At 33.3% G+C, this 72089-nt stretch overlaps 2 protein-coding genes across 2 annotated transcripts; both read left to right on the top strand.

Annotated features, from left to right (window-relative positions):
- The first annotated feature begins 13218 nt into the window (after positions 1-13218).
- Positions 13219-29331, top strand: LOC111408917 (peptide methionine sulfoxide reductase A5). The gene is made up of 4 exons (XM_023038767.1): positions 13219-13622; positions 28128-28240; positions 28341-28485; positions 28874-29331. Exons 1-4 carry the CDS (start codon positions 13314-13316, stop codon positions 29072-29074), a joined length of 768 nt encoding a protein of 255 aa, XP_022894535.1. The 5' UTR covers positions 13219-13313; the 3' UTR covers positions 29075-29331.
- A 20465-nt stretch (positions 29332-49796) lies between these two features.
- On the top strand, positions 49797-67940 carry LOC111408906 (peptidyl-prolyl cis-trans isomerase Pin1-like). Its single transcript, XM_023038757.1, has 2 exons — positions 49797-50201; positions 67598-67940. The coding sequence occupies exons 1-2, from the start codon at positions 49958-49960 to the stop codon at positions 67720-67722; spliced, it is 369 nt and encodes a 122-aa protein (XP_022894525.1). The 5' UTR covers positions 49797-49957; the 3' UTR covers positions 67723-67940.
- The last annotated feature ends 4149 nt before the right edge of the window (positions 67941-72089 follow it).

Genomic DNA, 72089 nt, shown 5'->3' with positions numbered 1-72089 from the left:
GAAACTATTTTTTCTATCACAAATTTCATTCATTGTCTTGGTTTAGCAGTCAGTTCTTGTTCGCTCTCTATCTCTTTCTTTGATCGTTTACAGCTGAATTTCGGGAAATATATATCTCAAATCTTTTGGGGAATACTTTCAAAGCTACATCTCTTTAATTTTCTATACAGGATCCAGACTTGTTATATTGAATGCGTATAGTGTGAGGATTTTTGAAGTTACATCGTCTAAAAGTGGCAGCTGTGATGTAGAATGAGCAACGACTTAATTTGGCTGTTGTCCATTCCAAGAGAATTTTATTTTCTTATATTTTAACGCCTCAAATAGCCCAAAATATGAAATTTAGGTGTTGAATTTATTTGCTTTTACCCAATCAGCTGAAGGTAGAAGAAACCCAAAGCTTGATAAATGCAGATTGAGAATATAACTTTTTTAGAAATGAAATTTGTGGGCAAAATTTCAAACTAGAGGCGTAGGGAAGAGAGAACATATAGTTAAATGTTTATACTAAACAATTGATGCGATGATTGTTATTTAATGATTGAGATTAAATATGGCCAACAATCGGATCATTTGATAAGATCTCTCACTTTTAATCAACTTTTAATGATCTTACATCAACAATTCAAACAACAACAACATCCGTATAGAATGCACATTTTGGAACTAATGCGTATGCGACCTAAGTGGTGCATCTTCCCCACTATTTTCAAAATTTATGTATGCTAGTTCAACACTGTTGGAAGGCACGTGTGTGTTTTGAATAATTATTTAATTGGGTAAATACTGTTAATATTGATAGATCGAAAATAATTATTTGTAAATCAGATTTCAGGGAAAGAGTACCAAAGAACCAAAATAACTAGGCCTGCTTCGCTAACAGGAGGGATGTTTCGGATCTGGCGTCAAAATGAGAGAGAGGTGATTTGGCAATATTTGACGTGGAAATTACATACATACTTACTTTTAAAGATTGTATTTCAAAATTAAGAATTATAGTTTATTATTTATACAAAAATCAGATGATAATACAAATTTTAATATTAAATAATAATATTATAAAATTCAATTAATTATATACCCAACATTTTAAATCCTAATATTCATATTCATTTTGCTACTCCTCAATCTCTCTCTACTCTACCTCTCATTCACTCTACGTTACAACCATTGGCGAAGATGGGTAGAAAAGGGAGCAGCAATGTACGCCGCGCGACGTCATCAAAGAGGCTTCTCTCTATTTACTACAGATCTAACACCACAAGCTCCAACCATCGTCTCTCTATTTGCTGCAAATCCAATGGCTTGGGGTTAGGGATATTATGGTTGGTGTTGGTGGCGACACCATGGTGATGGTGGCGGTGCGCTTTCTCGAGCGCACTAGAAATTAGGTTTGGCTATTGTTTTTGTGTTGGTGTTGGTGTTGATGGTGCTGGTGGCGGTGTTGCCGTGGTTGTGGTGGATGGTTGGTATTGCAAGGGGCACCATGGTGATAGCAACGACGGAGTGGTTCCAGGCAATGCACCTTCTCAGGTTTGGCTGTGTATTTTTTGTTTGTGTTGGTGGAGGTGGCGATGGTGCTGTGGTTGTGGTGTTGGTGGGAGAGCCTTGGTGGGGGCGACAGCGACGGAGTGGTTTTCTTGGATCTATTGATGGCTGTGGTTTTTGTTGGTGGCGTTGGTGGTGGATCTGGCGATGGCAATGGTGGCTTTGTAGTTGAAAATGGCTGTTCGTTGGTGGTTGTGATGGTGAATTAATGGTGGTGGTTTTGAAGTTGAAAATGGTAGTTTGGTGGTAGCGGTGGCAGTGAGATTGCATTGCTTTTTGTTGGTACCACGGTTGAGATTTTGGTGGGGTTGGTGCCATGATAGATTGATATTTGTGACCAATAAATAATATATGATCAATAACTTGTGACCTTGCATTTTTTCTGTAGCATGTTGGCATCTTTTTTTCTTTAAGGTGTGGGGGATATTGAAATAGGTGGTAAGCATTTAAGCTATGGCCATCGGTGGAGGAAAGTTCTCCTAATCGTTGAAGATGCAAGAAAGCTCTTGGATCCTCCTCCGCCCTAGAGTCCGTCCCTAGTTAACCCATTTTATAGATTGGATTTAATTTTGCTTTGGATTCTTCATATTTCTGCATAAACTAATCCTTCCTAAATTTATCGTAATAGGGTTGATTGTTTATAATAATATAGTGTTTGTTTGGTAGGAATTTTGTTAATTGATTTTTTGATCGTTGGAGATAAAGTAGGTTCCATCTGTCAGATAAGAATTCAAAAATGATAGCTGAAATAGTGAAATAACGGTCAAAAAATTGATTTTAATTAGATTTTAAACCGTACCAAACATGCTCTTAAGTTTGTGAAATTTTTATCGAAGGGTGTTTTAAGAACCCCGCCCCCCTCTCCCAACCCACTTTTTTTTTCAAGTTTTGTTAGAGCATTACATCATGGCAATTGCGTGGGTTCATTTACAAGAATTGATGCCTCCTTGACTCACTATTTATTTATTTATTTATTTTTATTTTTTTGGGAGGCGGGGCTGGTTTCAGTTTGAATTAAAGATTGTGACTTTATTGTTCTTTGTTATGATTGTCAAAAATCTATTTTTGCTTGTAAAATCGAATATGATTGGCTTAAATTGATTTGCGGTTTGCACTTGGCCCCCTAAAGATAAAATCTTTTAAATAGGAATTTCCGTGGTGCTTGATTCTTAATTCTTAGTACAATTTTTGGATGTAAAATTCATTAATTTTTGTTCTTAATTATGAAATTTTGTTCTATATATTTGGTTTATAAGTCCCCTTAAATCTTCTTCTTTTCCCGGTCTTGACTGTTTGGGTTTACGATTTTATTCAGCTGTAGAATTTTTTGACAGTCATCTTACTATGCATTTTTGTTTTATTGTGAAATTAAAGAATCAATTATTTTAGTTGATTATTTCTTTTTCTTTTTTTTTTATTTAAGTTGAAACAATAAAAATTACAATAATAATCGTTACTAATAACAAATTTTTTATTCATAAAATTTGTGATTTATAGCTGATAAATAAAATTTTATCAATAAAAGTTTTGATTTTGTAATCGATGAATAATCTATGTAACTTATTAAACTTTTTATTCATGATCGAGAAATAAATTGTAACCAGTAATTTGATAATTTGTGATAAAAATTAATTTGTGACTAATTAATTAGATATTTTGTGACCATTAAACAAGCTATGATTTGTAAAATTTATGATTTGTAACCAATGAATAATATGTGAGCTATTAATTTGATAAATTCGTGATCGATGAATAAATTGTAACTTATAAAATTTTTGATTCATGATCGTGAAATAATTTGTGATTTATAAAATATTTTTTTTTGTCGATAAATAATTTGTAACCAGTTAATTTATAATTTATGACTGAATTGTATAGAATTGTGATCTTAATATATTTAATGAATAAAATATATGTTTAATTAATTAATTAATAAATAAAATTTAAAAAGAAATCCAATTTTTGAAATTTTAAACTTTGTTTCTTAATTTTGAAATATGTCATACTTAATCACTTATATTTGAATTTTTTCCACATTTGATTGTATATAAGTAGGCCATTGGGTGCGACAAATGGGCTGATCAGCTCGTGACCTCGACTTGTATTGGCTTAGTTCATGGGAGGCTGAGCCAATAAAAAAGGGAAACTAACAAAAATACCCCGAAAGTTATAGGTCTTTTGAAAAATTATATAAAAAATATTTTAGAAGTAAAAAATATTGTGCAAAAAAAGTCATTTTTTTATTTATTAAAGTTAATTGTTATGTATTTATTAAAAAGTTATCTTTATCACTCATAAAAGTATAAAAAATAGTGACGCATTAAAAAATGTGACAAATTTCAAAAGTGACAAACATTTAAAAAAGTGACAAAAATTTTAAAAGTAACAAAAATTCAAATATCAATTAAAATATTGAGATCAATTCAATAAAGTAGCAAAAAAAAGTGACACGATCTCATCCTTCTAATATTCAACAACTGTAATATTATCCTTCAACTATTCAATAGCGTCATTAACAGCACTTCGCTGGAAAAAATATTCCCAAAATCGTACTACACAATTGAAGAAAGAAGAAGAAGAAGAAAAATGCAAAAGAAATCACACAGTATACAACTATATAAGTGAATGGCATGCAATTCTCGCATGATGGCAAAACCCCTTTATTCTTCTATTTCAACCTCAATATTCTCACATGATGACAAAATTCCTTTTTTTCGTCGAATTCTTATCTTCAACCTTTAATTAATTAGTACATTTCATCCTTGATGATGATTTATATCAAAATATTTTATTTTCATGCTTTGAAACGAGGAAAATATATTTTTCGCACTTTTTATTTATTCTTTTTAAAATATATATATATGATTGGTAAATAAATAGTTTTACACCATTTCAACGGACTTTTGGACATAAAATTATTATTAAATACAAAATGTGTTAATTAATGGAAAGTTTGACAACAAGACTGGCATGAAAAATTGTTAGAAAAATAAGTACTATATATAATAAGTAAAAATTAAGAACTTAAGTACAATTAAAATGTGGTGCAAGAAATAAAAATTGGGGTGTTAATATAATTACTCTTTTACATTTGAAAATGCATTAGTCAACAAAGTAGTAATTGATTAATTAACTCGACATCTTAATCCCTATTTTGGAGTTATTCTATTTTATATCCACTGTGTTTGACATATTTTTAAATTAATTATGCATGATGGGTTAAAATTCATTGAAGTTGAGTTAGAAAAAATTAAAAACGCTCTTACCTTTTTTATGATGTCAATGAGACACAAGTTTTCGATGGATTTTGTACAGAAAACGGACTAAATGCTACATATATGTTTCTCCGAATGCTACATATATGTTTCTCCGGCCCTTTCCTAATCAAGGCTAAAATCCCGAAAATGAAAGACACCAAAATAGGAATGAGACTTAATATTATAAAAAATGCCCAAAAAATATAGTATTCGTAAAACAAAAACATAGATGCACTTTTATAGGTCATAGATTGAGCTCAACTTATATTTTGCTACGTTCTTGTGAAGGCTATGAATTCTTGTGAAGGATACAAAAATATCCTGAACTTATCTCAAAGGGCTTTTTTGTAACATCAATATGACATGAGCCTTTTCGAGTAACACCAGTGAACCTGAAGTGTGACATACTAATGATGAATATCAACTAGAAGTCAAACCCACCATCAAGACTGCTTGTAACATGCGATTTATTGTGACTTATTTTGAAGAAAATTTCAATATTATCTCCTCTATAATTTGAAATAACCACTTTGAATTAAAATGCAACAAATCCCAGCAACAACTTTCGCAACTAAATGTGAGCATTTTCCCTTTTCAATAATCATAACAAAATAAGGCAGTAGATACAAGCAGGACTTTTAAACTTTTACTAAAAAAAAAAAATATATATATATATATATGCATATGGATACAAAACACATAGTGAGCCTACATAACTATTTTTACAAGTGACGCAAAATGAATATGCATAAAATGCTATGAAATGAGTCTCACAAAAAAGCTCTATCATGTGGCTTCAATTCCAAAATCAAAAGCTTCATCTCCAAAAGCTACCCAAAAACTCAACTATTAGCCGATAAGAAAAGCTGTGAAAAAGATATTTGAGTTGATATGCTCGGTGAGTGGAGAATTTTGAAAACAATTATACTTTTCTCATTTATACATATTTGTCGAAATTTGAATTCACATCACTTAAATTGTTCACAATATAACAGAGAGAAGATTGTGAGACCTTCTTATAACACGATTTAACATGCTTAAAATAATAAAATCCAAACATTTATATCACATTAGTTTCAAGTAGATAATATCATCTCATATCATAATACAATCATAAGCTAAAATTTGTAGTATAATCCCAGCGCACCATATTAAGCTAGGAAATCTCACAAAAATGTACCCTCTAGTAAAATTTGTAATTTGGTTATACGATTGTAGATCGGGTCTATGACAACTATCACGAAAATAGCTACATCATACTCTCGAGCCAACTCCATTTTGTCTCAGAATCATCCATATTATGATTCACGTCATCACTTGCTTCATGTTCATTTTCAAGGATATCCTTTCTCACAAATAGGAGATTGTGTGCTTTATTGACTTCAATCAACCACCTCAATTGCATGTCAAAAATTATCTTTGCGGAACTTAAAACTATGTATTATCAAAAAAAAAAAAAAAAAAAAAGACTCTATCTCATATTCATATGGTTCAACACTAAAGAGGTTTTGCATAGTGATACTGTAAGTGTTATGCCTTAGGTCTAATCAACTTTGAATATAAACATCTTTAGTATATATCGTTGATGTAATTTACAGCAGATTTATTATTTAGTTAATATTCAATTAAATTAAATAATAGAGTTTGTAAATTCAAATTTTGGTAATCATAAAGAGTTATGATATTGAGATACAAATTACATATGATTAAATCTTAAATTATACGTGGTAATTTGTTAATCATATAGAGTTGTGATATTGAGATACAAATTACATATGATTAAATCTTAAATTAACCGTGGTCGTAAGTAATAACGAGATACGAATATCGTTATTACAGATAGACCATCATGTGTAGCATTTCTTACTTGTGAAGTAAGTAGGTGGTCTTATAAATTAAAGTGTGGTGACACTTAAATAAACACGTTGATATTTTGTTATGGAACAAAATATTGGAGACTCGCTAGGAGATTTCACGTGAATAACTATCTGAGTGTCAGTGGTTAATCTCTAACGTTCGGTTGTGGAATTAGTCCTTTGACTTGATGTGATCATAGTGCTTTATATGAGGGCAGTCATACTTTGGTGATATTGAATGTTGCTTTGTCAAAGGCCGTTAAAACAATATCGTTCGGGTATGTTAAGAATCGTATGAAGGTTGTGAATGACCAATAGAGGATTTGTCATTTTTAGATAATAAGAGATTGCGATCCACATTTCATTCAATTAAGTAGATGACGAAATCCTTGGCCAAGGTGTACACAGAAGTCGAAAAATGAGTTTTCGACTTATATTGATATAATAGTAGAATGAAAGATATGATCAATAATCGGGATTGAAACATTTTCATATCTCGTAATTGATCCGATTATATTGACGAAGGGATTATAATTTCACAGTAAACGAACGAGTTTGATTTTATCATACCACGTGACATTTTTCGTCACATGTATTGCTTTAACACATTACTAGATGTCAATCTGAGACGGCGAACATGAATTAGTGATAAATTAAAAGGGTGTTTTAATTTATCAATTTTGATTATATCAAAATAATAATTCACTTCGTTAGGCATTGTGATTGAAAACCTGATGGGTCGCACACAAAATGAAAGCTAGAAGATTTTGATTTGTTAATTAATCAATTTAACAAACGTTGGATAAATTAATTAATTGAATTACTTATTTATAGGCTCGAATTAATTAATTGGATTAATTTATTCATGGATCGAATTTAATTAAATGGGATAATCAAATATTGGACCGGATCATGAGACAGGCCAAGCCCGTTTGGGCTTATATAAATAAGTAGTTAGGGTTTACAGTTTTGTAGAGAATTTTATTCTTGTTAGCACAAGAGGAGAAAATTTTTGGTTCCTACAATCTTGTTCTCTATGTGAAATTTCATTGGAGACTGAATAATTGGACAACTGTGGGTGGCAGATTAATGTTGCTAGAAGAAAAGAAAAGTAAAGAAATTTGCAGATTTCCTAAAAGGTATAAATTGTGATTAAATACAAAGCAGATCTTTGGTGGGAATTGAAATCTGTTTTATTTTCACTACGCATGATATGTAAATTCCTAACAGATACATGTCAATGTACGATATATTCGTGGATACACGAATTGCAGTATCACATTCTTCATTATTCTCTATCCATTTTCTTATCAATTGACCATGTTCACTCTTTAAAAACTCAACAAAATAAAAATTGTAAGGAGTGTTGAATTCATATATGTATTTGAATGAGTTAATACCCCAAATAGTCATTGAACTTTACTTAAAAGTTCTTAGGAGGTCACTGAACTTCAAAACTTTCCTAAATAGACGCTGAAATTTGCAAAAAACTCCCAGGAGGTCACTGAACTTCAAAGCTTCTCTAAATAGTCATTGAATTTTTCAAAAAGTTCTTAGAATGTCACTAAATCAGTGATGCATGGGTCTTAATTTGCAAAAGTTGAGTGACCTTCAGTGACTATTTAAGGAAGTTTTGAAGTTCGGTGACCTTCTAGGAGCTTTTTGCAAAGTTCAATAACTATTCGGAGAAGTTTTGAAGTTTGGTGATCTCTTGGGAACTCTTTGGCAAAGTTTAGTGACTATTTGGGAAATTAACCTGTATTTTAATACATACAAAATTAGGTAAGTATGGTTATTAAATCAGACAGTTGGTTAACCAACTGATTCTTAGGAGGCGATGGTTAAGAGTAGAAATGTTAACAAGTACGGCCCTTAGTAGATAGATGATCAGTTAATAGGTGCTATTGACTGTTCGTTTGTTAACTCGATCGTAACACAGATGTTCGATTAATCGAATAGCCCTTAACACGTGGTCAATTAACTGCCCATTTGTTAAGAGTCAACTTGCCAATAAATCATCTGTTAATAAATTGACTCTCAATGGACAGTCGGTTAACCAATTGCCTCATTAGTAAACTACGTCTATTTCATAAATTTGCTCAAAGATTCATAAATTTGTCCAAGAATATGTTCACATCTATCCAAACATGTTAAAATAAAGCCAACATAGATGTAGAACAGGCTTCTAAAAACTGTTTACAAAATTCTTGTATCGTGTTTTGAAGATAAATATGAACGAGCATTATAGAAATTAGTAAAACTTTAGAATTGTATTAAAGATTTCGGTGACTAAAGAATAAAGAGTCGTTGGTTTGTTTGAAATTTGAACTGGATTTTGTGATTTTCTTTTTGGTATTTAAAAGGATATTCGTATCTTTTACCACCAGCTTATTTTAATAATTTTTAAATGTGGGGTCATATTCACACCACATTTTTTATAAATACACCAAATTTTAATTATATTAAATGTCCTTAACATTTATTCATTATCACACTTAGCTCTCGTTTGAGCTCTATTTTATAGTCTATTTGTTTCTCATTTTCATTGTAAAAATGCATTTTGAAATAGTTGATTGTTGAAAAATGTGTGGTTAAAAAATAAGGAAAAATTTTAATTTTGCGTGTAATAATATTTTATTGAAAAATGTATGATTAAACAAAAAGAGAGAAAAATGTATTTTGAAAAAAATGAATATCAAACAAGGGCTTAATGTGTTTTTGAGAAAAAAAATATTTTAGCATAGTAATTTTTTTTTGAATAACTAGTTTTCCGCATTTTTAGGTAATATTAAGTTATTAACATGTCAAAATATCTATTCAATTATCTCAATAAATCTACAAATTTGATTAATTGTTTAAAATGATAAATAGAAATGTAATATTCATATATAACACACTTTTGACATTAAAAAAAATTAAAAGTTTATTACAAATTTTTCTAAATGACGTCAAAAATTTTATTAGATTATTTAAAAAATTAATTGATCAAGAGGAAAAAGTAACAATAAGAAAAAAATTTCTAAAAACGATCGAATTTCTTTTATATATAAAAAATTTTCAGATGTTAAATTATTAAGATGAAAAATTAGTTGGCCTCATTTTTGTGTTGCTATAATTGAAATGTATTTTCTGGGGATAGGATAAATGTTCCATTGATGCATATCTTAAAAATCAAAATTATTGGAGCTCATAAATCAAACATTATTTTAGTTTGAGTGGTTATTTTATATATAAAGGACTTATTTGATGATAACTATATTCAATATAGTTAAACCGTGTAATTAGTTAAAAAAAAATTTATTGTTCGATATCCAATCAATTTAATGAATTTTTTTTTATTTACGTATAATATTATTTTATGAAAGATTCTGCGATTGAAAATAAAAATGAGAAAAATGAGAAAAAAATTTAATGAAGCCAAACACAAGCTAAACCACAGTATAATATTTTGTCACTTAAATGTGGTTGAGATTTTTATTTAATCACCCAATTTTGATATATTTGAATTTAATCCTCCAAAATTTATATACATTTAAAATATTTAATATCGTCAAATAAATTAATCGACATCTTTTTGACTGAGTATTAATTTTTTTCAATATTGTGTTAAGTTTTACTTCGATTTATCGCAACTACTTTTAGGAAATAAACAATATACATGATTTAATATACTCCATATGTATTTGTAAAGATAGCCTATTTGTCAAGCGAGGGAACCTCAAACTAAATACTTGGTGAAAGGTAGACTCAACCGTCTTCCGAAAAGGGGTGCAGCTATGTAACATTGAACTTGGTAAAATGAAATGGTTGAATAATTGAAAAATGAGATTATTACATTTATATAAGGGTAAAATAGATTTGTATAAAAAATATATCAATTATCAAGGAAAAAAGGAAATTATATTGATAAAATTGTCGTGAAAAAATAATAAATATTAATAAAATAATTGATTTTTATAAAGAAAAAAGGACGAGTTATACGCATTTTTTAACATACATGCTTGATGTACGTTTAACTATTTTCGATATTCATTTAAATCATTCGATCTATCTATTATATAGTTCTTGAAATAAATTTCGAGAGAATATAGAATATTTATAAAGATTTATGATATATTTTTACAAAAAAAAACTAAATAAATCACCTAATAAAAAAAAAAAAAACTTGCCTAATGGAGCAACTTTGTGCATCACGGACAGAGCAAAATTGCTCTTGGGTGCCAGGAGCAACTCCTTGCACCAGGAGCAATTTTGCTCCTAGCATGCCAGGAGCAAAATTGCTCTGTGCATCACGGAGCATTACTTCGTGATGCGCGGAGTTGCTCTATTGTTTTTTTTTTTGTCAAATTTTTTTTTTCACTAAGTGACTTATTAGTTTTTTTTTTATATATAAAAATCTACCATAAATTTTCTATATTCTCTCAACACTCATTTCGAGAACTATATCATAAACACATCGAATGATCTAAATGAATAAAGAAAATAGTTAAATGTACATCAAACGTGTGTGTTAAAAAATATGTATAACTCATCTTTTTTTTAAAAATTAATTATTTTATTAATGTTTATTATTTTTTCGCGACAATAATTTTTGATGTCATTTAGAAAAATTTCCTAATAAACTTTAATATTTTTTTAATGTCAAAGGTGACATTATTTAAAAAATTAAGAATTTCGATAGCATGTTAACTTTATAAATTTATCAACAATTGTACGGTAATCGAATGCATAAATCTTCTATATTCTCTCGAAACTCATTTCGAGAACTATTTCATAGATGCATTGAATGATCTAAATGAATATAAAAAATAGTTAAACGTACATCAAACGTGTGTTTTAAAAAATACGTATAACTCGTCTTTCTTCTTTAAAAAAAATCAATTATTTATTAATGTTTATTATTTTTTCGCGACAATTTTTATAATAAAAATATTATGTGGTATAAAACACAAGATCAATTACACTAGGAAAAAAAATTGTTGTACCCAGTTAGGAGTGAATGACTCATCGGTATGCATGTAAGGGTCAAATGGGCAATAATGAAATGCTTCCTGAACGGATAGTAACTGGCATGATAAAAAATTCCTACAATTCGCTGCCATAATTTTTGCCTCCCTTTCTCATAATGCACGAGAAGATTTTCTTTAAAAGGGGCAGCTACAGTAACTCATTTGTGTAAGTCAACAATGGAGGCAATAAAGTGGTCTCATTAATTTCATTTTTGGAAGTTACAGCATTCTAACGAAGTGAAAGAATATTTTTTAAGTGAAGCTATAGTAACCGTCAGCAAATGATTCTATAAAGTCAACAAAGACAGCAATAATGCTGCCATATTTCATTGTTATTTCCAGAAAAACTATTTTTTTATGATGAATAGTGCATAACGAGTTCAACTACAGTACAAAACTAGTTTAGTGTGAAACCGCTGCCTCAGGTTGAACAGTAAATATTGGATCCTCTCTTTTAAAGTAAAGGGAATATGTGGTTAAAAAAAGGAAAGTTTTAAATTTACATATAATATTATTTTATTGAAAAATGTCGATCTTGATTCGAAAAGGAATTTAAGAACTATAGGCCTAGTTGAACTGAAAAAACTCAAATTTCCACTGTCATTATAGAATTCCTTAGCTTAATTAGGTACTATATGAACAGGCCTAAGAAAACCATTATACGGTTTCTTCGATTTCTCGATAAAGAGAAATATGACAAATAGAGGTTTGGATATGGTTAGAGAGAGAGAGAGAGAGATATGCATTTTGATTAAATTGGAGCCCGTATTTTATTGTAATTGCTTTAAAGTGGGAATCAAATATTTAATCGTATTTTTATATTATTGTTTATTTTACTTATTTAAAAATACAACGTGTAAATGAGTCCTTTTATTCTATCTTAAAGAAATATTTTGAGAAAAACAATGATAAGGAAATATTTATGTTAATTTGAGAGTAAATATTAAATAAAAAAGTTTAAGACATAAATATGATAATATATAAACGTTATATTTCTTTTATATAATTAATATATATTTTATAGTTATTAAAAATGTGGTGTGAATATATTTATATTTCTATGCGAGTGAGACCTTTTACAAAAGCTCTTTGTTAAGTTATGATCTCCTTAGTGCATGTTTGGTTCTAATTTTTCTTTTAAAAAAAAATCAATTTTTTGACCATTACTTTTTTAAGTTATTCGTTATGTTGGAACTCACTTTTCTGTCTAACCATCAAAATATCAATTCTGTCGAACACGCCCTTAACTAAAGGTTGAACCCCAATCTTAAGGATTCCCCACTGTCCCTGTCCTGGAGTATCGTGAGAGAGGTAAATCGCAGGTTATGCCTTCAAGAGTATAGAGTAGAAGGCTGTTTGTACACTTGCACTTACCCAAGAGTCAAATCCATATTTCAGGATTCAAACTCTTGACGCAGCAGCTTCAAACAAAGTTGAATTTCTCCACCCTCCCTTTTTATCACATGGAGTTGTGTCCTCTTGGAACACGCCTTTAATTAGCTTGGGGTCTTGTTGCCCGACCTCTACGACGTGAAGGTCACTCGACGCGACGATGCCAATATCATCTTCTGTGCCCACTTCAGGACAAGCAAAAAATCCAGTCCACAGACCCGAAGCTTCTCATTTCCATTTCCTCTCTCCAAATGAATCTAACTGAGAGAAGAAATGCAATATTCCTCTCTCCCACCATTTCAATTTTCATTCTCATCATAATTTCATTGGCACCGTATTCCACTCTCAGCATCAGATTCCCAGATCAGATCTCCGAAATTCCAAAGGAGCCATCCAATCGGCCCTTGAAGACAGTCATTTTCGCCCTTGGCAGCTTCTGGAGGTCGGAGGCCCTTTTTGGATGCTTGGACGGCGTCGTACGAACCACCGCCGGTTATGCCGGCGGATCAAAATTGAATCCGGAGTACCGAAGCTTGGGAGATCACGCCGAGAGTGTGCAGGTTACTCATCTTATTTTACTTGTATCTGCGTAATAACCTGTGAATCTGTTCTTTGTTTGCTATATATATTTATTGTGTATTTTATTTTAATTTCTCAAGAAGAAAATTATATATTTCATTAATTTGCTGCAAAATTGTAGCTATTTATAAATTGGTAAAATAAACGCTAACTAGTATTTATCATGACTAAGAGTGGTTTTTGTGGCTAAGTTTCTTATTTCAATTAAAAATGCTGAATGAGAATGCGAGTTGGTGTGTAGTTCTGAGAACAGTAAATGCTGGATAAATTAGTGCAGAAATTATATTCTATTAACAAAAACACTAGCATGCAAATGCAAATAAAGTAATGACTTACCAAAACAATGATATGTGCATAATAATGAACAAAATCACTACTTAGTCAAGCAGAGAGAATGCATAAATTAGAAGGAGATTGTTGTCGATTTTATCCCACAAATGGACGGATCGTAACAAGTGATAATGTGAACCTTTTGAGTCCGAATTATCGTTCTCACGAGGACTATTTTCTAGCACTTAATTCAAATTTTTTTCTTTTAACTACTATTTGATGGAAACAGATTAAAAGTTGTAAGATTCGAATGATTTGAATTTTAATCTAAATTCTAGAAAATAAATGAATGCTGACACAATTTTATTTATTTATTTATTTATTTTTGTTTTTTTTTTTTGTAAAATCCAATAATTAAAGGACGTTATGGTAGAATAATTTCACCCATTGATCACCTTTACATCTCAAATTAAGACTCAATTCTAATGTAGTATTTGGTCGAATTCTCCTATTGTATTCAATTTACCCCTCTCGTGTTCTCATTGAGCCTATTCAACTAATTAAATTCCATATTTATGCAAATTTAACTTAGTTAAATGATTTCTTCGTCCTAGGAATTCAATTATGACCTCAATAAATGACATATATATCTCTACTCGTTATATCAATGTAATAGATTTTACTACATGGTCTAAATCCTAAACTCATATCTCTATTCGTAAAGAATTCACAAAATTCATCAAATTATTGATCAGGTAATTTGATGCAATCAATCCATAGCAAAAATCAACACATTGAAGAATTAAAAATCAAGAATATTAATAAGAAGATATAAAGGATCTCAAGTGGGTTACATTATTCACCCTAATAGTGGATTTAGTTACGCATAATAAAAGAAAAACAACAACAAATTGTCTTAGAATACATCACCGGATTTTGAATAAGAGTATGTAGAAGAAAAAGTGGATCTTGCACCAAGAGTTCCTCCTTCCAATTTATGCTTCATACGATGAATTTGACGTTTTCTTTTTCCTTTAAATCTCTCCCCCTTTATTTCAATAAGTGTTCTTGCCTCTAGAATATGTGTAGAACCCCTTTAAAGTGTGAGAAATCTCGTATTTATAGGTTCCTTACCGTGTTGGAAGAATAGGTTTTCATATGGATTCAAAAACGGGCCGAATTGTACCCTAATGCATCTGGGATGTGGCGCTACGGCGCCTGGAATGCGGCGTCGTAGTGCTGCGTCATAAAATCGCTGCAGCACCACCTCTCTGAATGTCCAGGTGCCACTTTTCGAACAGACAACACGTACCTCTTTCAGTATTTTTAGCATAATTTTCTCTCTCGATATCCAATTGAGGCGATTCAAGATGTGTTGGAAAGCTCTCTCAAAGGGCTACAACTTTGCTTCAGACGTAATTCTCCGATTCGATCATTTTCTATGTAAAAAACGGGTCTTAATGTGAGCCCGAAATTCCGGAGCATAGCTTTTCGGTTGGAAATTGATTTGTGATCATATTTTGCCTAAATTTGATCTCTTTGACATCTTTCTTCATCCAATTGACTCCCAACGCTTTTGAATCTTCATCTTGAGGTTCGACACAACTTTTGAATATTTGCACTTTAGTCCCCGAACTTTAGATTTTATACAATTTAGCTCTTTTCTCCAATTTTGCCTATTTTTGCTTCTTTCCTTCAAATCCTTTTCCTTCATAAAATTTTACCTATTAAACATAAAATACAAACATTTAGGATATAATTTGTCGAAAGAACCATCAAATATCGCTATTTAAGGTACCGAATAAGTGCATAAAATACAATTATCAAATACCCCCAAACTTAAACATTTGTTTGTGCTCAAACAAAACTATAAACTAAATAGCAGTAAACGCACAATTATGCAAAAATATTTGGTTGGACAATCTAGCTTTTCACATGAGGATTTAAGATTTAAGTGTTAATTCCGCAAACATACTTCAAAGTTACAACACCAAACTAATATTCACTCTTTCAATGCAAAATCGACGTGTGTGCATGAAGAATAAAGTAGATATTAATGAATTCACAAGTTGTTCCAATTCCCGACCTTAATGGTCATATATGTCCACTCATCATTCGTAAGATTCACACACCCCCAAACTTGTTCTTTTTCACTCCTTTCCAATGTGTAATCTAAAGTTGAATATTTCATTATTATCCTCACCCTCTCGAGTTTAGGTGGACGTTACTAGTTGCAAGTCAACACTTCAATGAACAGGGATTCTGCAATTATTTGATTGCTTCGACCGCCACAACTCGACTAGCTAATTATCCTTCATTGAAAGTCAGATTCCCTCAAATAAGTGTTGGGCTTAACCAATGTATTTAATGCTATTGCTCTTTTCATGCACTTGCTGTTTCTGATTTTCACAATTATTTATTTATTTATTTATTTTTTTGCATTCTCTCCATTAAGCTTTCTAGATGACCCGTGTAGTAGGTTTTAGGTCGATGACTCCCAAATCAAATGATTTTAGGGCACCAGATTTTAAACACCCTTACAGGCTACTGACCTGAGTAAAAAAGGCTTCGAAGAGAACCAATTTTTGTTTCAAGTGCAGTTTCATCTTTTATTACCTTCTAAATGACCCCTGTAGCGAGTTTTAGGCCGATGACTCCCAAGTTAGACAACTTCAGGACACCATGTTTTAAGATATCCTTACAGGCTTAATTACTTGAGTCATGAAGATTTCAAAGAGAAGTTTTTAGATTTCAAATGTATATGCCTTGATTAGTGCAATGCCCATTTTACACATTTATTCAAACAAATTGACCTCCAACTTAAGATTTTCGCCTCATTTTATCATGTTAATTTAAGACAATCAACACATAAATTTTCACACCTGGAATCTACATTCACATCCGCATTTTTCTACAACTGTAAAATCACCCCCAAACTGTGCTAAATTTGGTCTAAAGATAGATAATTTATTATGGTTTAGGTAAAGCATATATGTCTAATTAAATCAACCTATATAACAAATGAATCAACTCGTTTCACCATAGTGTCAGACTCAATTCTTGTGCACGTATAATATCAAGTTTTGCAAGGTTGAGCTTCAATTAATCTAGCATGTATTCTATCCACAGCTCATAAACCAACACCAAATCTCAAAGTAAAACGTAATTGTAAGCCAAACTATCCAACTCACACAAAAATTTTAGGTAGGCAATAAGGCAATTAATAATAATACACTCCCCCAAATTTAAACTAAACATTGTCCTCAATGTGAAATTTAAAGGAAAATGAGGAGGCTTCTCTGAAATGTCCGTATTGCCTATAATGTTGTGGTGCCTTGGTGTTGCATTTGATCGATTATTCTTCCACATTCTCCCTCAAACTTGAGATTTATCCCATTTTCTCCATGTCTATGGTGGTTTGAGTATTCCACGACGTCATATTTCTGAAAAATCTAATTTGAAAAATTTAAACTCATGTAACAAGAGTTACTTAGCTCAAACTTCTAATAACCACTTAATTACTTAAAGACCTATGGGTAAAAAGGGGAATGAGTGATGATTCCTGAATAAACTATAAATTAAATTATCCTGGAACTTTGAAAACAAAACAAAATAAAATAAAATAAAAGTTTGGGTTACCTCCCAAGAAGCGCTTCTTTTAAATCATTGACTTGTGCAACTGATTTATCATGGTGGCTCAAACCAAGTTATTCCATTATTGTACTTTGTGCAATTTTCATTCATGCAGCCCTTTTTTGCTCTCCAGATTTTGATTTGTCTATTCTCATCTCTACCAAGAAGTTCCCCATGATTTGGTTTTTTGTTCTGACAGCTTCGTTGATCAAGTGGCTCTTCTTCATCAATTCTACAACAATCATTTTTATTGGGAGGTTTCTCATATTGGGTGTAAATATTGAATATCTCCTGCTTGTCCTCCACCTCAAGATTAGTTCTCCCTTCTCCATATCAATAAGGGTTCGTCCCGTTGCTAAAAATGGTTGACCCAATATAAGTGGAATGTCTTGATCTTCTGGTATGTCTAATACAATGAAATCCACATGAAATATTAAATTTTCTATTTTTACGAGCACATCCTCAACTTTGCCACGTGGCCTTGCGATTGTTCTATCAGCTAGTTGTAGCGTTATTGATGTTGAGTTGACTTCACCTAGTCCCAATTTCCTGTAAGTAGAATACGACATTAGATTGATACTAGCACTAGTGTCACACAATACATTAATTGAACAAGAATTTCCAATTGAAATTGTTAAAGTAAAACTCCTTGGATCTTTCAATTTAAGAGGCAATTTTCTCTGGACTCTTGCACTACTTTCCTCAGTTAATGTCACAGTTTCAAACTCCGGAAGCTTTCTTTTCTTTGTCAACATCTCTTTCAAAAATTTCGTATAGCTTGGAATTTTTAGTATCGCATCAATGAACGGAACATTGATCTGGAACTTCTTGAGAACATCGAGGAATTTTTCATAATTTGTGTCTTGTTTGTTCTTCTTGAGCTTTTGAGGAAAGGGATTGGGCGACATGTAAGCTTTGTCTAGACTTGATGTTTTGACAGCTGATGTTTCTGTACTTTCTTCATTTTCAGTTGCGTTTGGTGCAAATTTTTCTACCCTTGTAGCTTCATCAATCACTTCTTGGTCATATTTTCTTTAGGTCTCTCTGTAGAGATCTCTGGTGATTGTACCTCACTCTTTGTATTTATGACTTGAATATTTTGCTTCATTGATTTCTTTCAAAGTTTTTGGGGAAATGGAAGTGGAGGTACATATGCTTTAACTTTCATGGGGACCCTGGGTAGATCGTTCTCCACTATTTTAATTGCCATTACCTGTTCCTTATGATTTATCATTGTATTGCCTGACAAAATCCCTTGTGGACGTTCTGCAAGTTGTTGCGCTAGCTGACCAATTTGTGTCTCTAGTTTCTTGATAGATGCCTGCTGATTTTGAAAATTCGTGTCAATTTGCTGGAACATCTTGTCCGCCTGCACATATTGTTGAAACATCTCCCCCAAACTTGGTCTTCTTTCTTGCTGGAAATTGTTCCCATATGAGTTGACATTATGGGAGCTATTTTGAATAAATTTTACTTGTTCCTCTGAAGAGATGAGCATCATGCAGCTCTCTGTAGCGTGATTTCTCCCACAATTCTCACATGTTGAACTGGCCATCATTGCATTTGCTCCATGTGTTTGCAATTTTACAAGTAACTCTATCTGTTTTGTTAAAACTGCTAACTGTGCATTAGCAGATGTTCTGCCGTCTAATTCATGCATTCCTGCTATCTTTGGTGGTACCACTCTTTCTAATGAGAACATTGAATGTGTGGTGACAATTAACTCAAATAGGTCTATGGTTTGGTGCACTGATTTCCCTATGATTGATCCACTAGCAGAGGCATCAACTTGAGATTTTGACAGTGGTGCAAGTCCGGTGTAGACTTACTGCACTTGGTTTTCTAGAGTGATTCCATGATTTGAACATTTTCTCATCAGCTCATTAAACCTATTCTATGCCTCGTGGTAACTTTCTCCTTCTCTCTATTGAAACGTTTGAATCTCCAATCTGATTTAGCTTCTCTCGCAGGTGGGAAAAATTTATTGTAGAATTTCCTAATTAGTTCTTCCCATGTAGTAATGCTGGTGTGAGGCTCTGCATCTAACCACTCTAATGCAGCATTTCTCAATGTAAATGAGAATAGTCGTAGTTTAATAGCATCTTCATTGACCACTGGAGTATGAAAGTTTTGACAGTTTCTGAGAAATTTAGAGATATGCGTGTTTAGATTCTCATGAGACAGCTCGTAGAACTGTAGGGTGTTGCTCATCAAATTGATCAAATCTGGCCTGATCTGAAAATTATTCACCCCAAAATCTGGTACACAATACTGGAGCGCGTGAGTGCTGCTATAGGTGTTAAGAACATTGATACTGGCAAATCACCTTCATTTATTTCCCCTCGCTCATGCTGCTATTCCGGTGGTGCCATCACTCTTACGGCCATTTGTCCAATCGGCTGAATAGGGATCGGGATTTGTTGATTGTCAGCCATTTGATGTTGCTGTTTTTGTTTGTGTTCTTTGCGTCTTAGTCTGAAGGTACGTTCTATCTCCGAATCAAACGGTTCAAGATTGTCGTCTTTGGCACGGAGCATACAACGAGCACAATTTTCTGTAAATGAAAGAGAAATAAACAAACTAAATAACAGTTAAAATAAAATAAAATAAATAAATTAACGCTAAAAGAAATAGTTCCCCGCAACGGCGTCAAAAACTTGTTGTCGATTTTATCCCGCAAGTAGACGGATCGTAACAAGTAGTAAGGTGGACATTTTGAGTCCGAATTATCGTTCCCACGAGAACTATTTTCTAGCTCTTAATTCAAATTTTTTTTCGTTAACTACTATTTGATGGAAACAGATTAAAAGTTGTAAGATTCAAATGATTTGAATTTTAATCTAAACTTCAGAAAATAAATGAATGCTCACACATTTTTTTTTTTTTTGGTAAAATCAAATTATTAAAGGACATTAGGGCAGAATAATTTCACCCATTGATCACCTTTACATCTCAAATTAAGACTCAATTCTAATGTAGTGTTCGGTCCAATTCTCCTGTTGTATTCAATTTACCCTTCTCGAATTCTCATTGAACCTATTCAACTAATTAAATTTCATATCTATGCAAATTTAACTTAGTTAAACGATTTCTTCGTCCTAGGAATTCAATTATGACCGCAATAAATAGCATAGGTATCTCTACTCGTTATACCAATGTAATGAATTTTACTATATGGTCTAAATCCTAAAATCATATCTCTATTCGTAAAGAGTTCACAAAATTCATCAAATTATTGATCAGGTAATTTTATGCAATCAATCCATAGCAAAAATTAACACATGGAAGAATTAAAAACCAAGAATCTTAATAAGAAGATATAAATGATCTCAAATGGGTTATACTATTCACCCTAACAATAGATTTAGCTACGCATAATAAAAAAAAAAACAAATTGTCTTAGAATACATCATCGGATTTTGAATAAGAGTATGTAGAAAAAAAAGTGGATTTTGCACCAAGAGTTCCTCCTTCCAATTTATACTTCACACGATGAATTTGACGGTCTTTTTCCTTTAAATCTCGCCCCCTTTATTTCAATAAGTGTTCTTGCTTCTAGAATATGTGTAGAACCCCTTTAAAGTGTGAGAAATCTCGAATTTATAGGTTCCTTGCCGTGTTGGAAGAATAGAGTTTTCATATGGACTTAAAAAGGGGCCGAAATTGCGCCCTAACGCATCTGGGATACGGCGCCGCAGCGCTTGGAATGTGGCGTCGTAGCGCCATGTCAAAAAAAGCGCCACCTCTTTGAATCTCCTGGCGCCTCGGTGCCACTTTTCGAACAGACAGCACGCACCTCTTTCAATATTTTTAACATAACTTTCTCTCCCGATATCCAATTGAGGCGATACAAGATGCGTTGGAAAGCTCTCTCAAAGGGCTGCGACTTTACTTCAAATATAATTCTCCGATTCGATCGTTTTCTATGTCAAAAACGGGTCTTAAAATGAACCTGAAATTCCGGAGCATAGCTTTTCGGTTGGAAATTGATTTGTGATCATATTTTGCATAAATTTGATCCCTTTGACATCTTTCTTCTTCCAATTGACTCCCAACGCTCTTGAATTTGCATCTTGAGGTTCGACACAACTTTTGAATATTTGCACTTTAGTCCCCGAACTTTGAATTTCATACAATTGAGCTCTTTTATCCAATTTTACATACTTTTGCTTCTTTCCTTCAAATCCTTTTCCTTCATAAAATTTTACCTATTAAACATAAAATACAAACATTTAGGATTTAATTTGTCGAAAGAACCATCAAATATTGCTATTTAAGATACCGAATAAGTGTATAAAATACAATTATCGGAGATGAAATGAAACGAGGTATTAAATTCTTTAAGATGGATTTCGTCCCTTGCGCTGGTGCTAACATGATCAAATGGACCTTCGTTTTCAAAGATACAACGCTTCTTCCAAAATTAATATAACACAATATTAATTTTATTGGGCGAACCAACACTTGACTGTACTTTTCTAGAATGAAAAATATTGAATACTAAATATTGAACACAAAACTCAAAAATAATATGAAAATCATTTTAACAGAATTTGAAGAAAGAAAGAATTAAAAATCAATTAGGGAGTCCTATTTATAGATTTTCATGTGTCCCTTCCTAACGGCTGTATTTATTGACAAAATTAATTTTAACCATTAGATTGGACAATTTCATATTTAATGGTGTAGATTGCACCTCATCAAAGGTCACACCCCTTTTGAAACAACACAACTCTTTGATATGCACCACTTGCAATTGAAGAGTCGCGACTAATCATCGCACCAATTGGAGATTTTTCAAATTCATACCTATAAACATCCCATAAATTTCAACAATTCTGCACATAAATGGAAGAAATCAACTCAAAATAAAGAAGACGAAGAAGAGTACAACTAAAGTATAATGCATCAAGATCGATGGCTATCGCTTTGAACTCATCGGACTCACTTGGCTAATCAATGAACGCAATGTTTTGAACTGTTGACCGTTATTTTAAACCTAGATAATAGACCGAACACATTATCTTTCATATCAAATTTTGGTTATTTATTTCGTTCTAATGAACCTTTTTGGTTCTGCAAGTGCACTCGAGAATTCACCTAAGTAAAATTCTCGTAGAATCAGCCAAGTTTGCACTGACATAGGTGATATTCTATAAAGAGTACCCTACCATCCACATGGACTATTTAAAAGATATAATCATCACTAAAAGCCTAGTTTATCCTGATAATCTTTTTGTAGGTAGAATTAATTTGCATTATAGAAATGGGGAGGAGTTAAAACTCTGAAGTGCTTCTTATCGAGTCAATCTTTTCTAGTTTTCCTATTGAACCTAGTTCGTAGGATATCCAGTTGCCAGGTTAGGTTTCCATTAAGCTGACCCATTAGTTTAGGCTTTACACACATTTCTCGATGTGTAGTTTATTCACTCTCTGGATAACCCATTGCTAAACGGATCTGATAGGTTATTCTTTGATCAAATAATCAGTATTGTTCCGTTTGAGAGTAATTGCCGAATGTTATTGTCAACAATATATGTCGAGACTTACCATTACATATGACATTCTGTACCATTCCATTTGGAGCTAGCTATCTCGATCAAATGATATAACATGTGCAAATTGTCATCAATTTGAAAATCCTTCCATAATCTTTGAAGTCATCATGCTTCATTCTAGTTTTATCAGAAGTTATAATTTCTTTCAATTCACAAGTTGTTTGGAGGATTTCCACGAAATAACTACACTTAATAGTAATACAAATTTACTAATAGATCATGAATCCTTGTATTAGATATCCAATTTCAACATCATATGCATTTATGTCTAACAAGTTATTCACTATAGTATAAGTTATGATTTCAAATATTCTCAAATATCTCTATATTCTAATTTGGGAAAAAAAAAAGAAAAAAAAAAGAGCCACTCCCACAAATCTTGGGATATATCGAACTTAAATTGAGAATGTTATGCAAACAATAATCATACTCCAATAATTCTGGATAGGACTTTGCTTAACAACATAATATTCATATCTTTATATAAAATTCGATTATATTGTCCACTGAATAAACAATTTTATTCCATCTCTAGCCAATATATAAATTGACTAGGAATATTAATGTCTCACAAAAGATTATCTACTTCCATACACAAGAATATTGCAGTCCTGTTTAGTATCGTCGTTGACCTAACTTTAAGTCTTTAATTAGGCATACACATGTCCACATTCATCACATAGACCCAACTTAGATCACGAGTCGCTCTACGTTGTGATGGTCACAAAACAAGGCTCGTTGAAAGAACAATGCGTGCAAAATACACAATCATTCTACACTTCAGTAAGTCATGATTTGCTCATTATTATGCATGTACTATGGTTTCGGTAAGTCGTTACTGTATTCGTATTTGCATGCACATGCTTTTGTTAATAGAATATAATTCATTCACTAATTTATCAAACAATTTTGAGACAAATTTCTTCCCTTGCACTGTTGCTAATAGGATTAAATGGATGTCCATCTCCGAAGATACAATGCTTTTTCCAAATTTAATATAGCATAATATTAATTTTGTCAGGCGAACTAACGCTTGATTTTACTTTTCTAAAATTGAAGGTATCAAATACTAAATATCAAACACGAACCTCAGAAATAACATATAAATCATTTTGACAAAATTTGGAGAAAGAAAGAATTAGAAATCAATTATATAGGATTGATTTGGAGTGAAGAAAATGGAATTAGGAGGTCCTATTTATAGATTTTCACTTGTCTCTTTCTAACAGTCACATCTATTGGCAAAATTAACTTTAACCATTAGATCATTTCATATTTAATGGTGTAGATTGCACCTTGTCAAAAGGTCAAACCTATTTCGAAACAACTTAACTCTTTGATATGAACCATTTGCAATTGAAGAGTTGCGACTAGTCATATCACCAATTGGATACTTTTCCAATTCACACCTATAAATATCCCAAAAATTCAAACAGTAATTTCTTGTCGAATGAATTTCGAGTGTGAATTGTGTGATTTTTTAACAAAGAGGAAATGCAGTGTGTTTATATTTTGAAGGAAAATATAAGACGATTTTCTACACATTAAGGTAAGTAAAGAATATCAGAAACTTGGTCTTTCCGTATTTTCTATGTTGCTGCTGCACTATGTAATCAATGGTTAAATTACGAAGTTTTATATCTTTAGGTGACAAAAACATAATTTATGAAGGAATAGTTAATTCTCTTATCCACCTTCATAAATATTCCTTGTCATCATGTACTTTGCTACTTGATTCTTGAAATGTTCATAAAAATCCCCACTGGTTGACTTGGTGTAAGTATTAAATTGGAAATACTTCCATTTAAGTTTGAATTGATTTCGTGATTTTGTTTTAGGTCCCTGCCCAATACCATCCGAAACTTATTCTTGTTGATATATTGACAATATATAATTTAAATAAAAGTGTTCTATAATAAGTTAAACATTTTAGATAAGATGGTTTAACCATAGGGAGAAGTCATGAGTTCAAGTTCTCATGCTATTCAACTATAAAATTTATTTATGTGTAAGGCTTTGATCAATTAATTTCACTTGCACATGAAGAATTGGGAGTATTGAGTACATATTTTAAATAAATAATTTGGTTACTTCGATAGCAATTTAAACTTTTAGATGAGGTGATTCGACAATGCTTTTTTTGTCCACAAATTATAAATGGTACATATCTTGTTAGGTCAGGAAAAGGGGATGGGATCAAGAAGAGTTTCACTTTTGTCTCTGGCCGACTTGAGGGTTTGTCTTATTGGCATTGAAAATCTGCTGCAGAAGCACGTAGAAACATGGCTTTAAAGATAGTTTATTCGATGTTCCAAATAAGAATATCTTAGCCAAACTTAGAATATGTTTAGATTCAATTAATATTATTTTATTAAAATTTTGGGCATGCTCGCATTTAATTAAGTTAAATCAGTTTTCCAAAATTAGTAGCACTAGAGACCCTAAAAAATTTACTAACATGCAGTTACAAGTAAATAATCTCTACTGCTTGGTCGTGGACCTTAGGACCCATAACACAAACCTAGTTGCTGAAAGATTTTATGAACATGCAAGTACATGTTCCTATTCACCAAATACTTATTAATCATGTGTCAACTTCAATATAGAAATATGGTTGTACTCTATTATATGAAAACTGCACTGACTTAATATAGTTATTTTACTCTGTCCTTGACCTTTTAATTATTATGCATTGCCCTATAAACCTCCATCCATAATCTAAAGTAGAAAATATTAACTTCAATGATTACGTGTTGACATTCCAGTGTTTGTGTCAAAACCATTAGATTAATGATCGAATTATTATGTACATAGATTTCACGATCACATTCTTTAAACACTTTTAAGAGGATATTATGTCTGCCCATGAGATATGTTGGGTGATATATCAAGGATTCCATTGATATCTCAAAGCAACTAATTATATATTGGATTGCATTTAAAGGATAATAAATCTCGTTTGATTTTTCTTTTTGTTAACACATGTATTTCTTATTTTAGGACACATTCCTAACAAAATGATACATCTACTTACCATGAATTTATGAACAAAGACCCAAGTTGGATAGTTCCCATTTTCAAATACACACCCATCATCAACTAGGTAAGAGAAATAATAGTTTCATCCTATATTTTGTTGAAGTACTGTAAGAAAGGGATGCTAAGGCCCTATTTGTTTTCCATTAATGTAAGAATGAGAATGAAAAATATAACTGTTACAGACCCCACACAAAAGATAGAAATTCAAATATGATGGCTTAATGTGATGGATAATGGTTATATTTTTCATTTTAATGACCAAATAATGGGAAACAAAGAGGGGCTAAATTTATTTAAGTCAAGACCATATCAAGACATGCAAGATGCTTGGCCTGCTTGGCTGCTTGTCCCTGTATAAATCACCCAGTGGTCATTACATCTGGAAAGTACATGTACATGCGCTTGGCTCTTCCATTCCTCAATAAATTTTCTATAGCTTGATTGCCATTTCTTCTGGAACTGTGTGAAGCTTCCAATGCAATTTCCTAGATAGCTTGTGAGTAACATCTATAAGTGGATGTTTCACTTCAAGTTTGAATTGAACAAAAACACATTTGGAGACTGATGAGACTCTACACTGCAAAATTTTAATTGTAAGCAGCTGTGTTGTGTTCTTCCTTCCCTCTATAGAAAAGCCAAATATATGATTTTATCTTATTCTTAAATGTTTTCTTAATATATATTGGAGCGGATTTTCAAGTGCATTGATCTTTATTTTACAATAAGAACTTTACAAGTAATTTCTCATGCCTTGTCTAGTATATGTTTTTTCCTGAGTTCTCATGAATTCTTTGTTATTGCATGGTCTACTCAGCGGCGTACGTAAGGAATTTACACACCTATTTCCTGCAACCGAAAAATAACCAGATGCATTTTATTATCTAGTGTAAACATTAGTCTTAATTGGGCTTCTACAAGTCACACAACATGACAGGATTGAGGGTCCTCTCGTGGAGCTTTCTTATTTTTGTATTTGTAATAAACCCTTGTTTAATTTTGAAGCACTTAAAGAGTTAATAAATGCAAAAACTGCAAAGGTGCTTGGCCTACCTTTTAGTGCAAAGCACAGAATGTGAGGTAAGCACATTGAGGTGAAACACAGAATGTCTATAAATGCATAGATTTTGACAAATTCAGTAGATAACAATCTCCTAGATCAACCAAAGATAATTTTAGGAATTATATCATGCTAAAAATTGAATCCTATAAAAAATGATATTAAAATGTGTGGATCAGTTGAAGCATGCTTTCTTATTGCTTTAGTTTTTAGGTCTCGATCTCATATAAGCACACACTTCATTGCAGTCTGGCACCTCGAACAGAGAAAAGCTCAAGAAATGTGCCTAATCACATTGCGTCTTATTAAAATTCTAACAGCTAGTAAGAACTTAAAAAAATTAGGGTACTTTGAGTGGTCAATGCATTAAAAATTGTAAAGAAGGTTACTATTTTCTTCAACACGAACGATTTGTAAATTACTATTTTCTTGAAAATAAACGATTTGTAAAAGCTTAGCTATTATTCTTCACAGAAGAGACATATCAGAGTATGCAGGTAGATGTGACCTATGTCATCTGAGGCGATTACCATTCTCTGATAATTTGATGGTGTAGCTGAACATGCATTACACAAGTCTAGTTGGCCTCTGTCTGCCAGGCTGTCATCAGTGTCTGTGGAAGAACTGGAATAGGCTGCCCTCGATTCAGAATCATTTCCTGTTTATAAATGTGGACATAATTATTTGAATGCCTTTGTTGCCTACAATAGAAGCTGTGCCCACCTCATCACTCTATTTGGCCTGAACAAATAGCTGATAGCCAGAGTTGCATGAATTATTGCAGCAGTGAACTGATGTGTAACCTAAAATTTCTTGTGAGGATATAGTCTCTAAGTTATGTTCTTGTAGGATATCGATTTTTCCCTGCAAATGTGTTTCAGACATTGTTAAGCATATATAATATGATGTAGTCTCATTTTGTTATGCAGATTGAATATGATCCCAGGAGTATTAGTTTCAGACAACTATTGGAGGTATTCTGGACTAGTCATGACTCTAGGCAAGTATTTGGGCAAGGGCCCGATGTGGGGAATCAATACAGGTGCTGGTTATCTACTGTAGTTCTTGAATTAAAGTGCACGCATACTCAAAATGAAAGCTGAAATTCACGCTTACAAAGTCTATCATTTCACATGGATTAGGTCTATAATATTTACTAATGGAACTGAAGAGTATAGTTTGGCTGCACAGAGTAAAGAAAGGGAGCAAACAAGGTCAAAGATGAGTGTGGTGACAACACAAATTCAACAGCTGGGAACATTTTATCCTGCAGAGCCCGAACATCAGGTTTAGTATCCCTTATAACTTCATTGAAACATCTTACAACAATTATAGTCATGATTTTCAATGGATTGGTATTACTGTAAAAGAGATAAATGTTGGCTTTTTATGTGATGAAGTGATTCGTATATATCATATCAGAAGTTCTTCCTGCTCCTTATCTGAAAGCTTACTCTAAGCATGCTATTCATTAATGTGGCACTTGCCATATTATTTGGTATTCAGACTATGATGCATTTCTACTTGCAAGAACCAACCCAAACCAGCTGTTTTTGTGTGGCACTGGTTTCGAGAAAAAGACCCTCCCCCCGTCCCTACCCTCGAGGGTCAATTATCTTACTATACTTTAGGATAATGATGAACAAGTGACAAACTCTTTTATATTGATCTCCAGAAATTTGAGCTCAAACGGAATCCATTCCTTCTTCAGTTGATTGGTGGGAACTTGTCTGCAGAAGAGCTCGAGAGATCTAGCCTTGCAGCAAAACTTAATGGATATGCAGCTGAGCTTTGCCCACCAAGAATGCAAAGGCATATTGATGCTAAGATCAATGACATTTTAAGGAAAGGTTGGCCCATTCTAAGAGAGGTGTAATTTGACATTTTGCATGTTCAACTTTGATACAATATCCAATTCAGGCTCATTTTTGTGCATTAATTCACACCAATATCTGAAATCTCACAATAGCCTCCCCGTTGGCTTAATTGGCTGAAGATTGGCCCGTCTGAAACCGAGCTTTCTTGATGGGGTCATGGACGTGTTATTTCTTGTACAATATTCAAAATTGAACTGAAGCCGATGTCACTGGAACTTGTTTTCTGTCAAAAAATAACCCTTGGGAATTTCTTATGTACAATGTTAACTCTTTTGTTATGCAGTAATGCTGGGTTCATACCATGGATAAAATTTTAGCTTTTCTTTCTTCATTAATACTTTTCAATACGGATTTTAAAATTAATTACTATGAAATATTTTAATTTATCAGTTCAATATTTAAAATATGGGTTCAAGTGTTCCAAATTTATCAATAGATTCTATTCCCAATCAATCCGTTTACACGGAATGCTAATCGGTCACTTATTTGGCAAGGGGAACATTACATCTTTTGATATATCATATTTTTCAAATTACAATATATAAGATATGCAGATTGAACATGTATAACATGCGAGCTCCACGAAATTGTATCTCATACTAAGAAATTTAAAAAAAATAATAATAATAAAATTCAGGACCACCCAAGAAGACATTGTGATACATGACATAGCAGAAAGATCCTCAGAATTGCATTTATCAAAATTATACATAAAACCAAACGAAACATTAGTCCCAACTTGTACATTCACACGAGAATAAGAAGAAGAATATCTCCAACGACTTTCACATAGTATTAGTATCCCAAATCTGTCGCGTGCAGAGACATTAGCACAATTGTATAATGGAACGCTAAATCTTGGAAAATTATTGATTTCTTCCATTTTTCTAAATCAATCAAACAACTTAAATAGTTGGTGACTTGTGATATTTAAACACCACTTGTTAAGTCATATGAATATCAAACAATTTTGTTATTATTGAGCAATGAATGTAGATGAAATTTCGTTGGGATGCTAAATTTGGAACAATATATGGTTCAAGAATAAATTTAGAGAATGTATATCAATTTAAACATCGATACGATCTTGTTGAATAGTATTAGCACTAGCAACACATGATACTGTTGGCATATTATTTCCTATGAATGGCCTTTATATTTAGTTAACAATTGTTATATAAGCTATCTACTATTTAAGTAGGGAAAAAACCATATATACTCGTTAAAATAAAAACAATTCATTATCTACTAAAATAAGATTTATATTCTTTATTGAGTAATGTTATTCATAGTCGCTCATTGCGATAGCCGTTTTACGTGACATCCTACAAGACGATTTGTGATTTGATGTATAAATTTGGTAGTTTTTTCTTACTACATATATCAAATCATTTACTATCACATGCGTACCACGTAGGGCAACCGTGTTAATGAATGACTACAAATAGCATTATATTTTTCTTTATTTACTGACTCTCGTATAAAAAGACACCCATAATACTGTTGCTAAAACTTTTCCATTTTGTGATTATGTAATTGAAATTATAGAGACCTCACAACACGCTGGGCATTAAATAATAGTGCAATTGAATGGGGATTTCAAAACCAGTTTCTTTTGTATCCAAAGAATGTATAGTTTGTAATTATCCCTGCACCGTTCATCTGTGAGATAAAAAAATGTAAAATAACTTATTTTTCAATCATATTTTTAAAAAATTACATATGCAAAAATGTGGCAAAATATTTTTTTCCTCATTTTAATGCCCACGATATATATAAAGACACACACACACACTAATTGAAACAATCATCAAAGACAAGATTTATTAATTAATAGAATATTGAAGATAAAAATTAGATGAAAAAGTCATATAGACAAAAGTCTTACAATGAGCAAAGATTGAGGATTTTAAGTGATTAAATGTGGTGCTACCAATAAAATTTGTGGTATGAATATAGTTACACTTTGTGAATTGGAATAAAGTGCTCTCGTTTGGCCCCAAATTTTAATGTTTGGAATTTTTATTTTTTTTTTTTTTTTTTTTTTTTTTTTTTGAAGGAGGGCGGTACCTCCGTTAGTTTTATTTATATGCCCTCATGGAATATATGTACGTGTTCATAACATACAACACATCTATCTTTGGTCTACTCATGCCTTCTAGTTGCAAGTTTATGGACCTTTTTGCGATGATATCAACTGAATAAAGGATGTATGTGAGGATGGTTGGTCCAAAAATAAAGAATGAGGTAGGTGGAAACATGGCCTCGGTTAGGATTTCGAATGATAACTTCCTACTTTTCTACTTGTAGTAAGGACCCTCACATCACAATGTATGCACTACGTATAGATGTTACGATGTATATGCTATATGATGTAACATGCTTATGTGACTTGGAATGCTGCATTGATGTGATGTGATATATATGCCTTATGCTATAACATATTTACTCAATATTTTTCACATATAAAATTTTTTATTTGAATTGATACATATGCATTAGTTTGATGTATGTACTCAAATATAAAATGGATGCTGTAGAACCTGATACATATAACATATGTTATAGAACATTTTATATCTTCACGGAGTACTACATTGGGTGATGATTCGCATGGAAGAATGAATTCCATTTAAAAATGAATAGGTATTTTTTTCCCCAAGTATTTTGAAAATTTATAAATGTTACCAATGATTCGTATGTAATTTCAGGAAAATGATAGAATGATTGATAACTGAAGTTAACAAGAACAGGAACAAAATTTGGAAATTCATGTCTAATGGTATACAAAAAAAGAAAAAAAAAAGAAAAAAAATGATTTATGTGGACAAACCACCAGAAGTTTGTGATAATAGACCGATGCAACATATAGATAAATTAGAAAGTTTTCGAGTTTTCTATTACATTTCTCTCCAAAATATTCAAATTTTAGTGTAATTAGCACAAAAGATCCATCCCCACCAAGGTACCACCTATACATCCACATAGCACCACCTTCTGGCCATAACACCCGTCGGACTCCACCACCACCAGCCTCGTCTCACTCTTTCCAACATCCTTTTACCATAGTATTGGTCATCAATATATTCGAAACAACCACATTTACAGCCTAAAATACCAAACTGTCGTATACTACCCTTCACGGCAATCCCACTTTTAACGCCACCCACGGTTGAGCACTACCACCCACGGTTACCTCTTGCTTCGACGAACCTATACATGGCCTCACATCAATCAAAACTGTGTCAAAAATCATTTTGTTGTAATTCTATAACATTCAGTAGTGGCGACATCCATTCTGCCAAACTCTTCTCCTTCAATTCATGTATCCCATAATACCAAATCCCCAAATTAGCATCAATCGAACCATCAACAAACCTAAATGACAATGGGTATGAATCAAATTGAACAAATTATCCTCTTAATCGTTTCAATTTCTGGTAAAAAACTCTCTACCGGCACAATGTACGGCGATAGCTGTCTGACCAAAATTGATGGGTCCTAAGTGCTCCAATCTTTTAGATTCATGTGTGGGAGAACGTTAGGAGGGTAAGATGAGGTTGGTGGTGGTGGAGTACGGTGGCCGAAAGGTAGTGCTATGTGGATCTATAGGTGGTAGCTTGTGAAAGTGGTGGTGGTGGAGAATTTATGATTTCTTTATGATTTTTTAAAAACTTAAGAACTACGGTTGCAATTGGTAATTTATCTTTTCTTTTTATTTTATTTGAATAGAAGGTAAAATCGTCCTTTTTTTTTTTGACAAAATGGATGAAAATAACCTTTTGCGCAATGAAAGGTGAAAGGTAAAGGTAAAAATGTTAAAAAATGAAAGGTATGAACGTTTTGCACAATAAAATTGAAAGGTAGATACCTTTTATTCTAATTACCCAAATTTTACAACACACAAAATGTGCAACAACAGTGTAATAAATGATCTTTATATCACCCATTGAGGTTAATCACAATCCTAATGTAAGACTTTTATTCGTATATCTTCAATTGGTAGAAACAAGACTAGCATAGATAATGTATCTCGACATTTAATCGCATGTTGGCTACTTCAGTTCCACAAGAAGCATTTTATGGATAAACTGGTATTGAAGATGTATGTCACTAATGTCCACAAAATGACCAAAGCACAATGCCCTAGTATAAGTCCTCCTATCGAGATTCAGATTTGAGATTACGCTACCGTTTGGCCCCCATTAAATTAAATTTTATTTTTCTCTCTTCTATTTTCAATTACTAATCTTCATAAAATAATATTACACGTAAATCGAAAATTTTTCATTCTTTTTCAATAACTCAATTTAAAGAAAAAAAATGTTATTCCACTAATTTTAATTTGAAAAAATGGGGACCAAATGGGTGCTACATCATATCTATATAACACATTCATGCTTCCACTGAATTTGCTGCGAGCGTGAATGTAAAATTCCCATTCCTGTGCACAAACATTCGAAGAAATTAGTAAATATGTACTGGGAGATGCATATAGAGAAAAACATGTAATATGAAAACACACACCCGCGCGCACACACACACATATATGGCGGAGTTTTTTTTGTGAAAGAAAATATAGTCGTGGTGGTGTGTATGTATCTTCAAACAGGTATGCATATATATTACATTTCATTTTCCCAAGATTTTATCTGGGATCATAACCTATCTAATTGTTATCATTAACAGAGAGATTGGAGCCTTATGTGCAAGGATAGAAGTTAAAATGTTACACCTTTAGTGGACATAACACGTTTATTTTCTTAGTTCGTTTACCTGAAAACATTGAATATGGGATAGATACCATAGGTGGTGTATTAATGATTTCATAATACCAAGGAGGGACACTTTACATATACCTGAAGATGTGTTCAATTTTCCGATCAAAGGTTAAGAGATAGTTACCTCTCATATTTGCATGCAAGGAAACTTGACAGAGGAAAGTGAGAGTTCAAATCGAGGGTAGAATTGTTTAATAAAGCTAAAGTAAATAAAGTGTTCTTCACAACGATGATAAAAACTTGATTTCTTAGTTGTGCAAATGCACATATCGTGACAAATAATAAAGTGGATATTTAAATGAAATATTGTCACGTGGAGACTACTATTTACTATAATTTTTATTTTAACTTAACTTCAACCTAAACTCAAACAGTAACCAATTATCAATTCAAAATTGTGTGATATAACTAAAGTTGTACTAATTTCAAAGGAAGTAATGCACTTGTAAAGACTTTTGAGAAGATTTAGGAGATTAAAAAGTTATAAATTTTGATTTCACTTAGGTTGTTTAACATTAAATTAATTCTACTTCATTTAACTCCTTTTTTCATATATGTCAATAATCGAATTAACAGATTTTAGCTAGTGATCTCTCTAGAGCAAAACTAACCTTACTTAGATGTTCGAATTTACTATAAAGAGTATCTCTCAACACCTTATCAACTCTTGTCATTAATTGCACGAGTTAGATTCATGTATCACCTACCAATCTCAATATTATCCCTAAATCAACCAATCGATGTGCAAGCAATTGAATGCAACAAAAACCAACACATAATCAAGTTGCGTAGTCTTAGGGACTAAATAAATATGAAAATTTAAGATACATCATTCATCTTAAAAAAATTATATAGCCGCTCATAATTGTGGAATTAAACAAGTAATTCTTTATTCAAATACATCTCAATTCAATTACAACAAACATGTTGAAAAACACTCTGATCAATTGTTGTTCTTGACTACACAAATCCTAACAATGATTTTTTGTCTCCTTCCTTGATGATTGTATTTCTCAGTGAATTGATGAAGTTTTGTAACTAAATCCCAAAATTCTTGTTCAATTTGTAAATGATTTTTCTATTAAGATTCTGAAACTTTCTTCTCAATACTATCCTAATTGCTACGAGCCGCTTCTTCCTCTTTAATCAATCACGAACTCCTTCATTAATTCTTTCCTCCAAAATTCTATCCAAGAAAGGAGTTTCAATCCCATTTAGCTTCTTACTTTTCTTGCCAATTTATGTTGTAATCTCACCTAGGCCACAAATTCTTTAAGCCACGTTTGACAACTATTATTTCAAAACTCTTTAATATACGAACTCATTTTAAAATTTTTCCCTACTTTCTAACCACACATTCTCCAAAAATTTACTACATTTTTTGCCAAATAACGGCCATCAAACAAAGGCTATGAAAGTGAAATATAATCCTTGGATCCATTTGCTTGTGGCTTGAATATTCCTTTATTTCAATATAGTTCCAACTTTTAAAATGTAGACTTCAATCTCCAAATCTCATCTTTCTTAATCAAAGTTCATTTCAATACTGAGTTTTCTCCTAATATAATTCAAATCACACAAAACTAAGCATCAAGCTAATAATAATACTCACAAAATCCACTTTTGATGGCTTAGATAAGTGCATTATTTACACGTATCAAGCGTTCCTTAGGAAAATTAAGCCCTTATGAACAATAAAGGTTTCAGCAGAAACAAGATTGAAAAACTCGTACACTGTCCAGTGATTAGTACATATTCATCCCATATCACAGCTCCAGAATTAATGAACTCATCCCCTTGCATATCGATAAGTAATTTGATCATCTTTAGGAGTCTGCTGCTTGGGAATTTTTTGCTGACTCATTTCTAGCATATCATCCAGTTCTCCATTAGTCTATTCCACAATATCCAATAGCACAATCACCATCCCAGCATTGAACTATGGACAACTCTATCTCACTGGTCCCAAATTACCACATTACATCGCCAATTCGATTTAGTTCACTACTCATGCCTAACTCAAAGATTGCAAACAAGACGGGCCTCAAATCATTGGCCAAGTAGTAACTCTTAATGAGTCGCCATCACCTTAGCTCCTACCAAACATTCTCGGCTGCTCATATGTAAAATATAGCCCACACATACCATCCATCTACACCCTTACCTACAGAGATTATATATGTTGTGACAGCGACAGTGTCATTAAAGACCCGCCAAGGTAAAGATGGACTTTTGATAAGGCCGGTGTAGTCCAAACTGCCTCCTACCATTATGAACGCAACCAGACAATTATAACCACTTTTCACAATTTTTGCCCTTTGTCTCATATTGCCAAATTATTATATCTTTACTTGTCCTCGACATAATGAAAGAGACGAAATTGCCTCTCAGTGTACAGATGAACGCCCATCTGATTTTAGATAAATTTAAAGTACCTATCACTGTAAAGAAATCGCTTACCTTTGAAAACTTGTTAAAGGGTGCTGAGATGGGACAAAATCTTGCCTCTCAAGGTAAACAAGGGCTATTGTAGATATCAATAGACTAACCATCACGCAACCTCCATTGAACACCATATTGAATGACTTATGTCTCGAATATTCTACTCCAGGCCATTGAGTCTCCATTCGTATTTCTTACAGTCAAAAAGAATATCCCTAGGGATGAGTTTATATACAAGAAGATGGGAGAAAAAAGAGCCCTAACTTCTTTTTTCAAACGAGAGAAAAAATTATATTTATATATTTTTGCCAAAATTTCATCAAAGTTTCAATTTCAGGTCGTTTGTGGTCTGATTGAGCTAAAATTTAGAAAAAGATTCACAATATAGGGACTTATAATATGTACGATGGAGATCAAATTTTGAGTTCGGATGAGTGGTTCATATGTGAAAAAAGTAATTACGGGTGTGTTGGTATGTTCTTCCTATTTTGCATTGTATTGCCAAGATTTACATTATCCTAATGAAATGTATGTTGTAGATTCTAGTTATGACTATGAGGATGTGGTGTACTCGTTATTAGGTTGATAGTAGTGTTTTTGACTAGACTAGATCCTGTGATAAACCTCATATAGGGAAAATTTTCCATATAAAATAATTGCTTCTATTTGTTGCCTGGTGTAATTGTTTGTAAAGTGAGCTTTACTTTTGTTTCTACGATGAATAATTATGTCGCTATTTATTTATTTTTCTACATGTCTCTCAACATCGCCAACCAAATGTCTAGATCATTAGATAAAGGTATCCACTGCCTTATATCAGGATATCTCTTCTTCCGATCTAGAATAGTCCCATCTTCCAACATGTGATTTTTTCCAGGAATATTTTTTATCATCTCAAATGCATTCCTTTTACATCTCCCAACTGTAACTGGAAAATTAAGTGTCATGGGTACCTGAGCGTGGATGCCAAAACTTGTGTAGAGTATTTATAGTTGTAGGTCTATTTTTGGAATAAATGTCAAAGCTAATTTATTTAAGTTAATATTTTCACCTGATACTTCTTTATAGGTCCTCTTGTACCCATATTGGTGCCTTTGTGTATCCATGTTAGTGCTTTCATATGTACAAGTTGGTGCCTTCTTGTGTCCACGCTTGTGCCTTCGTGTGCACATGTTAGTACCTTAATGTGCCATGATGTCCTCACGTTGTTGCCTACGTGTGGCTACGTTGCTGCCTTCATGTGTCCCTATATGTTGCCTGCATGTATTCACTGTTGGGTTATGTGCCCATATAGTATAGTTTTGCTTATGTATTCTATTATCGAATAAATTTATTTTTACTTTATTTATTGTAATTATTTATTATTGAGCGTGAGAATTAAAGTGCCTATGATCGATTGTGATAATATAAGTTGATTACTTGCATTGAGAGTACAGTGTGACATAATTCATAGTTTGATCATAAATAATTTGTTCACGACCTATGTATAAGGATTGGTACCTTATACTGGAAGGTTGTAGTGTTGACTAATTCAGTATTCAGATTTGTAATTTGTCCATATCACATAAATAGTTAAATGTGACACTAATACACTTAGAGTGTACCAAATAGACCACGTGTCAAGTTTAATTCTACTATAGTATGACCATGTGGAGAATTAAATTCCACTGGATTGCTGTGTATTTTATCTAAATTGCTTGACAGGATTATGTATATCTTTTCGTGATTTTAATGGCTCTTTGATTCATCAATGAGTGAGATCAATTTCATTGGTCAAATATCTCGATGACTTGGGAATTTAAAAATGAGCGAATTAGAGGATATGAATTCGTGTAAGGAACAAGAACAATAACCCTATCATTAGAAAAAGCAAAATGGTCATTTATGCTCGTACCTAATTATCGAATCTCAAACGGGGATAAAATACATATATGATAGGTCAGAGGAAAATATTACCCATTTATTGGCTTCTGTAATCTTAAATATTCTAAGAGTTCAGTTTTTGTTTTTTGTTTTTAGTAGAATAAACGAAAACTAATAATTAGATTGAGCATTCGACTAAACAAGATCTTTATTGGAGCTTAAATAATATATGTCTGATTAAGTCCTCGCGGCAGCTCTATAAAGTATTAGAACTTAATTACGATAATTATAATACCTTTGAGTTTAATTGTAATTACAATAAATCTTTGTACTTAATTGTAATTACTATAAAGATTGTAAACTTAATTATAATTATAATTGAAGTTTTAGGACTACACATATAATTAAATGTGAACTAATTGGATTTGAATTTTAGTTAAAACTCCTATTTGGATTTTAATTAGAACTCTTATTTGTATGTGAAGTTATTATTGTGCAATGATTAAAACTATTATATCTCAATAAATGTCTATTAGATGGATTCTAAATGTCCTACAACAATTATAATAGATAATTCTACAGTGTTCAAATTTGGAGAGATAAAAAAAGGAGAAAAAAATTACTTTTCTTGCTTTTATTAATTGTCCAGATCAAGAATTAGTTTTTTTTTATTCAATTAAAAGAAAGTGCTCACCCATCGGTATAGTTTTGAGTTTGGAGAATACTATAGAAGACTCGAAGGATCGAAGCATCAAGTTCTTGCAATTAAAAAAAGGTTGGAAGTTCGTAATTCAGAATTTATTCAAAATTGACCATCGAATTTAAGTAAAAATTTCGAATAATTTATTCTTGGTACAACATAGATATGAACATCTAGACGTGATATCTAGTCAATCTTATTTATTGAATTAGAAAAATTTCTAATTTCTGGATGATTTTGTTGACATATGGTCGACTTCATCCTCAATGTTATGATCATAACAAACAAGATTAATTTTGTTTTTAACAATTTTTTTTGAGTGATGATAGTTCAATGTTCAAATCAATTAAGTATTAAAATGAAGATCAAAGTGGAAGCTAAGAATTCAAGTCAAATCATTCAAGACAAGAGCGTAAAAGAGAAATAGTAATAAAGATCAAGATCAAGAGCACGAGAGACGACATCAAAAAATCAAGATGAGAAGTTTTAACTTCGGAGCAAGGACTTGATTTCTTAGGCAAAATATAAAGGTACTAACGCTTTGATATTTGGCAATGAACAGTTTAAACTTAAAATCTTGCTATGCATTAAAAATAATTTTTGTGCATTAAAAGTCATTCGAATGCAACATTTTGATCAACCATAAAAATGACTTTTAAAAATGATATTTGGACTTTAAAGACATTTTTATCATGAAAATGTCACTAAAAAGTATTTTTCAAAAGTCCATACACTTCAAAACTCTAAGGCCGAAATGAGCAGGACTAAAACGTAAAAATATCGCATCGTTGAAGCAGTCAACCGTCCAGAGAGGCGGTCGATCGGACTGCCTCCAAGGATCCGAAATTTGACCGTTCTGACTTATAATTTTTAATGTACAAACAACTATATTGGTCTTTGGGACAAGAGGTAGTCGACCGGATGAATCATCCGCAAATACAGATTTTTTTTAACGTTTTGGACTCTATAAATACCCCAACAATGGCATCACTTCTAAGAGCATTAAATTGAGATACTTTTAAACTTTAATTTTTGTTCTCTATTCTTTATTTATTTCTATCAATTCATTCATTTTTGAAAAACTTTTGATTGAGTTTACTTTTGAAAAAACGTTTCATTTATCAAATTTTTTCAAATTTAACACTTGAGCTTTACTTATTGCCATTCATTAAAGTGTTAACCTACTTCTCTCCTTTGTACTCAACTTTGAATATATTCGTATTGTGATACAACATTTCTTTTGTAAAATTTACTCTTAGTTGAATAGTGGGTTGTGTTGAGATTCCAGAAAGCTCAACATTGTAAAAATAATCGGTGTTCCTTGATTGTAAGTCATCGAAAGCATTGTAAATGTTGGATTGTACCATAAATCAATCAATAATAGTGAAAAAGGCCTTGCTCATGATGGAGAGCTTGATAACGAGGGACGTAGATCATTGTGTTGGATCAAACCTCCATAACATATCATTTGCGCATTCTTTTCCCTTTCTCTTTATATTTTCGTGTTCTTGCTAGATTACTATCTTATTTGTTAAATGATTAAATTTGCATTTATTTTGGAAATGTTTTAGATAACCAATTCACCCCCATTTGGTTAGTCATTCTTCGGCTTTCAATTGGTATCAAAGTTTGGTACTCACTTTCAAAAGATTTTACAATCTTAAGTAATGGCTAACCAAGTTTTTCAAAATCTCAAGGGACATTCCACAAACCTACCTCTCTTCTTTGATGGCTCACACTATAATTATTGAAAGGCTAGAATGATAATATATGTGCAATTTATTGAATATAATATTTGGGAAGTTATTGAATATGGTCCATATGTTCCTACCAAGACTATTAAAACAGATGGTAAACTGGACCAAATTATACCTAAATTTAGGAAAGAGTATGATGAAGAAGACGAGAAAATTATCTTTAAATGCCAAGGCTAAAAATTTAATTTATTGTGCACTAGATAGAAATGAATTTAATTGTATAAGCACATGTGAATCGGTATATGATATTTGGCATACACTTGAAGTTACTCATGTTGGCTCGAGTAAAGTTAAGAAAACAAAACTAAATTTGTTAGTTAAGGAATTTGAAAATTTCTTCATAAAACAAGATGAGCCTATTGTTAATATGATTACACGATTTACTGATATTATAAATGGTCTTAAAGTTTTTTATCGTAAATTTACTAACGGCGAGCTTGTTAGCAAAATGCTTAGGTCCTTATTGGAATAATGGAGCCCATTGAGGAAGTTGATTGAAAATACCAAGGATGTAAATACATATCTTTTGGAGAAGCTCTATGCACATTAATGACTTATGAGCTAAATAATGTCAAAGTTAAAGAGAAAACAAGAAAAAACAAGGAGGAATCAAAGGAGCATTCCAAATGACAAATTGCTTTAAAATCGAAAATTGAAGAAGGAACGTCAAAAGAAAACATGAGCATGAAGAGCTCAATGACTTGGTTCTTCTCGTCAAAAAATGGAGAGGACTTCGTAATAATTAAAGATTTCGAAAAAATGAGGAAAAGGATAAGTCGGGCCACAAAAGAACCAAGTGCCCAAATAGAAAGAAAAATTTCAAGAAGGAACGTCTAAAGAAAACATGAGTGATGAAGAGTTCGATGACTTGGTTCTTCTCGTCAAAAAATGGAGAGGACTTCGTAATAATTAAAGATTTTGAAAGAATGAGGAAAAGGATAAGCCAGGCCACGAAAGAATCGAGTGTCCAAATAAAAAGAAAAATTTCAAGAAAAAGACACTCCAAACCACATGGGATATAGCGATGATAAAGAACAAAATGGGAACGATAGTCAAGACGAAGTGACAAACATGTGCTTCATGGCAATCGAAGACGATGTATGTTTAGATGAAAAATATTCTTATGATGAGCTTTCAAATTTATATGATGAAATTTTTGAGAAATTTGAAAAGCTTGCATTGAGTCATGCTATTCTTAAAAAGAAAAATTCTTTGTTAAAAGAAGAAATCAAGAAAATTTCAGAAAAACAACAAGGAAATGTTGATCATGATTTTGTAGTAAAGGAGAGCATTGCTCTAAAAGAAAAAGTGGATGACTTAACAAAAAATATTCATAAATTCACGGAGGGGAAGAAAAATTTTGATTTAATGTTCGATAGTCAAAAATGCAGTTTTTGTTAAAGGGGGAATAGGATACAAACTCTCTTTAAAACAAAAATCCTTCAAAAATATGTGTGTTAAAACTTCTAATACTACATGTAGTTTTTGTAACAAAAATGGACATAAAGCCTTTAATTGCCTAGCTAAAAGAAGTTATATTTAAAAACAAATATAAGTGGATTAGAGAATCCATAAAACTAACTACTAAGGACCCAAGTTTGTATGAGTACCAAAACTCAAAAACTTAAATTATTCTTGTAGGTACCAATGAAAAGTAGAAGCAAATTGTTCTTGGATAGTGGTTGTTCCAAGCATATGATCGAAAATTGATCCTTGCTATCGAACTTCAAAAGTCACGTACCTTCAGAGACAACGCTAAAGGTAAAATTATTGTCATTGGAAACATAGGTAATCACTCATCCCCTTCAATTGAAAATGTTTTACTTGTTGATAGCCTTAAACATAATTTGCTAGGTATTAGTCAATTATGTGATAAAAGCTATAATATAAAATTCGATTCTTCCAAGTGCCTTATTAAGGATGCTACATCTAAAGAGGTGATTTTCCTAGGAAGTCGAAGTAAAGATGTTTATATCATAAACATTGAATTTGAAAATGACGAAAATTGTTTACTTAGCGTAAAAGAAGAATCATAACTATATCATAGAAAATTAGGACACGTTAACATGGATCTTCTTTAAAAAATTTCCAAAAATTATTTTGTAAAAGGCTTACCAAATTTGAAATTTGAAAAATATAAAATTTGTGATGCATGTCAATTTAGAAAACAAGTAAAAAATTCTTTCAAGTTAAAACTCTATGCTTCAAATACAAAACCATTACAACTTCTCTACATGGATCTTTTTGGACTTTCTAGGATGGCTAGTTTAGGCGGTAAACATTATGCCATTGTTATACTTGATGAGTTTTCAAGATTCACTTGGGTTATATTTTTGAATTTGAAAGAAGAAGCCTTAAAAGCTTTTAGACGCTTTTGTAAGAAAGTTGAAAATAAAAAAGGTTATTCTATTACAACTATTAGAAGTGATCATAGTGGAGAATTTGATAATGTTGGTTTTGATGACTTTTATAATGAACATAGATATGAACATAATTTTTCGACTCCTAGAACTCCTCGACAAAATAGTGTAGTAGAAAGGACGAATCATACACTGCAAGAAATGGCTCGAACCATACTAAATGAAAATAATGTACCAAACTATTTTTGGATTGAGGTCATTAATACTGCTTGCTATATCATAAATAGAGTTTTAGTAAGCAAGAAAAAAACCAAAACTCCTTATGAACTTTGGAAAAATAGAATTCGTGACATTAGTTATTTCAAAGTTTTTGGATGTAAATGTTTCATTTTGAATACAAAAGATAATTTGGGAAAATTTGATTTAAAATCTGATATTGAAATTTTCCTATGATATTCATTGACTAGCAAAGCTTATAGAGTTTTTAACAAAACGAATTCTAGTCGTTGAAGAATCCATACATATTATTTTTTATGAAACTAATTCTTTTGATCGAGAGAAAAATAGTGATGACGATGTAGGTTTGGAAACTCCATTTAAACAAATAAAGATTCAAAATCAAAACAAGGAGGCACCAAATGAAGAATAAAATGAGAAATCAAATGAAGAAAAACAAATCGAAGAGCAAAATGATCCCCCATTACCAAAATAATGGAGGTTTAATCTATCTCATCCTAAGGAGCATATTATCAATGATCCATCAAAAGGTATTACTACTAGAACTTCTTATAAAAATCATCTCAGTAGTTATGCATTTATTTCTCAAATCGATCCTAAAAATTTCAAAGAAGTCGAGTTTTTGACAAGTTTTGGATTCTAGCGATGCAAGAAGAATTAAATCAATTTGAAAGAAATCATATTTGAGACTTAGTCACTAGACCAAACCATCAAACCGTTATTGGTACCAATGGGATTTTAGAAACAAGAGAAATGAAAAATGGAATAATTGTGTGTAACAAGACTAGATTAGTGGCCCAATGCTACAGTCAAAAAAATGTATTGATTTTTAAGAAACATTTTCACCCGTAGCTAAACTAGAATCCATTTGTATGCTTATTGCATTTGCATGTTTTAAAGGTTTTACCCTTATATCAAATGGATGTGAAAAGTGCATTTTTAATGGATTTATTCAAAAAGAAATTTTTATTGAGCAACCTCACGATTTTAAAAATCACAACTATCCGGATCATTTTTTAAACTTAGAAAAGCTTTTTAAGGCTTTTAACAAGCTCCAAGAGCTTGGTACGAACATTTGAGCAAATTTCTTCTTTCAAATAATTTTTCGATTGGAAAAGTGGATACTATACTTTTCATAAAACTCATAAGGATGATATGCTTATTATTCAAATTTATGTTGATGACACCATTTTTGGCGCGACAAATATTTGTCTTTGTGGAGAATTTTCAAATTGTATGAGTAAAGAATTTGAAATGAGCATGATGAGAGAACTAAAATTCTTTCTTGGTCTTCAAATTAAACAAACTAAGGATGGACTTTTCATAAACCAAAATAAGTGCATTTTAGACATACTTAAAAAATTTGATATACTTGACATTAAGTCTATGAACACACTGATGAGCACGTCTTTAAAGCTTGATAAAGATGAGCATGACACTCCGGTTGATGTCACGAAATATCGAGGTATGATTGGATCCCTTCTTTATTTAGTTGCTTGTAGACCCGATATTATGTTTAGTGTACGCTTATGTGTTAGATTTCAATCTAATCCTAAGGAATGACATTTACGTACCGTAAAAAGAATTTTTCGATTTCTTAGTGGAACTAGAACCTTAGGACTTTGGTAACCAAATGGCACTCACATTGACCTAATTAGTTATTTGGATCCGATTGGGGTGGATGTAATGTTGATCGTAAAAGTACTAGCAAAAATTGTCACTTTTTAGGCTTTGCACTGTGTCTTGGTCTAGCAAGAAACAAAATTTCGTTGCACTATCCATTGTCGAAATGGAATATATTTCGGCGGTAAGTTGTTGTGCACAAACATTTTGGATGAAACAAACTTTTTGTGATTATAACTTACGTTATGATCATGTGCCTATTTTGTGTTATAACATTAGTACTATTAACTTGTCTAAAAATCACGTCATGCATTCACAAACTAAGCAATTCGACACCATTTTCTTCGTGATTGTGTATAAAAAGGAGATATTGTGTTGGAATTTATAAAAATAGAGGACCAATTAGCCGATATCTTTACCAAACCTATTTTCTCATATTCGAAAAGGTTTAGGAATTATTGATGTAAATGAAGTGGTATAAGTTTAAAACTTTCCAAAACTAAAGTTTTTGCATGATTAAAAAAAAAAAATGGCCAGATGACTTCCGATCAATCGGAAAGGTCCACCGGAGAACCAAAAAATTTTGAACTCAAAAAAAAAAAAGTTGGATGACATCCGGTTGACTGGTTTGACGCGTTTTTCACGTTTTAAAATCATCTCATCTTCATTTCTCCACCATTTTCTCTCATTTCTTCTCTTTGTCCTCATAAATCTCCTCCTGATCTCCCTAGATCTACAACTGTTCTTTGTAATTTCAACAAGATTTGAAAAATTCATCACTTTTTTTTCTTCAAACTCTTAAAATCCCCATTTTCTTTTCAACTCCAACACTTCCTTCTCTCTCTTCAATGGTCAATCGCCTTTTAAAATTTTTCCACTTTTCAATCATTATGCCTGGAGTGAAAATGCCGGGAAAGAATCCAAGGATGAAGAGGTACCAACTCCTTCATCAGAGGACGAACCTGAAGTGCTGAAAAATCACTTTGTAAGCCACCATTCTTATAGGTAAGACTGTAGATTTTACCGATTTTACTCTTTAAGCACCTACATTTCATATAGAAGAGTTCTTTGAAAGCATGGTTGAATTTCTATTGCATTCATGGAAAAAAAATGCTAATCCTAAGCTTATGCAAGAATTTTACAAAAAATGGTCTGTATTTCTCGTCCAGGTACTATTTTTTGTTTTCTTAAAGGTGAAAGAGTTACAATTACCCATGCCCTTCTATGTTCTCTTCTTGTATTAGAAGATTGTTCAAATCAAGTATTTTGTCATATGACTCATCAAACCTTTGAAGGTTATAATCCTATTGTTGCGTGCCGTAGAGAAATCGAAAAGAATTTTGAACACTCGATAAAACTTAGTTCAAATTAATTAACTTTACCTTTTAAGGTTTTACACAATATCATTGCCCATATTATTCTACCTAGCAAAGGTTATCTCGATGAAGTCACTTATTTCGATTTGTTCCTTCTCGACTCTTTCTTAGTTGGATGAAAATTAGACTTTCCAACTATAGTTATTGGTCACATGAAAATTGTCCATTCCGCCACTCGCATAAGGGCCTTACCATTTGCATGCTACTCACTAAGATCTTTAAACATTTTGAAATTTCACTAAATGGTGAAGTCTCCGTTTCTCTCCTTCCCACTGACACCATCAATATCTATACTCTTAAATGGATGAAAATTATCAAGGAACATGGGCAATGGGTAGCCCGTACTAAGGGATTTGATCTGGATTCGAGCCCCTCAACCCCACCCTTCGAAGGAGATGACGAAGATGAAGATGATTAGGCCGACGGTACCATCACTAGTTCCCAGCCCTCCACATGACATTCCAAGTTCAAGTGCTCCTCCACCTTTCAGTAGTTTTACTTTTACCGAGAATCACTACAACCTTCTCAATGGACATCTTGACTCTCTTACCTCATCTATTGACAGGCTTGGGGAATGCTTCATCGATTGCAAGTTCAGCAAGACACAATATAAGCTCAACAAATAGCGATGCAAGCTCAGCAAGATGCTTTCTATACTTATTACAATGCTCAGCAAGAAGCCATGCAAGCTCAGCAAATGCATTTTATGCTTGGTTTGATGCACTTTTCCAGCCACCACCTCATGTGGAGTCTTAGACATAATTTTATGCATATGTATTGTAATCTTTATGTTGGTCAAATCTATTAACTCTCGTACTCTTCTATCTTTAATTTGCTTATGTATGCCATCTAAACTATTTTCTTATGCTTGGTGTGTTAAATTAAGGGGGAATGTTGTATGGTATTATTTTGATCTTAAATGCTATATCTTTTTGCTTATGTAAAAGGGAAAATACAGTGAGATGCTTATGCATGATTTGAATTGAACATAAAATATGCCTTGAATAACCTTGAATATGGTCACTAATTTGTAGAAGTTAAGGGGAATAAGGATTACATGATAAATTTATAATGGATATTCTTTTGATATAAATTGTTTAATTTATCTTGTGAATCATCTTGTTTGTCATAATAAAAAAGGGGGAAATTGTTGACATATGATCAGAGACAAATTTGGGGGGCTGGGCTGGGTTGTAGTCTTCCCTCCACTCAGGCCCAAGAACATTTTTTAAGGTATTTTTTATTTTTTTGGTAAAAAATCAGTTTTTTATGTGTAATTTTGTTTTTCGAGTAGTAGCCCAGTTTAAAATTTTGTAACCCGATCTTGGATCAAATCCTAGAGCCATCCCTACATATGATCGACTTCATCTACAATGTTTTGACCATAACAAACAAGATTAATTTTATTTTTAACAAATTCTTTTGAGCGATGATAATTCAGTGTTCAAATTAATCAAGTATCATCGGACTTCAAATGAAGATGAAAGTGGAAGCTAAGTATTCGAGTGAAATCATTCGAGATAAAAGCTTAAAAGAGAAATGCTAATAAAGATCAAGATTAAGAGCATGAGAAATGACATCAAAAGATCAAGACGAGAAGTTTAAACTTCGAACCAAGACTTGATTTTTTAGGCAAAATGTAAAGGTACTAACGCTTTGATATTTGGCAATGAATAATTAAACTTAAAATTTTGCTATGCATTAAAAACAATTTTTGTACGTTAAAAGTCATTCGAATGCAAGTTTTGATCAAACATTAAAATGACTTTTAAAAATGATATTTAGACTTTAAAGACATTTTTATCATGAAAATTTAGTTAAAAATATTTTTTCAAAAGTTCATGCACTTCAAGACTCTCAAATTAGAACAAACGGGGCTAAAACGTAAACGCCTATGTTGACCCTCCCAATAGAGACCAACATAAAAAATTTGCAAACTGGTAGTGTGACCTGAATGTGGACATGTAATGAACAACGAGTTCTTCTATGGAAGCCCGTGTGAGTACCTTATATTTCTATCACAAATGGAGAAAGACATTGGACCGTGGACACTAAATATCATAGTTTTTATGTCCAATGTGTGCAATATTTTTAAACTGTAGACGAAATGGAGAAAGACCTTGGACCGTGGACAGTAAATTTCTCCTCAAAGTTTCTTGATAAACACTAATTGGAATCATCAAACTTACGAAAATGCAACTGTAACTATCACAATGTACAAATGAAATAAAGAGTTCAAAAATAATCAAATAATGTACTGAATGCTACATCCGTCCCACAAAAATAGGCTTGATTTCATTTTTTTTTCTTGTCCAAAATTATAGAAATTTTGAATGTTGTGCTTTCCAATATATGTTTTCAAGTATTTGCATATATTATGCGCAGTATACCTTCCACATATATGAAAACAAGTACAATTAACACATTAATAATAATGAATAGATTACCTTTTTTTGGTTAATAGAAAGCAATGGGAGTGAAAGATGTGATAAATAAAAAGTCAAATCTCCAATAGTCAACAATATAGTCCAATAAATTAAGATGGAGATGAGTTGCGGATGGACGCTCGATTATCGATTGGATAGTCAAGACAGGATTTTTGGGAATGTGGGTAGTTTCATGTCGCGTGAGATGTTATTGTCTTTTGAATTATTTTTAATGGTCGAAGTACAACTATTTGCATCAGGAGTGTTCTGGGCATTATCAAAAGATACTGGAAATTTTTCATCAAATTATGAATAATGAACATTTTTTTTAAAAATTATGAAAGTAGAAAATATTTCGGTATCAATTAAAATTAGTATGATACAAATTTCTGTTGCAATCCCCCCTCCCCAATAATACTGTTCGGTCTAGGCTTGGGCAAAAAAGACCAAATTGATCGAACCTGCTCCGGTCGGTTGGCACAGGTAATTGGTTTTGTTTGATTTTTATTTATTTATTTTTTTTAAAACAAAACCATGGTAGGTTGATTTAGCTATGGTTTAAAGCCTCAAATTGATGATTAATCGAACGGACCCAATCTAATTACATTTTATCTTTTTTCTCTTTACGAAAAAAAAAGAGAAAAAGATAAGCTCTAATATCATAAATATATATAGATACTATTAAATATATAAATTTCCAATAATATTACAATTGAGAATTTCTTTTTACAATCTCATTATGTTATATTTAGCATTTTTTTCATACTCGGGTAGTCATCCACATAATGCATAAAAAGGTAACAAAATTCTTAAGTTTTTAGTTGATATGCATCTATTAACTTGATTTTTATAATATAAAGTTATTTTTTTTTTATATCTTGTAATTTAAATGGTCCAAAACTCGGACAATTTTATTTAAAAAATTCAATTTGAACTAAAAGTCCAAACGGTTTGATTTTGTTCGATTCGGTTTAAGAGTTAAATAGGATGGTTTGGGTTAAGATTCATCAAAATTGAATAATTTGAATTTGATTTTGATGTTGATTTTGATTTTGATTACGATTCCGGGTTAGAGTCTAAACCCATTGAACCAAACCAATCACGGACCTAATTTGGAGAACCGGTTTTTCTTTTTTCTTTTCACTAATAAATAGTTATACGCACAATAACACAATACTGCAGTAAAACCAAGCTCTCGATCAATCTGCAACAATAGAATCCGATCGGAAGAGAAAGAACGCTTCGATCTCTTCTGCAGATCGAAGTCACGAGCGCCATAACCACAACCTTAAGCACAGTAACAAGAAAAAGACCAAAATGTCCTCATCTTCTTCATCTGAAAAAGTTAGGGCTTCCCATATACTCATAAAGCATCAGGGGTCCCGCCGTAAGGCCTCTTGGAAGGATCCTGAAGGCCGTGTTATCAGCGCCACAACTCGTGACGATGCCGTTTCGCAGCTCAAGGACCTCCGCGTTGATATCGTCTCTGGAAAGGCCTCGTTCTCCGATGTCGCTTCCCGTGACTCCGATTGTAGCTCCGCCAAACGCGGCGGCGACCTCGGTTTGTTTCTCTACTTATTTTCAGCTGCCATTTTTACGGATTTATGCTGTTTTCCTGTGATTTTGGGGAACGGATATAAATTAATTTTTATTTACTTGTGTTTTTCCTTATATGAACACTTTTCCCCTTGCAATTGGCGAGTAATTTTAGCAAATATTAGGAATGACGAGAGGAGAATAATTTTGTTAGCACTTGTCTTTTCTGAATTGGTGGTTTTATAGCGAAAAACACTTGCCGGTTGGGTTTAGAAGGAGACATTTAAGGAGGGGGCAGTGTATTGGCGCAGATACACATTAGTAACGCGGACTTAACTGCAATTTCGGCCCAGCTGCAGACTCTAATAAAGTGGAGAACCAAAATACACAAACAAAAAAGGGAAGGAAAGAGAAAAAATAAAAAAGAAGAAGAAAAGGTTACATAATATATTCATATTGGGCACTTTTGCTGAAGAATTACCTCCTACATGGAATCATGCCTAGTCTAAGCCGTCATATAGTGTGCTACTTCAGAAGTCAAATGGCTGCATTCCTTTAGCATTCCAAATCTTAGAAACTAGGGTCCTTGATCCTTGTTCAGCAGAAGCTAATGTGACCTTCTTGAGATCAATGTAAAAATGCGGTTTTCCCTTGTTTGTCTACTCACGAGCATGTGTGTGCGTGTAGGTCATTTTGGTACCTGAAATTGCTGGGATGGAATAGTGGATGTCTATGCATCATAGGCCATATACTGTAGTTAAAATTTCTACCTAGAAAGTTGTTAGAATGTTCGTTCTCTTTCATTCATGATGGAGATTCTAATGGTATTATTGGACTTGACATCAATTAGACTATCCATTTGTCTCTCCCTGTGCATTAATTTGTTCGATTACGGACATAAAAACATAAAAGTGGTGACTGGTCATGTTTTAAATAATTAAAAAGCCCATCACCTAAACCTTCCTTCTCCAGCCTACATCAATTTACAGAATATCAAAATCAACTTGTCAGCAATCCAATCCCAATAATCTTTAATGGTTCTCAAAATCTTCAAAAGAGGAACAACATGAAGCCTAAAGTTTTGGGAAATAGCTATTGTCACAAGCACCCACAAAAAATATCCTCTATCTGTTTATCTTAACCTCAAATTGCCCTTTGTTTGAAAGTGATTATTTTAAAATCATGTTTTCTCACACTTATTTTCAACCACATTGTCCCCAAAAAATAAATAAATAAATAAATAAATCAAATATCACCATATTCCCACAACAGTGCGCAGTTCGATGAAACTGGTGGGTTGTTTGGAAAAGGGACAAAGTCAGCTTTTACAAGTTTGTCACAAAAATATTAAAGGCATTATGTCAAGCAAGTTACCACTGGGCTAGCCCATCTTATTGTTTAATATTCCCACAACAATATGTTTAACAATATGTGTACAATAAATTTGACTTCACTTATTACATAATGACAAGAAAAATAATTCTAATATGTGTCGTTATCTTTACGTTTGAAAATACTGCACAGAAACTTAGTATTTTAGTGATCTAGTACATAAAAAGAGTGCTACTTTTGAAATATTAATAGCTATAAATTATATTTTTCTTTATTATATAGAAGAAACAAATTTCAAACCTATTAACAGAAAATGTTCAATGCGTATAAAGGTGAAATAGTGCAACGCTACAAGTTGAGATGCAGACTAAAAGCCTTGAGGTGCAAATTTTTACACAGCTTTATGATGCTTGATGCATAAGCCTCACAGTGCATCGCCTCAGACAGCCTCAGGCGTGCGCCCCAATTTTTTCCTTGGTATCAATGGATGGGACCAATAATATTAAAAACCCACTTCCTTGTTTTGTCAAACCTGTTTAAAAGTCAATTACTGTCAGGTTTTATCATAAAAGCTGTAAATGTGAATAAAATAAGGATTTAAGGACACAGATAACAAAGAAAATCTCAAAAACATCACCATAAGTTCTGTTGAGCAACGAGTCCCATAAATGATTAAAATTGCTTTGTATCTATTACTTTTTTCCAATGATGGATAGATAAGTTGAGTATGAAACTATATACTGCAACTCTACAACTGCTACTTATAAGATTTATGATGAAAACAGATTTTTTTTCCCTTTTTTTTTGAAACCAGAAATTTGATTTTGATGAATTGGTAATAAGTTTGTTTTCACATGCAGACATAAAAAATTGCATTGCTGTTTCCGAGGTTCCACTCTTTGACAATTTAACTGTGCAATTTTATTGGTGTTTTTATTTTTTTGTTTGTATGTGTTACACTTACGTGGTTTCATTATGCCATGAATGTAAAGTTTGTTTGGGGTTTCTTGTAGGCTTATTTTTGTATTTTATATTTGTTGAGTTTATTTTTTGGTGGGCCTCGCCTCACAAAAGAAAACACACCTTGGTAAAACATTAATAAGTATAATGAATATAAACATTATCAGCAATTCATTAAACACAACTATAAAAAACAATGCACAAAATCATTTGTAATTCAAATACCAAGTATTTCCTTTCACCTTCTATTAGAATGATGTATTATAGGAAATAAAATGTGTAATATCTAAAAGAGTGTCAATAATATGCCTATACTAAAAGGAATTCCTTACTTTTTGTTCACCGATAAACCATTTAGTGTTGGATGAAAGAGAGGTTTATTAACTTGGATCGACTAAGGCTTTTAGGGAGGGCAACACTAATAGAAAGAAGTGAACAGAAGGAAACTTCTATTTCTCGACTTCATAACTTATGCGCTTGGTTTGTTACAAAATGGAAGGACTCTATCTCTTTATATAGGGTTTATATAAAATTTCTAGTCCGTACATTTTTTAGACTCCTAGACCACATATTTTCTTTTTTTTTTAATAAAAATTTTATTATTTTTAATTCAAAGTTATAAGTAAATAATAAATGAGTACTTATATTTAAAAGATTTCAATAAAAAAATTAATAATAAGTGTAAAACTAAATTTATATTATATATAAATGAAGACTTGAAAAATTTAATCAACGCACTGGTGACGTAATGTGTCAGTATATTTTTGAAAAATCGCGTGTCGACGTATCCGTGTTGGTGAATCATATCTTCCCAACATCCCTTGTTAAACTTGATTTTGCTACTCCAAGTAGAGTTTATAGGCTGCGGAATACATCGTGCTTGAGTGTCTTAGTGAGAATGTGGAGGGCCTGATCCCGAGAGGTTACATACTTCAACTGCACCTCTTTCTTTTCAATACTTTCTCTTACGAAGTGATATCTTGTATCAATGTGCTTGCTTCTATCATGGAATAATAGGTTCTTTGCCAATGCCAGTGCCGATTTGTAATAATATGGTTTTCAGTCGGTTCTTCTTGTGAGACACCAAGTGTTTTCAACAAGTTTTTGAGCCAAATCGCATGACAAACACTTGATGTAGTTGCTACATACTCAGCTTCATATGTAGATAGCACCACGATTGATTGCTTCTTCGAGCTCCAAGTGAAGTAGTGTTGCCCAAGTAGAACGCATACCCGGTAGTGCTCTTTCTATCATTAGTGTCTCCGCTCTAATCGCTGTCACTATATCCAATAAGTTTGAATTCATTATATGATGAATAGATTAAGCCATAGTCAAGCGTACCTCTGATGTAACGAAGAATCCTTTTTGCAGCTTTCATATGAGTTATGGTGGATGTTTCTATATAGCGACCGATGAGCCCAACTACAAAGAGGATATATGGTCTTGTGAACGTCAAGTGTCTTAGACTTCCAACAAGACTCTAGAGTGTTGGATCCACTTTTTCACCTTCATCATACTTTGATAACTTGGTTCCACATTCGACGGGTGTGAATACAGGCTTGCAATCCGCTATGTTGAATTTCTTTATAACTTCTTTCGCGTACAATTCTTGTGAGATAAAGATGTCGTTCTCCATTTGCTTTTCCTCAATCCTAAGATAGTAGGCCATGAGGTCGATATCCGTCATCTCGAATTCTTGAGTCATGGCTTTTTTAAACTTAGTGATCATACTTAAATTTTTCCAGGAAATATAAGATCATCCATAGACAGACAAACAAACAAGATATCTTCTTTCTCATTTACCTTTGTGTAAAGGGCATTTTGGGAAGTCATTTTCTAGAAAGTACTTGTCAATTACTATTCCATGCTCTTGGAGCTTGTTTCAACCCATATAAAGTCCTTTTGAGTTTTAAGACTTCACCTTTATGCCCTTTTATTTTATAGCCCATTGGTTGCTCCTTACCAACTTGTTTAAGATAATCATTTAGGAAAGCTGATTTCACATCCATTTGAAAAATCTTCTACTTATTTTGCACGAGAAGAGATAATTAATCTTATGGTTCTAAGTGAGCAATAGGGGCAAATATCTCTTCATAGTCGATCTACGACCGTTGATTGTAGCCTTGGGCGACCAATCTTGTTTTGTATCTCTCAACTTCTCTTTTAGCATTTTTCTTTGTCTTGTATACTCGCTTGACTCCAATTGCTCTTTTTCCTTTGGGAAGAGTCGTCAACTCCCACCCATCGTTCTTTTCAATAGCCTTAATCTCTTCATCCATGACATTTCTCCATCTTTTGCTTTACGCTGCTGCTATATATCTTGTTGGCTCACAATCGTCGACAATCGTCGACAAAAAAAAAAAGACCAAAAAAAAAAATGTGATCATTTTGATTCTTTGTTAACTCATATAGCTCTCGTAGGCTTCTCATTCGTGGTGTCCTTTCCCTTGAGCTTTCTGCTTGTGAAGATGATGGTAAAGCAACTCCATAAGTTATGGAGGTGGAGTGATGGGCTCTTGCTGCTCTTCATTCTCTTGTTCTTCTTTCTTAAAGAAAGGCAAGAAGTCTAGTTTTCTTATTGAACACCCCAATCCCAAGCTCCTTCATCAAACTTGACATCTCAACATCTTATCCTTGCTTGGGTTATACATCTTGTAACCTTTAGAGTGAGAATCATAGTCGATAAAGACATCTTTCAACCTTGTCATCTAGCTTGGACTGCTTTTGATCCGGCTTATGAGCATATGCAATGCTCCCAAACATTCGTAGGTGAGAGATGCTAGGTTTCCTTCCACTCCATGCTTCTTGTAGTAGCTTATTTCACACACTTCTAGAAGGTGACCGAGTAGATAGGTACTCAGCACAATTAATCGCTTCAGCCCAAAGTGTTTTTGGGCAATCTCTTGCTTTTGAGCATGCGACAAGCCACGTTAAGAATCTATTCTTTCATTCGGCTACTCCATTTTGTCGTGGAGAGTATGAAATCGTCAATGGGCGACGAATTTCATTCTTCTCATAATATTTCTTAAACTTTTTGGAGGTAAATTTTCCTCTATCCGATCTCATAACTTTTATGCTATAGCCACTTTCTTTTTCAATAAGAACATTAAACTTCTGGAAAGTTCTAAAACCTTTCGATTTTTGTTTGAAAAAATAGACCCAAGTCTTTCTACTAAAATTATCGATAAAAGGAACAAAGTAATTATTCTTATCGAGAGAGCTTGGGTTGATTGGCCCACAGACATTTGAGTGTACAAGTTTTAGTGGCTTCTTAGCTTTTGTAGATATTTCTTTTGGAAAACTTCTCGAATGCTTCCCAAGTAAGCATTTTTCACATAGTCGATTTGTATGATTTATTAGGGGCAAACCGTTCACCATCTTCTTCTTACTCAACAACTTTAAGCCCCTAAAATTAAGATGCCCAAACCTTAAGTGTCAAAGCCAAGATAAATCTTTAAAACAAGTTTTTAAGCATTTATCAACATCATTTTGAATGTTTAATGCAAACATTCTATTTCTTGTCATAGAGACTTTGGCAATCGAATTGTAACGCCCTGACCCCCAGTGGACCGGAACGCTACTTACTTTACTTAGCTTAACCGGTGGTTTAGTAACAAGTGTATACGTTTTAGCGGAAGCTTACATCTTTAGATAATAATTTAAATAACAATACTTCAAATACTTTAAACAAAAACACTGAATCATTTTTCAAAACAACAAAATGTAATTTATTTGAAAAAACATAACTTGTTCTCGCATTCTGCGTTATTCAAAATTTTAAAAAAATAACATTGGAAAATATTTCATAAAAATAAATCCAAATCACTTATTCACCGGATTTTCATGGGCTCGTTGTATCACTCTCCATCTTCTCCTTCATCCATGCCCGAGGTAGAATTCCTTCAATCTGGAGAGATGGGATTAAACCCGTGAGTTGAAAAACTCAATAGGTGCATTCGTGATCAAGCTATACATTTCAAAACATTAACTTTATAACTTTTTATACATGTCGTACCCGGAGGCATCATTTGACATGAAGGGGTATGCCGTACCCGAGGGCATCATTTGACATACGAACATTTCTTCAACATAAAAGGGCATGCCGTACTGGAGTACCATTTGACATACAACCATTAACATAGAGGGATATGTCGTACCGTAGTACCATTTGACATACAAACATTAACATGGATCGAAACTTGTAACTTAACACGATTAAACACATTGCACCTCTACCAACCTTGATTGATGCTTTTGAAACTTTGGAAACTTGGATTGAAAAATTTCGATGAAACTTGGACGTTGAAAAAAATGCACTCCTTGGATATTTGAAAACTGTTGAGAATTGATGCTTGAAGACACTCCTTGATAGCACCCAAAACTTTTATGAAAAATGCTTGAAAACATTTCTTAAATTTTTAGGAAAAATAGTTTTCCTCCCTCTCTTTTTCTTTTTTGGAAACTCTTTCTTTAGTATGTAAAAGCTCTTGCTTTTGGTGTGAGAAAAAAGAGTGAAATGAGGTCTCTATTTATAAGTAAATATCTCATAACTTAAAGCAAATGAAGGGTTAAATTTCATTTAAGAGAGAACATGGGTGCCATTTAAGTTTGAGGTTAAATTTCAATTTAGTGGGGTTTTTATTGCCAAAAACGTGGGTGGCCCTTTGAGAAAATAATTGATGAAAATAAATATTTAAATTCTAGAGAAAAACGAGAATTTTCATTTCAGGCAGTTTCGGTCGACTGGTTGTAGTTCGGTTGACACTGCACAGCCTTCAGTGTTTCTATCATAACTTCTTCTCTCGATATCCGATTGAGGTAATTCAAAGTGCGTTGGAAAGTTAACTCAAAGAGCTACAACTTTTATTTAGATATGATTTTTCAAATCGAATATTTCCTATGTCGAAAATGGGTCGAAAATGAGACTAAAAATCTGAAGTATACTTTAGTCATCCAATATTCATGTCTTAGTGCCACTAAGGTGTCTAGAATTATTTGGAGTTCTACATATCCCACACCTTAATTAAAATTTCGTCCTCGAAATTTACCTTCTGATTGGGCGAATAGTGTTGGATACTTGTCTTTGACTTCTTCTTCTTTTTCCCAAGTGGCTTCTTCTACGTCGTGATGATTACACTGTATCTTAACCAGTTGAATCTCTTTATTCCTTAGTTTATGCACTTTCCGATCCAATATCTTGATCGGTAGTTCCTCGTACGACAAATCTTTTTGTACCTCTAAGGTTTGATAACTCACTACATGATTAGGATCATGTACATACTTCTTTATCATCGATATATGGAACACATTGTGCACTGCCGATAATTCAGGTGGCAAAGCTAGTCGGTAAGCCACATTTCCGACTCTATCAAGTATCCCGAAAGTTTCGATATACCGGGGTCGTAACTTGCCTTTCTTTCCAAATCTAAGTACACCTTTCATCGGTGCTACTTTCAGAAACACTTTATCCCCAACTTGGAATTCTAAATCCTTCCTCCTTGTATCTGCATAGCTCTTTTGTCGATCATATGCTGCCTTTATTCTTGCATGGATCTTATCGATTACCTCGATCGTCCTTTCAACTATTTCTGGTCCCAAAACTCTCTTCTCTCCGACTTCATCCCAATGAACAGGGGATCTATATCTTCTATCATAGAGAGCTTCGTATGGTGCCATTCCAATAGTTGCTTGGAAACTGTTATTATAAGTGAACTTTATAGATGTAAGTATGACTCCCAATTACCTCCTAGATCCAAAACACATGTTCTTAGCATGTCTTCTAAAGTTTGAATGGTCCTTTCAGACTGACCATCGGACTGAGGGTGATATGCTGTACTAAAGTTCAGCTTCGTTTCCATAGCTCCTTGTAGACTTTTCCAAAATTTGGACGTGAACCTTGGGTATATGTCAGACACAATGGATACAGGTACACCATGTAATCTCACAACCTCTTTAATGTACAACTGTGCCAATTGGTCTAAACTGAATGTCATTTTCACTGGAAGAAAATGAGCTGACTTCGTTAGTCGATCCACTACTACCCATAGAGCATTATTTCTTCTTGCTGACTTTGGGAATCCAACCACAAAGTCCATCGTGATATTTTTCCATTTTCATTCAGGTATATCTAGTGGATTTAACAATCCAGTTGGTTTTTGGTGTTCTACCTTAACCTGTTGACATACCATGTACTTCTGTATGTACAACCCTATACTTTTTTTCATATTTCTCCACCAAAATGTATCTCCAAGATCTCGATACATTTTCGTACCACCGGGATGTGCGGTGTACGGGGTGGAATGAGTTTCTTTTAATATCTCGTTTCTCAAGGCTTCATCTTTAGGCACGCAAATTCTTCCTTTAAATATCAATGTCTGATCCTCAGCTACTCCAAAGTCCTTTTTTTTATCGGTACCAGTTTCATTCTTAATCTTTTGTAAAAATGAGTCTTTATTTTGTGCTTCTATAATTCGATCTCTAAGAGTACGTCGAATTATTAAAGCTGCTAGACGAGCAGTGACTTGTCCTGGTGTGGTAACCACTTCGATCTGCAACTTTTCCAAGTCCTTGACTAACTCCACTTGAGAGGTGGGTAGTGACGTCAATTGTCCCATTGATTTTCTACTTAGAGTGTCGGCCACAACATTAGCCTTACCCGGATGGTAGTGAATAGTGCAGTTGTAATCGTTCACCAATTCCAACCATCGTCTTTGTCGCATATTCAATTCCTTCTGTGTGAAGAAATACTTGAGACTTTTGTGATCTGTGTAGATATCACACTTCCGTCCATACTAGTGTCGCCATATCTTCAAAGCGTGTACTACCGCTGCAAGTTCTAAATCATGTGTCGGGTAGTTCTGCTCATGTTTCTTCAATTGTCTTGAAGCATAGGCTATCACTTTTCCATTCTGCATTAGTACACATTCTAATCTTCGCTTGGATGCGTCACTGTATATAACAAACCCTTCCGTACGTTCAGGTATTGTTAATACAGGTGCTGATATCAACTTCTGCTTAAGTTCTTGGAAACTTTGTTTGCATTTTTCCGTCCATTGGAATTTTACTCCATTTCTTGTAAGCTGTGTCATTGGTCCAGCTATTTTGGAGAATCCTTCTGTGAATCTCCTATAATATCCAGCCAATCCTAAAAAACTCCGTACTTTGCCAGCATTTGTTGGTGCTTTTCAGTTGGTTACTGCTTCTACTTTTGCTGGATCTACTTCAATCCCTTGGGCAGTAACTACATGCCCAAGAAATCCAACTCGTTCAAGCCAAAACTCGCACTTCTTGAATTTGGCATACAGCTTCTCCTTGCGTAATGCCTCTAAAGCTATTCTCAAGTGCTCTTCATGTTGCTCCTTACTCTTGGAATATATCAGAATGTCATTGATGAGGACTATGACAAACTTATCCAAGTATTGATGAAACACTTGATTCATCAGGTCCATGAACACTGCAGGTGCATTGGTTAGCCTTAACGGCATCACCGTAAACTCGTAGTGTCCATATCGAGTTCTAAAAGCTGTTTTAGGTATATCCTTTGTCTCTACTTTCAGTTGATGGTATCCCGATCGTAAGTTGATCTTGGAAAATACCTTAGCTCCTTTTAGTTGATCTAACAGATCCTCGATCCTTGGGAGTGGGTACTTATTCTTGATGGTTAATCGATTTATCTCCCTATAATCAATGCACATCCTCATGTTTCCATTTTTCTTTTTTACAAACAACACCGGCGCACCCCATGGAGATACGCTTGGTCGTATGAAGTCCATATCTAGGAGTTCTTGCAACTATTTCTTTAATTCTTGTAGTTCCTTTGGGGCCATTCGGTATGGGGCCTTAGATACTGGTGTCGTCCCGGGAATTAGGTCTATGGTGAATTCCACTTATCTATCGGGTGGAATACCAGATAGATCTTCTGGAAACACATCTACGAATTCCCGTACTACTGGTACATCTTCAACCCTTATAGTCTCTTGTTTCCCTCCTGAGATACTTATTAGATATCCTTGACATGTTTCTTTGCTCAACATTTTCTCAGCTTGTAAAGCCGATACTAGTTGAATAAGGGGTTTTGTTTTCATTCCAAAGAATGAAAATGGTTCCTTTCTTGGTTTCTGAAATGATACTTCCATTTCCTTTCATTGGATGGTGGCGTAATTACAACCTAACCAATCCATGCCTAGTATTACATCAAAATCCTTCATTTCTATCATGTATAGGTTCGCTTCCATTGGTTTTCCCTCAACTTCGATACTTACTGACTTGGCTATTCTATCAGTATTCAAAGGGTTGCCCGAAGGAATACTAACTTCTAATGTACCTTCCGACTTATCACAGGTAATACTAGATTTAGCCATAAAAGTTGTTGAAGCAAAGGTGTGTGTAGCTCCTGAATCAAACAATACATAGGTAGGTGTATTGGCTATCAGTAGAGTACCTGCTATGACATTAGAGTTTTCCTCTGCATCATGTTGAGTCAATGCAAAAATTCGTGCTTTCCCTTTCTGGTTCTGGTCGTGGTCGCTGTTATCATCCTTCTTCTGGGTATGTGCGGGACAATCCCTAATAATATGTCCTGGCTTGTCACATCGGAAACAGACATTTTCCCTTGTAAGCACTTGCCACGATGTGTCCCTCCACACTTAGAACAGGGCGCAATAACCGGCACAATGCTTTTGCTGGCATTGGCTCCGTCATTAGCTTTCTTGTTCTGTCACTTGCCTTTTCCCTTGTCGTGGCAATTCCATTTCCTCTTTCCCATGTTACCAGTGTCCGGTTGATTGAACAGTTGACCATGTTGTTCGGCGCTAGTCTTCTGGTACTAAATAGCATGAGCTCTTTCCACTATTTCACTGTATGTGGTGAAGCGATGGGACATAAGTATCATGCTTATATCCGAGTTCAGCCCTTGTTCAAACCTTCGTACCTTCTTATCTTCCGTATCCACTAGATGTGGAGCATACCTTGAAAATTGATCAAACTTCCTCTCATACTCAGTCAGGAATTCTTTTGCTTGAGTTGGAGGAATTCACTTTCTTTGTGATTCCTCAAGGATTGGGGAAAGTATTTGTCCATTACTTCCCCTTTGAATTGCTCCCAAGTCAATTCTGCTTGTTGCTAAGGGATCCTTGTTCTTGACATTGAGTCCCACCAGTGATTTGCATCACCGGAGAACATGAACTTAGCACACTGGACTTTTTGAGTGTCTGTGCACCCTATCAATCGGAATATATGCTCCAACTTGCGAAGCCACTCCTCGGCTGCAAGTGGATCAGCTGCTTCGTTGAAGGTAGGGGGCTTGTGCCTTCAAAATTGCTCGACCACTGAAGCATGGTTTGGAACATTAGGAGCTAGTGGTAGGGGTTGAGCTTGGTTTGGGTTTTGCCTGCCTAGGTCTTGAACTTTCCGGAGGAAGTCTCTTATCAAGTTTTGGTTTGTGCGGGCCATTTCAAGGATTAAATCTAATCCCTATAAGTTCTACAGATTTTCTTTGGTGGAGTTTCATTTTCGGAGGAGTCTTCCGCCTCAGGTCCGGACTCTATGTCTATCTCAACCTATGGTTCAGGCTCAGGATCATTCTCTAAATCATCCTCGGGTTCTTCTTCGGGATCTTCTTCCTCAGCCAAAGGTTCCTCCTCAGGCTCCTCATGGATTACATCATCCCACAAATCAATCAGGGCATGGCAATACCTCTCAAACTCGAACAGGTTTGGGTTGCCTTCTAACATTTCATCTCTAACCGTGACTCCCATATCTCCCCATTGAGGTGGGAGGGAGTGTGTGAGGTTATTTATGGCCTTAATATGCATGATCTTCATTCCAGCATTAACCGTCGTCATGCATCTCTCATAGATGTCTTACACATGTTCGCTAAGCGGTCGGGTTGGATCAATTACATAGTTTTCATAGGAATGAATAGCAATCTTACGGTTCAATGCTTCTCTATATGCCCTAGCCGTTCTACGAGCCATATCTGTTGCATTTTCACATACATCATACTTTTTCTTTGCTTAAAGAAAACATGCAAATATTTAAACTTTCATATCATGCAATTTCCTTTAAGCCCTTAGCTTTTACCCAAGTCCATTACATATTTTTAAATAACACATCTTTAAATCATATTAAAGCATCATAATATAAACATAATCATTAACTTTAAACATGAACATACTTGGGCCATAGGATGAGATTGATGAATGGATGCACGATGTCATGGAATACCTTAAACTTTTCATTTTCCTTTTGTTTTTTTAAAAAAATATACTTGGTCTACAAAACCGGCTAAACCTTGCTCTGATACCATGCTGTAACGCCCCAACCCCTAGTGGATCGGAACGCTACTTACTTTACTTAGCTTAACCGGTGGTTTAGTAACAAGTGTATACGTTTTAGCGGAAGCTTACATCTTCGGATAATAATTTAAATAACAATACTTCAAATACTTTAAACAAAAACACTGAATCATTTTTCAAAACAACAAAATGTAATTTATTTGAAGAAACATAACTTGTTCTCGCATTCTGCGTTATTCAAAACTTTAAAAAAATAACATTGGAAAACATTTCATAAAAATAAATTCAAATCACTTATTCACCGGATTTCCATGGGCTCGTTGCATCACTTTCCATCTTCTCCTCCATCCATGCCCGAGGTAGAATTTCTTCAATCTGGAGAGATGAGATTAAACCCGTGAGTTGAAAAACTCAATAGGTGCATTCGTGATCAAGCTATACATTTCAAAACATTAACTTTATAACTTTTCATACATGTCGTACCCGGAGGCACCATTTGACATGAAGGGGTATGCCGTACCCGAGGGCACCATTTGACATACGAACATTTCTTCAACATAGAGGGGCAAGCCGTACTGGAGTACCATTTGACATACAACCATTAACATAGAGGGATATGCCGTACCATTGTACCATTTGACATACAAACATTAACATGAATTGAAACTTATAACTTAACACGATTAAACACATTGCACCTCTACAAACCTTGATTGATGCTTTTGAAATTTTGAAAACTTGGATTGAAAAATTTCGATGAAACTTGGACGTTGAAAGAAATGCACTCCTTGGATGTTTGAAAACCGTTGAGAATTGATGTTTGAAGACACTCCTTGATAGCACTCAAAACTTCTATGAAAAATGCTTGAAAACACTTTTTAAACTTTTAGGAAAAATAGTTTTCCTCCCTCTCTTTTTCTCTCTTGGAAACTCTTTCTTTATTATGTAAAAATTCTTACTTTTGGTGCGAGAAAAAATGAGTGAGATGAGGTCTCTATTTATAGGTAAATATCTCATAACTTAAAACAAATGAAGGGTCAAATTTCATTTAAGAGAGAACATGAGTGCCATTTAAGTTTGAGGTTAAATACTTCAATTTAGTGGTGTTTTTATTGCCAAAAACGTGGGTGACCCTTTGAGAAAATAATTGATGAAAATAAATATTTAAATTCTAGAGAAAAACGAGAATTTTCATTTCAGGCAGTGTCGGTCGACCGGTTGTAGTCCGGTTGACACTACACAGCTTTTAGTGTTTCTATCATAACTTCTTCTCCCGATATCCGATTAAGGTAATTCAAAGTGCGTTGGAAAGCTAATTCAAAGAGTTACAACTTTTATTTAGATATCATTTTTTAAATCGAATGTTTTCTATGTCGAAAATGGGTCTCAAATGAGACTAAAAATATGAAGTATACTTTAGTCATCTAATATTCATGCCTTAGTGCAATTAAGGTGTCTAGAATTATTTGGGGTTCTACACGAATTCTCTTTGATCTCTTATTGAAAGACTATGATATTTCAAATGAATATCATAGCCCTTCTTTGAGAGTTGTCCCAAACTCAAAATGTTATTTTTCATATTAGGCGTATAATAGACATTTGAGATAAATTGATGCGTACCATTTTTCAAGCGGATCAAGATTTTTTTTTTGCCTTTCCTAGGATCTTTGGTTCGTCTCCAAAAGTAATATTGTCATTTATCGATTTATCGAGCTCCATGATCATGTTTCTTCTTCTGCTCATATGGTTGTTTGCTCCTGTATCTAAATACCAAGTGTTATTTTCTCTGCTTTCTTCACCTTTGTAAGCTAATAATAGTGCATGATCTATTTCATTTTCCCGACTAGCATAGTTAGCTTTCTTTTCAATTTGATTAGTAATATTTCTACATTCTGAAGCATAATGGCCAGGTTTTTGACAACTATAACATATAATTTGAGATCTGTCATATCTTAGCCTTTTATTTTGCCATGTACTTCCTCCTCCTCCTCGACCTCTAGTGGAAAACTAGCTTTGTCTTTTTTCCTCCTTGTAAAATGCACTTCTTCCTCGATCTCCCATTGACGAACCTTCCTTCACCCTCGTTTAAGGTGAGATTTGTTTGAAGATCTTGCTCTAATGGTTCTTCATTCACCTTCTTTAGTATTTTCTCATGGGTTTGTAAAGATTCCATGAGTTGATCGACACTCATATTATCTAGATCTGTATATCTATTTAGTCAAATTTGGAATCTAAAGACCCAAGTATCTTATCAATTACTTGAGTGTCGTTCAACTTTTCTCCATTCCTCTTTAATTGGTTCACAATGGTCAATACTCGTGAAAAGTAATTAGAAATTGATTTCAATTCTTTCATATCTAAAGCTTCAAACTCACCTCGAAATGTTTGGAGTCGAACCTTTTTTAGTTTCTCAACTCTTTTGTGGGAGTTTTGCAAGATCTTCCATGCTTCCTTACTCGTAGTAGTACAAGCTACTTTCTTGAACATGCTTTCATCTAAGGCTTGATAGATGAGGGTAAGCACGTTCTTGTCCTTCTTCCTTGCATCCTTAAAACTATCCATTTGTGCTTGGTGTGGCTCTGTGTAGTCTTTCTCTACGATCTTCCATGCATCTTATGATCCGAGCAATGCCTTCATTCTTATGCTTCAATTATCGTAGTTATCCTCGTTGAATTGGGGGACTTGAAAATGAATCATCCCACTTGCCATTTTTTCAAAGGGCCTTGGGGCTCTGATACCAGTGTGTTGGAGGAAGGAGAGATTTATTAACTTGCATTGGCTAAGGATTTTAGGGAGGACAACATTAATAGGAAGAAGTGAATAAAAGGAAACTTCTATTTTTCAACTTCAAAACTTACGTACTTGGTTTGGTACAAAATGAAAGGATTCTACCCCTTTATATAGGGTTTACAAGAAATTTCTAAACCACATATTTTTCTAGAGACTTTTGGACCACATATTTGGGCTAAATATTTTGGATAGTCTCTAAAATCACATAATCTACTTGACACATTACAGTTATCACATCTTTTACATAGATATTTACATAGATCTTTCTAGATTTTTTTTTATTTTATTTATTATTATTTTTTTTTAGAAATGCTATAGGCTTTGTTGGGCTTTTTAATTGCATTGGGCCTATGAGTAAAATCTTTAAGCCCATATTACTTGGTCCGATATCAAGTTTACTTCCCAACATTTAGAACTAATTTTTTAGCCAAACAAAATTAAGAAAATATATATTTTTCGTGATTTGAAGGGTTTAAACAGTAATATTCCATAAGTCTTATATAATTATCCAAAAATTGACCTACTGGCTTGAACAGTAACCAACCTGTGTCAATCTCTTGGCTACATTGTGGCCACAATGCTTGTTGCACTAGTGTGGATATAGATAGGGTGGATATGGAGACTTTGGTAGCACAACATGATTATTGACGGTGATGTATGAAAGTGGAAGATTTAGGTGAGGCTCATTGAGGGAGGGGACGTGGAGATGGAGATGGTGGTGGATGACGGTGCATGGTAGCCTGGTAAGGATGTGCAAGTGAAGGAAATTGTGTTATTTTCAAGGATGCAGTTACTTTAGGCTTGATAGGGGGATGAGGGTTTGATTAATAAAAAAGGTGGTGGTGGATGGTTCAACATAGTCTGGTTAGGATGAGTAGAAGGAAATCGAATTGTCAAACTATTCAAGGATGAGGTTCCGTTGGGTGAGATAAGGGGATGAGTGTTAGATGAATAAGCTAGAAAGATGTTTCCCTTGGGTATTCCAAATATTGTTTAGTGCTAAAGAAAATGGTAGCTAGAATGGCCATCCCAGTTGTAGGTTATTCCAGCCACTAAGCAGGTCTTAGTTACATAATGTTGTTTATATCATATTGTCATTTGTCCCGTAGACATGGCTCCCAAAGTAGGGCTCATTCCCAATGGGCCTCTAGTACAAGTTGCCAGCTGTGTAAATTCTTAAGGTTGCCAAACTGTGACTTCAAAGATTGAATGTTATGAAGAGCAGGTTATGAAACTGCAGCATTTATTTTGTTCTCTAGAATCTAAATATTAAAATCGTGTAATATGAGACTTGCCAGTAGACATACATTCCACGGGATAAAGTTACCAACCGCTTACCATTGTACATATAAATGAAAAATATTTTACAGTGTGAACGTGTTCTAATACATCGAACTTACAATTATGATGCTCTCTCTAAAAATACAAACACCTCAACACAAAATGGTAAGAACTTCAGCACTTCGTCTCCTAGTAATATATAAAAAGGAACTGAACACGTCATTTGGACGAATTTCTTGCAACTGCTCCCAATTCTAACCGAAGGTGTTTATGTATGTTTTAGGAATTTCGATGGCTGATGTATTTGTGTGGTTTAGAAGGCTGTTGCAATCAGTGTTGGGTAACCATGGCGCACACGATATATGTTTGGCCAAAGGGAAAAAAGTTGTCCTAATACCAAATTAACAATGAACAATTAAAGAGAAGAGAAAGAGGAACAAGAAAGAAAAAAGACTTAGAAGAGAGAATTTGGAGGAAGAAATATAATTTTATTCGATAATTATTCGATAATCAAGTTCTTTATAAATTTTTCTCTTAGCCCCTTCATATAGAAAATGTCTTTCAATTTAATAAAACTTGTAAAAGATAACATTGAATTTACTTCTGATTTATAAACTACTAAAATCTAGATTAACATGAACTCTATTTTCCTTTCACCTTGAATAGATGTGTTTTTGTTTCCCTGTTGCATCTATGTGCTGCAGAAGATCCTCAGGAGATGAATTTTTCTTATCTAGATTGTGAGAATCTATGATATGTGCAGGTTCATTCGGCAAGGGTCAGATGCAGAAGCCTTTTGAAGAAGCAACATATGCACTGAAGGTTGGCGAGATAAGTGACATTGTGGATACTGATAGTGGAGTTCACATCATCATGAGAACTGGTTGATTTACTGTACAGTAAAAATTTGGCTTCCACAAGGATTAATTTGAGATATTGAGAATCATATCAAAGAATTGACCATTTCTTTTGAATTTAATCATACATTCTCTGGTGTCTTTGAATTGGGTGGTCAGTTTTCTGATGAAAACACATAATTGCGAGATTGATTTATTCTGGAATTATGTAGGGTTTGATATGCTATCTAATTTCAAGATTTTGTTCATGGCTTTGTTGTGATATCTGGTTAATATTCGGCAACAATTCAGCGTTTAAACCATCCATGCCACTGGCTCTTTGTGATTAAACTTTTCATCAAAATTCACAAAATGGAATCCAAATCTCTAGCGAAATGCTAATGTCCGGTAAAGCATATTTGGCTTTTGTATTGATTGAAGACCATGAAGAATTATCTCGTTTCTCATTGGATAACAAATCACGACATAAAATAGAACACAAGAACAGTTAGAAAAAATCCTTTTTTGAAAATCAACGACCAACGGTAATGGTTGCAATGTTCGTGGTGCTTTAGCCCTTTATTGATTCTCTTTATTTTACTTTGATGTATTTCTCACTCTCATTTTTAACCAATGTTTTAAAAATCGACAATGGCCATCAATCCAAAAAAGAGAAGTCAAGGGTCTAAAAAGTTAAACCATGGGTTCAACCAGGAATGATGAGGTGATTTTTTTTTAAAAAAAAATGTAATATACATAAAGAGAGAGAGAGAGAGAGAACGGGTCACAAAAATCAGCCGGCTTAATGGATTTTGAGACAGTTTTAATAAGAGATTTTAGAAGCTTAACTAAGTCGATTTTGGTCCTAGTTCCCGATTTTTCAATTGAATCAATCGATTTGGTCCGATTTTTAAAATATTGTTTTTAACGATGTATTTATACAATAAAATATTTTATATGTAAAACTAAAACTTTTTTATATTTTTTAACTATATATTCTCCAAAAAAAAAAAATATATCATTCAAAATATAGTTTTTTTGAAATAAAGGCCGCCAGCAGGGGCCAAAGTCATTAAAAATTGAAAGACTATTTCTCTCAAAACAAAAGAAATCACAAACAACTAGGATTAAATAAACATAACAAGAGGCACCACTAATTACTGATTTGTCAAGGCCTCGTTATTTATGACTGCATCATTTCCAGGCGAGTAAAGGGACATGAGCGCGCTTGCTTATTCTTTCGCAATTATTTATTTATTAAACAAAATGTTCCCAAAGTCCGAATTCAATTATTCTTGTTTAAATCTAGGACTTGTATATTTTATATTTTATTATTATATTATTTATTTGTTCTTCTTCTTCTTCTTCACTAAGTTTGGGCTTAGTTATTTATTTTTTTATCTGCGAACTTATTCCAAGTATATACTTCTTTGTTTGTAGTGGATGACGTGTATTATGTTAAGAGGGCGTGCCATAATTGTAGCAAATTTTTTTTGTGCATTGATGAGCTCATTTGCAGGTTTCTTCTAGGTTAATAGCCTGCACACATTTAAAGCGCGTGTTGATCTTGCGCGATGTCATCCATTCATTTTGAAATTTTTCGACTGCATCTTAATATTCGACAGTTAGGATTGTCTGATTACTTTTTACTGACTGATGTTACTATTGACCCAAACATCTTGTATTTTTCGTCGGAACCTATAAATATGACATTTTCCTTTTTCCTACCAATCCTGCTTATCTGTTGTATCTGATTGCTTTGCTTCATAATTTTTAGGGCATTTTCTAGGGATTTCATCTTTTGTTCCTTCTTGTTAATCTTCCCAAAAATCTTTCTTGGGTACGTACTCTACTTTTATTCATCCTACGATTGTGTCTGGGATTTTTATTAATATTTTTTTATTTACAATGTCCAAAGCCATTTCCAAAATATGTTATAATTCTGAAGCTGAAAATTCTAGACTTAGGGATGATCAATTATAGGCTCCCCCCTCTATAGAAGTGTTATCTATTAGTGTATTACCTTGCTCTGCAGTTTTCTATTCAAGTACTTAGTTAAATAGAAATTTAGAAGTGAATTAGTATATGTGGCTTCAAACTGTGAGCCGTCCTCTCTATGATTGTATAGCTATTCATAAATATTCGATGAATATGGGGCTTAGAGTTCCCTTTCATCATTTCTTTCATAAGATTCTCTACTCTTTTAATGTCGCTCTACCTAAATCACTCCTAACGAGTGGTCTTACATGGTGGGGCTGTTCCTGTTATGGAGATCCGTAGGTTTAAAGGGATAACTATCTTTGGATTTTTTCGATCTATTTACCATCTTGTAAAAGCAGGTAATAAATTGAACCCATAAAAATGGTATTACTACCTCTCTCATTCTCCTAAATCGTGTCCAAAATTTGTAATTACTCCTAACAAAGTGTACATTTGGAAAGAAAGGTTTGTACGAGGCAATTAAGGACTTCAACCAAATGATCCTAACCCCTTGATTGCTATGCTCGATATTGCAGCAAATATAGTGAGTATAGACTGTTTGAGCTCTTACTGACCTTTGCACTCTAGGGACCCGTTCTTAGCACTAATCATGAAGCTCATGAAGGGAGAGATTGATTCATCTTTCTAATATTTTAACATTGGGATACAAATTACTATGGGAGAGTATAAAGTCAAAGGTCAATTTACCTTTCAAGTCCTATTTTTAATTTTAGGTATGTCCTAATTGTTTCTTTGCATTGTAAATTGACTTTAGTGTGAACCCTGCTATGGGGGGGGGGGGGGGGGGGTTGAAGATGTGAATAGGTGGAAGGTACCCTTACGGGGGCTTAAGGGGTCAATGTCCCCTACTATTGTTTTAAACTGTGCGACCGCATAGTAATAATGTTTTCCCGCCAGATAGCTTTCACTATTTTGATCATATCTTCTTCTACTGATGTCCGATTGAGGTGATTCAAAATGTATAGAAAGTTCACTCAAAGGGTTACAACCTTTCTTCAGATGTCATCTTCCAATTCGATCATATGAGTCAAGAGCAGGTCCCAATATGAGGCCAAAAATCGGTGCGTAACTTTTTTGATTGAGAATTTATGTGTAATCATACTTTAACAATATTTCATCCATTTGACTTCTTTCCTCATCTGCTTGACCTCTAACACTCTCGAATCTTCATCATAAGGTTAGATACAAGTTTAGAGTATCTGTACTTTAGTCCCCGAACTTTCATGTTCTTCCACTTGGGTCTTTTTTTCGCTCGTTTCTTCAAATTTTCACCATATTCATTCATTTACAACCTAAATCATGATATAGAGGTACTTAGCGCATTTATGTGTCAATTTATCTTAAAAACACAATTATAAATTGATGAATTACTTAACAATTTGTGATATCATCACACCCCAACTTGCTTATTACTAGTCCTTAACAATTTAATGCGAAACAAGACAATAAAAGATTGGGTTATGCTACAATTTAAATTGTTAAGTTCCAATTTAGCCTTCGTATGGGCCACATTAATTTTCATTTCATTACATTTTATTTTTCTCTCTCCTATTTTCAACCACACAATTTTTCATAAAATAATATTATACGTAAATCGAAAAATTTTCATTTTTTTTCAACCACTTATTTTTCAAAAAAATACTATTCCACCCATTAATTTTTCCACGTAATGGGGGCCAAACAGAGGCTTAGCCATCTTACCGCAAACCCTAACACATGCAATATCAGGTATGTCTCGAACTAAAGGTTTAGCCCCATAACTCATAGGCATCAAAGTGTTTAGTGCAGGGTTTCTCTCTATGGAGTTGAGAAAGGTATACACAAAGAACATGGTGGCTCAAACATTTATGAACAAGCAATAAGCAAACATTGATCACATGATAGGCACATTATCAATTGAGAATTCATCAACTTCTTACCACAACCCTACTTGAGATTAAATAGCCAATACAAAAGGTTGTAAAAAAGGTTAAATTGGGAGATATGTAAAGAGGGGTAAAAAGAATTTAAGGACTACCAAATACATAACTAGGCATTTTATCAAGCATTTCAATAGATCTCATCCTTTACATTAGTGCATTCCTCAATATTTCAATTCCCCACATCAATCTTCTTTTTCTTTTCTTCATTTTTTTTTAATTCCCCTTCTTTTTTTCTTTTTCTTTTGTTTTGTATTTTTCTTGCTTCACTTGAGCACTTATCAACTCTCATCACTTTCCTCGTTAGTTTTCATACACTTGGAAGTATAAAGGTAGAAGAAGACGTTTATAGACTTTATTCCAATGTGAAGAGGTATAGATAACGTAGGTGCATGAAAGAAATGGCTAGTTATGTGTATTGGCTCAAAATGGTTGCTAAGGGGTTATAATCATAAAAAAGAAATGGTCTGAAGGCTCAAATTCAATCTTAAATTGATTG

This window comes from Olea europaea, chromosome 2 (genome assembly GCF_002742605.1).
Source record: "Olea europaea var. sylvestris chromosome 2, O_europaea_v1, whole genome shotgun sequence".
Lineage (NCBI taxonomy): Eukaryota > Viridiplantae > Streptophyta > Magnoliopsida > Lamiales > Oleaceae > Olea > Olea europaea.
This window is presented reverse-complemented; position numbering and strand designations above follow the sequence as displayed.

Coding starts and splice junctions, on each gene's coding strand:
- LOC111408917 (XM_023038767.1), top strand. CDS start 13,314: ATGAATCTAACTGAGAGAAGAAATGCAATATTCCTCTCTCCCACCATT. Junction 13,623..28,127: donor ATCACGCCGAGAGTGTGCAG/GTTACTCATCTT, acceptor TTTGTTATGCAG/ATTGAATATGATCCCAGGAG. Junction 28,486..28,873: donor CTGCAGAGCCCGAACATCAG/GTTTAGTATCCC, acceptor ATTGATCTCCAG/AAATTTGAGCTCAAACGGAA.
- LOC111408906 (XM_023038757.1), top strand. CDS start 49,958: ATGTCCTCATCTTCTTCATCTGAAAAAGTTAGGGCTTCCCATATACTC. Junction 50,202..67,597: donor CAAACGCGGCGGCGACCTCG/GTTTGTTTCTCT, acceptor TGATATGTGCAG/GTTCATTCGGCAAGGGTCAG.